This window comes from Spea bombifrons, chromosome 6 (assembly GCF_027358695.1).
Source record: "Spea bombifrons isolate aSpeBom1 chromosome 6, aSpeBom1.2.pri, whole genome shotgun sequence".
Lineage (NCBI taxonomy): Eukaryota > Metazoa > Chordata > Amphibia > Anura > Pelobatidae > Spea > Spea bombifrons.
Genome location: NC_071092.1, coordinates 13,367,180 through 13,439,268, shown reverse-complemented (window position 1 = coordinate 13,439,268; position 72,089 = coordinate 13,367,180). Strand labels below are relative to the sequence as shown.

The 72,089-nt window shown below is 40.3% G+C and overlaps 3 protein-coding genes across 3 annotated transcripts in view; all 3 read left to right on the top strand.

Moving 5' to 3' along the window:
• The window catches only part of LOC128500583 (beta-1,3-galactosyltransferase 2-like), a 20,205-nt gene extending 2,685 nt beyond the window's left edge, over window positions 1-17,520 (top strand). The window contains exon 2 of the mRNA XM_053469766.1: window positions 16,022-17,520. Within this exon, the coding sequence (XP_053325741.1) occupies window positions 16,109-17,290 (1,182 nt within the window). The 5' untranslated portion in view covers window positions 16,022-16,108 and the 3' untranslated portion in view covers window positions 17,291-17,520. The remainder of the gene's footprint in view (window positions 1-16,021) is intronic.
• Window positions 17,521-35,304: 17,784 nt separating this feature from the next.
• On the top strand, window positions 35,305-57,360 carry IVNS1ABP (influenza virus NS1A binding protein). The gene is made up of 15 exons (XM_053469765.1): window positions 35,305-35,431; window positions 44,147-44,265; window positions 45,137-45,261; window positions 46,987-47,156; window positions 47,574-47,649; window positions 48,565-48,738; window positions 49,897-50,022; window positions 52,582-52,689; window positions 53,009-53,138; window positions 53,703-53,927; window positions 54,206-54,327; window positions 54,876-55,002; window positions 55,541-55,672; window positions 55,774-55,947; window positions 56,219-57,360. The coding sequence occupies exons 3-15, from the start codon at window positions 45,151-45,153 to the stop codon at window positions 56,470-56,472; spliced, it is 1,929 nt and encodes a 642-aa protein (XP_053325740.1). The 5' UTR covers window positions 35,305-35,431; window positions 44,147-44,265; window positions 45,137-45,150; the 3' UTR covers window positions 56,473-57,360.
• A 2,886-nt stretch (window positions 57,361-60,246) lies between these two features.
• GLRX2 (glutaredoxin 2) lies at window positions 60,247-64,513 on the top strand. The gene is made up of 5 exons (XM_053469461.1): window positions 60,247-60,352; window positions 61,200-61,277; window positions 62,298-62,361; window positions 63,080-63,256; window positions 64,265-64,513. Exons 1-5 carry the CDS (start codon window positions 60,315-60,317, stop codon window positions 64,385-64,387), a joined length of 480 nt encoding a protein of 159 aa, XP_053325436.1. The 5' UTR covers window positions 60,247-60,314; the 3' UTR covers window positions 64,388-64,513.
• Window positions 64,514-72,089: the final 7,576 nt, after the last annotated feature.

Here is a 72,089-nt window from a genome sequence, read left to right as displayed (position 1 = left end):
GGTGCCTTGCAAGTTTGGGGCTGCATTTCTCCAAATGGTCAGAGTTAATGATCTCATCAATGTTGAGAAGTACAGGCAGACATTTATCCATCATCCAGTACCATCAGGGAAGCATCTGACCGGCGGCAAATTATTTCTGCAGCATGAAACATACAGCCAAAGTCATTAAGAACTAACATCAGCGTGAAGAACAATGAGTCCCAAAAGTGATGATATGGCCCCCAGAAAGCCCTGAGTATGTGTGGGATTACATAGAGAGAAAGAGAGCGAGAGAATGAGGCTGCCAAAATCCACGGAATAAGAGTTGTCTGCAAGTGTACCTGGAGGAATTGATGCTGTTTTGGTGGTCACACCAAATATTAGTTTGATTTAGATTTTTCTTATTTTCACGTGCAATGTAATGACAGTTTTTTAATGATGTTCTGAATTTAGCTCTGTAAATAAAGTACATTTTAGTCATGCCAGATATTCCACAGTAGCTGTCACCTGACACAAAAACAGGTATCAGTTGAATGTTGCCTTATAAACGAAAAAAAAAGTTTCTACGTTTTATGTAATTAAACATTTCCAAAAAAAATACAGAAAAATATAGAAATAATGGAATAACAGGTCTAAAATATATTTGCTAAGCATGTAAGAAATTGCTCAATATTTTGTCTAAAACCAACATCACCTTTAAAAGCTGTCTTTAACATGTATGCTTCTTGGAAAAAAGAAGAGTAGGTTAGCATTGACACCACATTAAACTTCCTTTATCTGCAGACATGGAGGCTGCCATTGCCAACCGTAATATATTTTTAGGCTCATTTCCTTACTGAAACACCACATTGAGCCGATTCTTTCTGGCTTTCATTGGCCAGAGCGCCTGGCTATGTGATCAGGGGCGTAACTAGAAACCTCAGGGCCCCGGTGCGAGAATCTGTTAAGGGCCCCCCCACCCCCAACCCATCTATCCCTTTCTCACGATCTACCCTCTCCCTCCCAACCCCCCCTTCTCACTATCTACCCTCTCCCTCCCTACCCCCCCTCTCACGATCTACCCTCTCCCTCCCTACCCCCCCTTCTCACGATCTACCCACTCCCTCCCTACCCCCCTTCTTACGATCTACCCACTCCCTCCCTACCCCCTTCTCACGATCTACCCACTCCCTCCCTACCCCCCCTTCTCACGATCTACCCACTCCCTCCCTAACTCCCCCCTTCTCACGATCTACCCACTCCCTCCCTACCCCCCTTCTCACGATCTACCCACTCCCTCCCTACCCCCCCTTCTCACGATCTACCCACTCCCTCCCTACCCCCCCTTCTCACGATCTACCCACTCCCTCCCTACCCCCCCTTTGTAGGTCACTTACCGTCAACTCCTGTGTTGGGAGCGTGAGGCGTTTGTCTCGGGTGCCGGCGCTTCACTGCTGAGGGCCGGCATATGACAAATGCCTCACGCTCCCAACACTGCACTCTGGGCAGCGCTGAGGCAGGCGGCTGCGGCACCAGTGGCGACGGCGGCAGCGGCGACGGCGGCAGCAGCGGCGGGGAGCGGAGGCATCCTGGATTTCTGTCAGTCAGGGGGGCCCAAGAGTTGCCGAGCAGTCGTTTTCAGCAACCGCTCGGCACCCCTTGGGCCCCCCTGACTGGCAGAACTCCAGGGCCCGGTCGCAGTCGCGACCCCGGTAGTTCCGCCACTGTATGTGATTAAGACAGATCTGTTCTAATGTTTACCACAGCCAGTATGATAATGATCACTTTACCAACAGATGAAAAAAAGAACAATTTACTTCCTTCAATCCAACCGCATAAAGATTCAATGTTTTTGTCTAGTAGATTGGGCTGAAATAACAGAGCTAGAACACATACATGGGGCTTTTTCAGAATGTGCTTGTTGAGCGCGTCAAGACGCATATATATTAACCCCTTAATGACAAAGCCCGTATATGTACGGGCTCATAATGCATTGTTTTCAATGGGTTTAGGGACCGCCCATTGTCCTTAAGGGGTTAAGCCATATATAAACACACCTGTAGCTTTAATAATGTATAAAATAGGGTCTTAGAATCAAATCAAATCAAGTGTATTGAAGTATATGTTTCAGTTAAATTTCATAATGGCGGAAGTATATTTTTCTTGACCACTAGTAACCATAGACAATGAAAGAGCTGATCCTTTAAAAAACAGGATATTTGATCTACATGCTACAAAGAGGCTCAAACAAGGAAAATGAAATATTTAAAGACCATTCTCTCTATTCTCACATGAGATGCGTGCTATGAAACTGCTATGCCTTGTACTTTATCTATTTTTACAGCCGTTGGAATGGCCACGAAACTTTGGCCACTTCTGTTTTTTTTCTTCTTTTTTAACCCTTGCTTTAAATTCCGGTTCTTAAGTTGTTCCTTTTCGGAGACGCAGCCATGAACCATAGCAGATGTCACTTTGACTTTGCCAATTACAGAACCAGGACATTCCCTATTCATTCTGATGGGATGTTATCCAGTATTACTGGTTTGGGTAGCAAGACCAAAAAATAGAGTAAATTCTAAAAAGGAAACATATTGTGCCACAACGAGGAATGAATTATTATATAAAAATAGTAAAACAAAAAAAAATGCAGAGCCACACCTTTTGCACAAAGTACTACTACATTGAGCTTCAGTTAGTCCAAAGTGTGATGCACTATGCAGGTAAGTTAGTGAGATCTTGCTCCAGTAATATTATTTAGCCTGTTTTCTGCTAGTTTAAAGGAAACGTTTATTACATGAACTCTGTAAAGTAGCCTGTTTTGCAAGAATGAATGAATTGATTGCAGTCACCCTTTCTCTATTTATGACAAACTGAGATACGGTGGCATTCATAAGCATTATTAAAACATATAATGTGAAAGAAGTGGGTTCTAAAAAGAAATTATGAGAGGCACATGAAAAAACAAAATAAGAAATACTGTAAATAAGTCTGCATAAACAGATAATATAATATTTATGTATATATATATATATATATATATATATATATATATATAACTAGCTAAATAACATGTATAATAATTAAATAGTCATATAATAATATATATTATAATATATATTATAATTACAAAACAACAGACCGGATCCACTACAGTTTTACTGGAAAACAGAATCTCCATGCAGACAATATTAATGACAAACTACATCATTTATATATAGTTTTAGCCTCCCATACTTGGTCCTGGAATTTTGTGAGACCTTTTTTTTTCCTTTTATATGACTATAACTGAGTCTGTTTATTGTCTTTATTGGATTCTAATTTTCTCTCTAGTCCTGCTTTTTAGTAGAAGGCTATTGTGATTTCGTTATAGCTAATATTATGTTACTTTTGCATTGTTTTTTGTAAAGCTGTTTTGTATACCTTTTGATTCAGAGATGGCTATACTTTAGTCTTGATTTGGTGACCAATTTTGAAGGTAGACTGAATTAATGTTGCAGTAGATTTTTGTCACAGCAGAAGCGCATTGCAGCAAATGAGGTATAGCCAGTAGTGGGGCATTTATGTTTGTTTCAATGTATCTTCACTCTGTCCTAAATGAATATATTTACTTTGATTTTACAGCAAATAATGTTTAATGGCCAATACAGTTAAGTTCTAAAAAAAAAATAACCATTACATTTATGTGTTAGATACAAAGGACGGAAGTGACCATATATGATTAGATAAGAACCTGTACCTAAAGAAGTTTCTGTGAATATAGTGTGATTAATAAATAAATGTATAATTCACTTACGAATACTTTAGTTGCATAAATGCTTTGGCATAGCATGTGCATAGCGGCTCCTGTTTTATGCTGCAGGGCTCCGAATTGAGGTTGACAATGGTTTTAACTTGGTATACTTTTGTCTGTGCATATGAAGCTGTCTATATTGTGCTACATTTCCTCAGACACATCTTGTGAATTCCATAAAAATATGTCAGAATATAAGATAAACAAATACTCTGCATACCCTGCTGAATCTCTTGATGAAAGCTCGATTGCTTTCAGAGTGGTTCAACCACATATTATAGTTTAGACAGGTAGATGAGTCTCAAACTATATATTCACTACCACCACTAAAATTCATTTTTTTGAGAGGTCCCTGTAAAGAGCCCAAAGTTTCTAATACAGCATAATTCCACCGATGCTCTTTTTCTTATTTGAGAAGCTAATATTTTATTCACGTAAAGACTATACTGTTTTCCAGCTTCCATCCGCCACACCCATACAAACCATTAGACAGAATAGCATTGCACTTTGTACACTGTTTGCACAGTCATTATTCTAATAAATCTACCAAATAGGAGGATTTAACACTATCAGTTTTATTTCCCAAAGATAAGCATTACCATTCCCAGAGCACTTAATAGTTATTTGCCTTGTAAAATCACACACCCTCTGGCCAGAGTTCCATTAAAAGTCCGCAAACCAGGGTAATAAAGGTAGCAGCATGTAGATATCCAGAGCTTGTGCCAACGAAAGCGGTTTCGAAGGGTAATGAAGTCAGCATCAGACCAATAAACATCAACAAGGTAGTATATGCAATAAAAAAATCCTAATTTTATTCCAATAAATATAAAAACATTCCTTGGCAGTAACGAAATAGTAGAAAAGTGAAGACTAGGTAACCAATCTGCCTAACACGCTTCCTACCCAACCCCAAGGGTACTTAATGATAAGCCTCATTCAATAAAAATCCACAAAATAAACAAATGATCAGCAAGTGTTGCAAAGGAAAAGTAAACATTGCGTAAGTCATATGCCTGCCACAGCTTTATATGTAGTTGTGATTTCAGTGCAGGAGAGGCAAGTGGTTTCAAATAGGAGTCTTACTTGCCAACAAATCGGCCGCACGAGTTCATAGGCAGACAGATGGACCGTTTATATCTTTCTGCATTTGTGTGTTATGATCATTAATGAGAGATGTTTTTAGGTAACATGATTATTACTTTAAAGAGTAAACGTCTGCATATTTAAACGTATTACAATATCTTACACATGCCTGTAAATCCATAATTATGGGTGCCATTAGCAGCATATCAAAAGGATGCACCAAGGAACCTTGGAATCTTCTTCCACTACAGATGATACAGGTGCCTCTAACCGTCCATCTTAGTAACCATGGATCACAGTATCCTTCTTTTTTTTCGTTAAGCCTCAAACGTTTCCACTTTCCCTGCATCTAACTTTGTTGGCACAAATTGCCGTGGGTCCTGCTTCACAGCTCTGGCCCTGGGCAGCTGTGCCATTTAGGCCCTCAAATGAGTTTTTACCAAATCATGATGCAGAAATCTTTTCGTGGAATAAATAAGTCTGGTTGCACTAAAGCCAGATGTCTCTCAGGCTTATAATACGATGTTTATCTAATATTGTCAGAAGCTTTAATTTAACAACCAGCATAAACCTGGCAGGCAAGTATCCAACACAGAAAAAACACATTGTTGCTGCTGAAAATATTTATATACCAACAGAAATAGCTGGCATTAAAATACTGGCAAAATACCGGCAAAAAAACACTACTTCCTTTTTTTTAAACTGATAAATGTGTCATTGGAAATAAAAAGAAAAGGGACATTTTTTAAAGTTAGAGGCCAACAGAAGTGAAATAGATCGCCAGCTTTGAGACTACCCAAAGCCTGAAGAATTAAAAGCTTACAATCTGTTGCAAAAAAATAATGAACCAGCTCAAAGTGTGTATATTCTATTATTGAAATATAGTCTCCAAATTCACAGGAGGGGCAAATCCAGGTTCTTCATTTTCAGTATCGCAGAAGGTCTGTCTCAGTCGAGAGGGTAACGAAACAGTTACATGCCAGGCTGTATTTAGACCGTCTCAGCAGTCTGGACGACTGCCAGCCTCAAGCATCCATTTCGTTGATATGAAATATAAACACCTTTTATTTTCCAGCGTTGAACATAAAACTTGGCTTTCCATTTATGTTGATTCTATATGAGGAGTAGATCGTTGTCCTGTAATATCATAATTATTATTCAATTAAACTATATAGTTAACGTATTTCTAATTTTTACTGTATATATTAAATTTGTATTGGTTTGATAATCTCTGTTTTTGCGCAGGGTTTATTTAGTGTTTAATGTCGTGGTTTTATCATATTTACAGTCTTCAGCTGTTATGCGTTTCTTAGGAATCCATCTGTTAATGATAAGTGGAAATTATACATGCGCTGCCGCCATTCTGTTGTTTTTCTCTTTGCCTACACTTGCTGCAGGGGAACAGAATTTAATAACTGTTTCGAGATGAGTCATGTGTGGTTTGTTGTGCAAACAAGTTTAGTGTCAGTTGGACTGCCATGAGTTTATTTCATTCCAGCTTGCCTGTTTACTCTTCATAATCTGTTTGTCATTAAACAAAATTGGGATCATCCATTGCTCGAAAGTCGAGACTGTTCGGCTCATAGATTTACATCTATCTATCTATCTGTATATATATATATATATATATATATATATATATATACAATCCTGCTTAAACTTTTTTTTATTATCAGCCACCAATCACCAGTTCTTGCTAGTTGCGTTAATCTACTCTCGCCCTTAAATTTAGTTTTTTTTTTTTTTTATATAATACTGGTCAATAATGGTGAAAGTCTTGTTTCTAAGCAAAACAAAAATGTGTTTGACTTAAAAAATGTGGCATATTTATTCTACTAGTGCCTGCTTCCCACCTGGCAGCAGGCAGTTCCAGGTTTTCTGCTCACATGCCAGACGCTCATGGTGTTGCAAGCGAGTGTCTGTGTGCTTCTCCTGCATTCTCCCCTAGCCTTTTCATCACGCTTAGGGTGTGAAGCCAAGTGGCATTGAACAACAAAATAAAAAACCACAGCTGGTTTTATCCCGCAGTTTATCAGCAGGGATCACACGTTTCAGAAGGACTGTCTTTGGTGTTATGTGATAGACACTGAAATCGAAAACCATTAATAGAGCCAGAAACAGAAGGGGAACGGTAAAGATATGGTAGAAAATATTTTTAAATTTCAGGGACAGTAATTATCTATGACAAGTGACAGAAAATAGAGGGGTGCATTCTTTTAGAACCAGGTCAGTAATTTCCAGAGTACTTGTGACTCAAAAAAGTTTACATTTATTTCATAAATCAGTAATGGTGAAGGTTAATAAACGCATATTTCCACAAAAAAATAAGTCATCTGGTAAACAGAGGCATTACTTTATAGTCACATCACATTATTTAATCAAGTCCTGGTGGTAATCCCATTGCATGGAGTTCCCAGCTATCTTTGTGGCTATGTGATACATATTTGTATCTGTTTGCCTCTATGATATACACTATATGGAGAAGAGTATTGGGACACCTGGCCATTACACCAGGGCTTGACAAATTTGTTGTGAATCTAGGCGCCAGCCAAAAAAGTTAGGAGCCAGGATTTTTTTTAAAACTAACAGTTGGTCAGGAGTGATCTGATCATCATCAGCCCACTTACTAAACTCACAGCATTTGACCTGGAAGCACCCTGGACTTTCAGATCAGTGCTGTTTTTCATTGTTGTTTTTTTAAATTATTTTTTTGATAATTTTTTTTTTAACTCTTTCAATTCTGATGTTCCATTGGAGCACACATTATCAATGATAATGAGTAATTTAACAATAGTGTCACAACCACCTGCACATTCTGCCCAATCCCCTGATACCAAGAGAGGGGTCCTTAGTGACAGAGAACCAGGACTTAGAGGATCCCAACAGTAAGGAGGCCAAGTGCGGGCAGGTAGATATAGGTACTGAGTAGATAAGGTGAAGGAATCTCCAGACGAACCCCACAGGTAGAATAATGCCGACCGGTACCGGGGACCGAGAGATCGGGAACCCAGCGTCCGGGAGCCGGATCCGTGACAGCCGGATCCGTGACAAATAGGTAATAATCTTTTAAATGACCTTCCTCATGGCATACATTTTGGGTGCGTTATTAATATGTGTATATTGCTTATTTTAATCTGTAAGCGTATTATACATAAATTAGTGTAAAGAACTGGAAAATATAGGATTTGGTGACATAAGCACTTTTAATTTGCACAGCATCTGTCTCTTTAAGTAACTTATTTTCTTTTGTATTTTCTTGGGGATCATTAACTACATAATGAGCTGTAGGATAATTGCATTTATAGGAAATGTTTTATCACAATACATTAACTAAACACTAAGCCTTCCTGATAGGAGTAACTTGTCAGGTTAAACACACGGTCAACCCACGCGGAGCTCTCTGTTTAGTGACTATCTTATACTTGCCTCTTTCTCTAGACATATTCTTATTATTCGGACATTCATTTCCAACGATCTATGTAAAAATTCCAGTATGGCAGCTTTCCCTTGTAAAGGGACAGTTTATTGCCCTATGCAGATTACCAATATCATTAACATAAAATCTATACACACTTTAATGTCCTTTTTTTACCTTTAAGGGAAAAAATAAAACATTTGCAAATAGAAGATGCTCCAGAGCTGCAGCGCACCCCTCTACTATTTGCACTAGTGTTGGCTGCTTAAAGCAGCTAGTTGCTGGCAGGAGAACTCCCATTGAAATCAATGGGGACACTTTCTGTGCATGCATGTAAGAGTTCTAGTAAGATTCCCTGGAAATTTGACTGGAACTGGTTGTTGGTGATTATCTGCACACACACACATACACACACACACTGAGGGTAGGCTTGTGTGGAAATGCACATGGGTGATTCTGATTAAGTAACAACTTGATATGCAAGTGGCTCCTACAACGCAGCTAAAGAAACATTAACATTGCCTTTTGCTGCCATGGCAACAAAGATCACAACTTTATCAATACACTGGCCATTTGCAATATAGTTAAATATAGGAAGTAAGAATCTTGAAGAAAATAATAAAATTTGGTGCCCAGATTAGTATGTCCAGGGTTTTTTTGCAGAGTCAGGAAGATCTCCCTGATGCTGAATGGGAGATCAGAATGCCTTGTCAACAGGAGCCAGCAACACTCACAGCCCCCAGAAGGACTCAAGAGAGGAATAAAGACCCTGTTGGAGTCTCTGATCACAGCCTACCCCCTGTTGGCTGATCACAGGTACTGCGATCTGTGATGTAGGGCTAATGTCTGCAGTCTGTCACCTGCACCTTTTACAACATTAGTCTTTGTTAACTAGAGGAAAGGTATGTAAATACTGCTAAGCACAATACAACCACACTCTGTCAGGCCATACTGATTTGACAAAGCTAAGGTAACTTAACATATGACATACCTGGTACGTCATCCAAATAAAATGCCACTACGTCGCCACAATCGTGATCGGGGGGCACTGCTGCACCTGCACACCCAACCCGAGCCCCCCGCCCCAAGCCTTTAATCACTCCCACGGAGCGATGCTGTAGCCTCAAAACACACTCGCTGGTAAACCGGTAATCATGTTTCCAGCTGCCACAGGCAGCTTCAGGGAAGGGGGTTGTTTGTTGATTGGGTGTGGGGACCTGCCACAACATTCCCCTGGTTCCTAATTGCTCCATGAGAGAGACAGTGCAGCGTTAATACCCATTTTGTACGTGGCTCTGCTGCCAGGCAGACCAGCAACAGCAAAAAAGAGCCCTCACAAGCCTTTTGATCACTCCTACAGGAGTAATCAAAGAGACACCTCCCTGCAATCGTTGGCAGCTTCAGGGACAGTCTTCAAATGTGTGGAGACCAGCCCCATCAAATGTGGGCTGATGATTATCAGATCACTTCTGGCCAATAGGAGTAATCTGATCATTATGGCATCCCCTGGATGACACTGCCCTAGAAAGACAGAAGGGTCATCTAAGGTAACAATGAAACCCCCCACAAATTATTAATAAAAAATACATAATTATTACCTGATCACTTGTCAGTCTCCCTGATCAAAGTCAGTGGCCTTACCTTGTCAAGTGATCTGATAAAAAAAGATTTCAAAAAAGTTTAAAAATTGAAATGCGCATGTTACAGTTTTGACTCCACAATATCTGAGAAACATGACTTGTCTATGCATGTGGGGTATTGGTGTACTCGGGGGGGGGGGTTACTGAACACAAGACCTATTTTGTTCTTTCACAAAAATAAACATGGTGAAACCACAAAGTGGATGTGAAAAATGATTTATTTTTTGTTAGACTAAATTTGGAAGGCGCTGGTGTGGAATCAGCCGCATGGGACAGGCCAATATGTCCCTAACTAGATTCCATGAGCTGTCTAGTTTTTGGAAATATATAGTTTTAGGGGGGTTTAAATGAAATATGTGACCTCTACCATGTCTCAAATGAGACCTGGACCCAGCAAAATGATCTGCCAATTTCCTATTTGAAAACTAATGTGCATGCTCCAATTTTGATTCCTTTACCCAGGGTTGTTTCTGAATACAAATCCCAAGTTTTTTCAGTAATTTCATGAACCCAGGGGGAAAAAAATTACTGAAATACTATGTTTGGATAGAATGGGTTTGTTAAAAATGAAAAAAAAAATTACTGCAATGTTTAGGACAGACTGGCACTAAAATGGTTAAAAGTGTTAAAATGCTCCTAGTGAAATACTTTGGGATGTCAACTTTCAAAAAATATATACTTTTGTTTAACAGGTTTTCTGGCCGCTATTGGGGCGCAACTCCCAGCATACCACATTTAAAAAAAAATCTTGTTTAGAAACAGTGACGCTCGTCATTCATATTTAACCTTGTAAGTACCAAAATAAATGAAAATACCAGGCATACGTGGTGTTTCCAAAAACAGGACAAATACCTAAATACACTTTTGGAGTTTTTTTCCATTTACACTGCTTATATATAGTTTTTATAGGTGAAACTGTCAAAATATTTCCTTTTTTCCTAATTTTCCCCACATGTTTAAATATTTCTCATACTAAATGATGATTTATATATCTATAATTGTTATTTCAAAAGAAAGCCCTACTTGTGCTGAAAGAAACAATATATAATGAGTTAGAATCAGAGTTGATTTAAGCCATAAAAAGCACAAAAACTGCTCTGGTCATTTAGTGCAAACTTGGTAAAAAAAAACTTGGTCCTGAAGGGGTTACCATTAACAAAACCTTTTGACATTATTATGCAGGGTATAAGAAAGGGTCTATTATGTTAAATCTTAGGGTAAAAATCCCATAAAACAGGTTTTCTCTGAGCTTTTTAGTTTTATTGTTATGGTTTCTTTGTAGTTATGTTATGTGATCTCTATAAGTTAATATGTAATGTATAGGTGCCTCGTCAGCACACACCTTCATTATACAAAGACTCAGGAATGTTATTGCTTAGCACTAAGTAGTGTAATGAGTGTTTTTCAAGAACAATACAGTAAGGCCACTTAAAAAGAAACTATAGAGTGGGCAGGTGCACTATATCATGCTGCTTTAAAATTATTAACTATGCAATATTATTAAAATAAAAAAACATACAGATTTCCTGCTCTGCCTCCGACAGTTTTGATTTAATTAATTAACTTCACTCTACGCTTCCATAAGTATATTTTCTCTATTGTATTAATAGTTAACAAAAACGTGTTCTGTCAGTTGGGTACCTAGCAATGTGTGCTAAGAAGGCATTTGTTACCTGAAGCAGAAGAGAAGGAAAATTTACATAAAAGTTTGCATGAGCGTTCTTTATTTTCCCCAGTGTGATTTACATGCAGGATATCCAGAGTTCACTACAGTTGTTAATCACATTTCTTAGCTGGACTTGAGACACTAAAGGGCCGTCGTAGCCATAGCTGATGTCAGAAGTGCCCGACATGAAGCCAGAGTTGCAAATACAAAAGCACTTTGCTATTTTCACAAAGGAAATAAGACACCTAATTATAAGAACTTAGATTGCGAAAAAGAAAACTGGTAAAATTAGAATATGACACCAGGTTACTATGTAATGCATTGTTAGTTACGTGTTTATGTTACATGTTGCATCAAGTGACACTACTTTGTGCGGTTTACAGAGAAAACAAGCTCCTGAAATAGCAAAGATTATGGACAGATAATAGGAAATAAATCCTAAAGTTACTAATTTATGTAAGTTTTTATGAAAAATATTATTTATATATATTACTTAGAACCACATGAAAACCATATAAAAATATTAAGACTAATTCAGTATTGTCACTTTTAGCCTTTAGGGTACAAATTAGCACACCCGTGATAACATAGTAACATAGTAGTAACATAGTAATTTAAGTGCATCAAGTTAAACCTTTCTACCGTTCCTTCCTGCTTTTGATCGTAAGAAAAAAGAAGACAAATAAAACCTAATTAAGTTTTATTTTTTGTAAATAATTCCTTCTTGTCTCCAAAACGCAATCAGATTTCTCTTTGTATCAAGAAGCCCTAAAATGCTTTTCTCTTCAGAGCGGTCACGGTGCTTCCTGGGGTGGCATTTCAGCGACATCATTGAAGCTTAGGAGGCAATCATTGATCTGCTGATCATTAAGGGGTTAATCATACTTTTTTTTACATATACATTTGCTGGTAATATTCAGTGCTTACCTTTCACTTTGCCTTCAAAGCATTAGTTTATTATAATCCTGAAATAGACCATATTTATGTAGCCATATGCTGTTTGGGCACTATATAACTAAACATTTACATCACATATAACTGCATTTAACTCTTAAATAAATTTAGATGTAGATGAATTATGGCAAAGGCAACACTACTGGTGTAGTGTTGGGCAGTCTATAACATATTTCTTAAACTTAACTGTTTAAGAAATAAGTTATAGAGTGCCCAACACTTTGCTTTACCTTAACTAAATGTATCTACTAAAAATGTATATACCTCTTATTTGTGTTAGTTTCAATCTGCACAATTCAGTTTGAGTTGAGTGGTTTACTAAAAAAGGTTAATACTTAGGAAGAGCAGACTCATAAAATAGACAGGGGCGTGGGATGTGCGAGAACAGGATGTAATTGCAAAACTTAACTGTATGCTAATATTAATATTTTATAGTGAGGTCTAACATACTGTTCTCAAGCAGGGGTTGCTGTGTATTTACCCACATATTTTATATTGGGGAATTCTTTGCATTGTATGTGATATACCACTTTGTTACATTTGCAAGAGTGTAATCTATGAATTTTACGTTACGTGGTGTGTTGGAGAGTGGTTTACCCAGACAGGGTGAATTGCCAATGAGAGAGGGTACATCAGATGGAAGTCTGTCCCTGACCTGAAGGCTATGAATATTGGCTGGATGTTTGTATGCTGTGACAGGTGGTTCTACAAAACATCTCTGGTCCTTAGAAAGTATTGTTTTGCAAGACCTTAACTATATTATAGGTAACAACTGGAGGAACACAGTTGTTCTCACTCTACATCCACTGAAAGAAATTACTCCAAGGTGTCTTTAAGGCCTGCTCAAATTCCCTGTCAATTTTGCCTTAATGTCTTGGCTTGATGAATGAATCACATACAGGTATTGGTTTAATTATTTCAGTGCCAACCAAGTTGTACACGCTTAGCAGCCAAGCACACATTTCATACATGGTGGCACTGTAGGGTCCACTCACTTTAGTTATTTACTACTGTAACGTAACTGTATGTCAACTGGAAAAAAAATACAAATCTGAAAAAATTAATTATTAACTTATAAATAAATTAAATATGTTTAAATAAATAACATTTACTGAACAGATATGGTACATCATAATTCCCATCACTATATACTGTGCCAGACATTGATGGTGGTACAGCGTAACTCCCATCACTATATACTGTGCCAGACATTGATGGTGGTACAGCGTAACTCCCATTACTATATACTGTGCCATACATTGATGGTGGTACAGCCTAACTCCCATCACTATATCCTGTGCCAGATGTTGATGGTGCTACAAAGTAACCCCTATTACTATTCACTAAGCCAGACACTGACATGGTATACCAATGCCCCTTTAGCAGCCTGCCTGTCCCACCTTTGCCCCTGAAACATTCTGCCTTTGCCACCTTTGCCCTGAAACAACCTGCCTGTGCTACCTATGCTCCCAAAGCAGCTTGCCTGTGCCACCTCTGTCCCTGAAGCATCTTGCCTGTGCCACCTCTGCCCCTGAAGCAGCCTGCCTGTGCCACCTCTGCCTCTGAATCAGCCTGCCTGTGTCACTTCTGCACCTGAAAAAGCCTACCTGTGTCAACTCTGCCCCTTTGGAAACCTGCCTGTGCCACCTCTGCCCCTGAAGCAGCCTGCCCGTGTAACTTCTGCCCCTGAACCAGCCTGACTGTGCCAACTCTGCTGCTGAAAAAGCCAGCCTGTGCCAACTCTGCCCCTAAAAAAGCCTACCTGTGTCAACTGTGCCACTTTAGCAGCCTACCTTTGCCACCACTGCCCCTTTAGTAGCCTGTCTGTGCCACCTCTGCCCCTGAAACAGCCTGCCTGTGCCACCACTGCCCCCCCCAGTCAGCCTGGCTGTGCCACCTCTGCCCCCCCTTCAGACTTCACTCTCCCACACTCACTTATGTCTCTTGCAGATTTCACTGGTCCGAGCATCACTGGGGCCGTGCAGATGTCTATGCGGCCCAACAACCGCCTAACGCAGGCCTGCAGGCACCCGCCACAGTAAGGAAACTTTTCACCGCAGGAGGAAGCAGGTGCCTGGGCGCGAGTTTCCTCTCACAGCGTGAGCTCCACAGCAGTAAGCTGCGGGCCCGCATAAGGTGGCCGTTGGGCCACTGGAAACCCCTCCGATGAGTGGCATCCAGGGCAGACCCCACCCTCCATTAGGTACGCTACTATTATTCCCCACTCCCTCTTTTCTGTTGCCACTGACAAAACAGGGTCCTCATTGCTATATTATGCCTGGGGATTTTTATGTCCTTTGTGCATTATTTTACATTTATCAACACTAAACTGCAGCTTCCATACTCTTGACCATTCTTCTAATTTACCTAGATCACTTGCCGTTTGGTTTGTTCCACCTGGAATGTCCACCCTTTTGTAGGCCTTTGTATCATCTCCAAAAAGGCCTACCTTACCATTAAGATCTTTTTTAATAAAAATATTAAAAAGTATATGTCCCAATACAGATCCTTGAGTTACCTCATTAGTAACAGGACCTTCTGCAAAATGCAGTGCAATGTATTTATACGTCTTCTATGAGGATGCTTTATGTGGCTCTGCGCCAATAGGAAAGAAGGGATAAAGACAAGGTAAAATAGAAAAATAGCGCACCGGTAAGGCTTAGAGCTAGCAGAGCGAAGAGATACCAAGAAGCATGTTCTCAATGCCTAATAGAAGATAGAAAACAACAGTAATAATATATTGTTGTTAGCACTTCAGTGACAAAAAAGAAAAAACAGAGCAAAACAAACATTAACGTCTTCCATGTGGGACAGTATCTGAAATATATATCTACTGCTCCTCTTCGGTATGCTATGGATCCCCTCTGGGTTTCGCTGCTTCTCTGGGTCACCACAGAGAATCTCTATGTCGTGAAAGTGGTGTTTAGGCACTTCCCACTCCCCTCCCACTTTCCCTACCAATTTTACCGCATTTGGGGCTAGCCCTTCATGCAATGTCAGAGAACTGACATGTCAGCAGGACCACCCATATCTCAGAATGGGATGGTTCCAGGTAAGCTCCCCGGGCTATTATTTTAGTTAGTCAGATAACTACCGACGAAAGGCTTACTGGTCTATAATTGTCTTCCCTGCTAACTTTTTATGAAGTCGCACCACAATTGCCAACTTCCAAGGAGCTGCCCTTGTCAATAGGGAAGTTTTTGGATTAGCAGTTTCCCTAAACAAAACAAAAAAAAAAACAGGAAAACAAATATTCCGTATCTGCCATCAGCAATTGGTTCATTGACCAGGCAACTTAATAGGGTTACTTGCTACGTCTGTGACCAACACTGTAAAAAGAATACGTGTGAGAAAAAGCCTGATCCTGCTATCATGCAAGGAATAGGGATTGTGACAACACAAGTTATTTAAGGATGAGGAATATTTTATGAGAAAGCAGTTATGGGTAGAGAAATGATTTCAGTTTCTAAAACTCAGGTTATGATTCTTTTACTTTTTTTATTTCTGCATTTTAGATGGAGATTCCAGACTGAAAAGGAACCAATGAATTATGGAAATATACAAGTTAAAGCCTTAGATATCAGAAGCATTGAAGACATACAATGACTCGTTGGATTAACTCCAGCATGTTTTTATGGAAGAGGCATCACTGCTGCCCACCCTGGCTGAAGTGGCATACCAGAAGTTTGGTGTCCAAATGCTTTGCAACTGGATTTTTGTCTTTGTTTCTTCTACTTTTCATGTTATCTATGCTTAATAATTTCAGCTGGTTTCCAAGGAAAATAGTTAGAGACAACATTCAGTTGCATAATCTGCGCTATTTTTCATCCAGAAAAAGTCATGCCAACAACTCTGCAAAGGAAGTGATCCTTAATCATTGGCAATTTCAAAATGGAACAAAACATTTATCTGAAAGAGGAACTGGCTTCCAGGATATGGTTGCAAGACCCCAGGAAATCCACCACTATGGTTACATCATTAATGAACCTACAAAATGTCAAGAGCACAGTCCTTTTCTAATATTGCTCGTAGCTGCTATCCCATGGCAGCTAGATTCTCGTCAAAGTGTCAGGCAAACATGGGGACAGGAAAATATTATACCGGGAGTCCGGATATTAAGGTTATTTTTGTTGGGCCGGAATGCCATACAGAAACGGGATAATGAACAGGCCATTGTGGATGAAAGTCAGCAATATCATGACATCATCCAGCAGGAATATTTAGACACTTACAACAATCTAACCACTAAAACACTTATGGGCATGAAATGGGTTGCCACATATTGTCCACATGCCCAGTATGTAATGAAGACAGACAGTGATATGTTCGTTAACACTGAATATTTGGTAAAAGTGTTACTGAAGCCAGACCTTCCACCAAGAACCAACTATTTTACAGGGTATATAATGAAAGGTTACGCACCTAACCGTAACAAACACAGTAAGTGGTACATGCCTCCAGATTTGTATCCAGGAGACCTGTATCCTGTATTTTGTTCTGGCACTGGATATGTCTTCTCGGGAGACTTGGCAGAGAAGATATTTAAAGTGTCTTTAACCATTAGACGCTTGCAATTAGAGGATGTGTACGTTGGTATTTGCCTTGACAAGTTAGGGGTTGCACCAGTGCCTCCACCTAAAGAGTCTGATTTCAATCACTGGAGAGTTTCATATTCTGACTGTACGTACAACCAGATAGTTACATCCCATGAGTTTAAGCCAAATGAATTGATCAGATACTGGAATCAATTACAACAGAACAAGCATAAGTGTGCCAACGTTTGATGTTTAGTGGGTTCAAAATCAACTTTTCCAAGAATATAATTTTATATGTCAATTAAGGCATTTTATAGTGTTTAAATGAGTTTCCTTACAAAATGGTGATTTTTTTTGGTTCCTTAAAATGAAAGACACTAAAACATGAAAATGGCGTTTATTGCTTTAAAAGTGTATTTATTGGGAATACTCATGTTTTTAGAGATTGTAACATGGAGGAAATAAAATCATCTATTTTTTAAGATCTTTTACAAGGATATGTATAGTTTTATCAATAGCACCAATCATTTAAAAAACTGGTCGTTTTTGTCAATAATTCACACTTGACACTTTGCTTTGCTAAATACATCAATGTGATTTGTTCTAAAGATACACTAACTGTTTTGGGCAAGTAGTAAACTCAAGCAATCCCTGGGCCCCCATCAGCCCACCTCACGCCCATCCCCATGTCCCACCCAATGCTCCACTCCATCTCTACCCATCACTCTGCCTTATGATATTCCCATAAGGACACCTTATGAGAGCAGAGGCTACACTGTACACATACACACACACACATTCTTTCTCCTGCTTCTCCTCTCCCTTTCCCAGGCACCACTAATTCTAGGGTCACCCCTGACACTCCAATAAGCTGACAACACCCACACGCACTCATGCTGACACCATACACTAACATGCTCTAACACCATACAGAAACGGGCACAAAAATGCTAACATCAGATTCCCACAAACACCTTACAGTAACACATGCTAATACCATGCACTCTTACACAGGCATGCTAACACCATACACCAATACACACACACTCTAACACAATGTGATTATATGCACACTCACGCTAATGCAATACAGTAACACACAAATACATACAACACCATATGCACACATTACCCAACAACATACACAACACACACACTAACACTCATAAAGTATATATATATATATATATATATATTGTGACAAACCCTATAGCATGAGGGCCATACATGTCACTTTTAGGGGTCCTAAGCACAGTCCTCTAGGACAATCAGAGTCAAGAACAGCAGCTTTGAACCAAAACAGCACTTTATTTTTAATTGCTGAAACCCCAAAAACCAAATCATAAAAATAAAACCTAGCTCCCAATTGGAGCCCTCTCTAACTTAACTATGCTGGTCTAGACTGACCAGCCTAATCACCCACTACCTCAACCTCCCAGCCAGACCCAGCTACGCCAGGCTCTGGAAAACCTCCCCCAGACAACACACAAAACGTCCAGGCAGGTATTGCCTCACTTGGCTCAGGGATTGTCTTCTTCAGGGCCTCTCCTTGCCCTGGGAGCGCAGAGAAACCTCCTCTCCCCCAACACTCTCTCTGATTGTCAGGCCCCAGGGGTTTTTAATGTCCAGCACCTGTGCCTGATGCCGGCCCCATAGGAATCCCGGACCGGATCCTGTGGACTTCTTGCCTCCTGTAAAACCCGGCATGGAATTTCCACAAAATGGGGAAATGGAGCATTGGCCCACCCTGCTCTCCAATTGCTCCACCCCAGGGACCCATATTTATGATCTGGATAGCACCTGTACCCAAATGCCACACTAAGCATCTCCCTGGGGTTTACACTGCCACATAATATATATATATATATATATATATATATATATACTGTACATACTGTAGATATAGTTAGTGTGTGTATATGTGTATACTGTGAGTCAGTGTGTGTATATTATATATATATATATATATATTCTGCACAGTGACTCTAGCACACTCCCCCTCACCTGCTGTCTCCCATGCAGCTTACACTCTCAGTGCAAGCTGCTGCATTGGTGCCTGTCTATTCACCATACCCCACCACCATACCCCCACCACAAAAGGTATGGTTGGGACCCCAAGCTCCTCCTACACAGACACACACAGTAACATACATATACACTAACATTCTTATACACACAGTAAAACACTACATACATATAGTAAGACATTTTCATTAAATAAATACACACAGGATACACCCACAGTAACATACTTACATGCAATAACATACACTTACTAAAATCCTTACACACACACACATACTAGCATTCACACCTACTGACATATTTACACACACTAACATACTATGTATACTTACACACACAACCTACCTCTGTTGGCTCAGGAGGGGGTAGGCCGGTGCCAGCTCTTCTGCTCCCTTAAGGTCCTCATCAGACGCTATGTCTGAGCGCTGGGAAATGACATGTTGAGCCTGATGAAGCACATGACCTGCAGTGTTCTTGGGGGGGGGGGTAGAGCTGGGGTTTTCAGGGCCTTCCTTATCCCTGTGTCTCTAGTGGTGGGCGCTTAAGTTAACCCCATCATGCACCCACAAATAACCATATATATTCTCAAACATAGTGATCAATTTATAAAAGATCTGGGGCTTGAGCCCTAACTACATTCAACAGACGTCTACCCACTATTACCAAACACACCAGGGACAAATGCTAGATAACCCCACCAAAATGCACTGCACGTACATAATGCATCCCATGCATATATTGAAGGCATTTCTTCCCACTTCTTGTATTATAACATACAAATGATCTCCCAGACATGAGGCTTAGCCACCCCTTGCAGTAAATGCCTTTACTGCAGGATGTAAAGTGTTACTGGTTCAGTTAGCAGAGAGCTTTCTTGAGAACTATCTTTAGAAGCTGTGGCTTTGGGGTTTATATTTGGGCAGCACAGTTTTTAAGGACAGTTGATGTTAAGTCCCTGAATTCTGTATAATTATATAGCCCACCCCCGGCACATTCACCTGCATTTGAAGAAACCTCACTGAATGTAATATGTTCTATACAAAGCAGACTACTTATGGTGTTGGTCCTTCCTAATGTAAAGTGAAGTCAGCGAGATGAAACTGCAAATTAACTTCAAACTCTATAGTAAATTAACCACTGTATATGCCAAGCGTTTAATCATCAAGGTCACTTTACCGCCCTTTTATGTAGTTTTATGTAGTTTTATGTCCTCCCTCCCCACCACGCCAGTTCTTGAGGGCCACAAACAGGCCAGGAATTATCTGTATCATGTTTTGAAATCTAGTGGCATGATGCATCTGCAATTGAGATTGCAGTGCACAACCTGGGATATACAAAAACTGTGGCCAGCTTGCCACTTTGAAGGACCGAAGTTGTGCACTACCAGCTTAGATAAAACATAAATTGCAATTGCTAAAATAAAAAAATAAAAATTCCACAGAACCATTTCCCCCAATGAAATTTTATTCAAACCGATAATGTATCGGTTTGTCTTAGTCTGTCAATTCTAGTTTTGTCATACCCCTTGAATACATGTATTGTATTAAGCTCTGCATAAATAGTTGGCGCTATATAAATAAAAGATAATAATAATAATAATAACAACCCAAAACACTTAAGATTGTCACAACCTTTCCTCCGGGGAAGCTTTGTCCGGACACCGTCCCTCCCGCTCACGGCAACGCAGCAGACCACGAGTCTCTGCTCCACGCCGTCCGTCTCCTGGCAGCCAGCGAGTGACTCACCTGAGGAGGCACGTCCATTCAGAGAACTGACAGGGGGCGTTTCTGCTTGGGAGGTCCTTAGTCCCGCTCGGAGGGCGTGGCTTTGTGTGGCGCCGGATTTAAATGTCCTGAAGTCCTGCTTGCAGTTACCCTTGTGTGGTCTTCGTATTCAGACGTGCTGCAGTTTGCTCCAATATTGTTATCCTGTGTACCGAATCCTGGCTTGTGTGACTACCTCCTGCGTGTACCGAATCCTGGCTTCTGTGACTACCTCCTGCGTGTACCGAATCCTGGCTTGTGTGACTACCTCCTGCGTGTACCGAATCCTGGCTTGTGTGACTACCTCCTCCGTGTACCGAATCCTGGCTTGCTTAAGTATTAAATTAATCAGAGCAGGTTAATTAGCAATAAGTAAAATACATTTTACACTGGTCTATCAACAAGACTTTACAAACTTTTTAAAGCGGACACACCATTACCACATTTTCATGTATCCTAATGTTCTGGATTACATTCTTTGATGTCACACTTTGGTTATTATGGTCAACTATTTAAATTCCATAAACATTTAGCACTACCTGTAGAGAAATAAGCATAAGACAAAAATTTAGGGTTAGGGTTAGAGCTGTCTTTTAGTCCTCTCCTTTTGTTTTCTTTTAATCTCAGTCCCAAATGTGTCTCCAGTTAGCACCTGTTCTTGCATTCAGCAGACATATTATTTTATTCTTTCTTTGAAGATTTTATCATCTTGAACACAGAAAACTTTAATATGTTCTTTCATTTTCTATAGTTTTTTTTAATGAAAAGTATAATATGTGTACTACAAACATTTGATGTTTGAGTGTCGGATTTTAATTATATTTTTCTTATGTTTGTAAACCTTATTTCTTCCTTACACAACCTTTGAACAGCATGATGGGGGACCCAGCAGCCCCCATTATTGTGGTGGACCCCTGTCTAGTGGGGGCCCTTAACACTCCCTCAGTGTGAGCATGCTTAGTCAGGACATGATGTCTTTTTCTGGCGCTCAGACATAGGCAGCGTGTGATGAATGCAAGGGAGCAGAAGAGCTGTCACCAGCCAGTGGACTACCCCCTCCTGAGGTAGATGTGTGTGTTGTGTCTCTGTGTTACTGTATGTGTGTATGTTACTATGTGTCTAAATATGTTGGTATGTTGGTGTGTGTAAGCTTGTTACTGTGTGTTTGTGTAAATTTATTAGTATGTTACTATGTATATGAGTGACCGTAAGCATGTGTGGTAGTAAGTTGGTATAGGTTGAAGGAACTTGGGGGGCCCTCATTTTAAGGTTCAAAGGAGGGCTCTGGCATTTTTTGTTATGTGGTTTTTGTGTAACACCTTAGTTTCTACAGCAGTGTGAAGTGGGTCAAAATGCAAAATATGTTATTTGAAGCTTTTTTAGATGGAGAAGAGACATCAGAGGTCCTGAAAGCATATGTAACTTCACATCTCTTTCTAAACCCAAAGTCAAAAGTGGAACCATCACACATTCCCCACATGATTCCTGCCTTGGTGTCACCATTTACTCTGTACTCCTTAACCTCTCTCACATTGTTTCAAAAGAATGCCACATTACAACATTACCCACATTTGTTATTTCTTTACAGAAGATGCAACTAAAGTTCACCTTTAAGTTAATCGCACTTGTTATCTGTCATCATGACTACTGTAACTCTGTCTTAGCAGGTCTCCCTCATACCTGTTTTGCTCACAGTACTCCATAGTTTCCACCTGCCCAGCACGGCACATGTCATACCAAGGTGCTCAGCAGTAAGGGCAGCGGAGAGGGTGATTGGGAATACTGTCCTGGCTTTACCGAAGATAAATATGCCACTAACTACCCCCTCATCAGTCTGTTCATTGTTTGCCTGTAACTATCAGGTTTAAATTTCAAATCTCACCTACAAACTATGTCTGTGAACTTCCAGGCTCCGTAGCTCTCCCTCTTCGGGTAGCCTAATGGCGTCAGTGTGTGGGGCTGATATATTTTTTGCATGCAGTTGACAATGTTGGTGGGACGGACAACATTTCAACCTTTCCTGCATGTACACAAAATGTCTAAAGGGCTGTTCTATCCTTTATACTTAGATACTCTTTTGTGGCTGGTCCTTACCGGGGGCCCTTACTGGAAGAGTGGCTTTGCATGGAGGCAGGGCTAGATGTGCGCAGGGCGGACTAGCCACAGGCGTGGGTGGAGGTTGCGGGTGTGGAGAAAAAGGAAAGTGACCCAAAAACCAAGTCAAATTAAATAACTAAGGACTGGATTTTTTATTAAGCTAACACTACTATATCCACGTCGTCTACATTGTGCACACTCCAGCTGACCAGTAGGTGGCAGCATCTATCCAATTATGTACTGGAGATAGAACATGGATGCGATCATACTGTTCCGTTTTGTTATCCCCTTGTCTAATGTTGTTGTTAGACCACAAGTAGTTAATCATGGGCCTGGTATACACAGATATTTTTCTAGCAAAATTAAGAAATTTTTCCTTTTGCTAGGACATCCACAATCTAATCTGTTGCTGGATCCAATATATACAAGCACACATATTGCATACTGTGACACTACCAAGAGGATTATTCAGTATAGGTGATATCATAAACTGGCACAGTGTTTTAGTTATTGTTATAACTATGAGTTTGCTTGGAAAAAAATATGGCAATGGCACAGGTGCCATCGCTTACTTTGATGACAAGTGTACTGGTACAGAAGCTGCAGGTACCCTCATTTACATCTGAATGGTAATTCCTTTTTAATACCTTTGTTGTCCCTTGAGTCCTTTGAAATTGTTTTGCAGGTGACAATATTCAGGGCCGGCCCTACAATGGAGCCGACTGGGGCAATTGCCCCAGGTGGCACTTTAGAAGGGGCAGCGCTTTTTTTTTTTTTTTTTTTTAAGCGGAGGAGAGAGAGAGGGGCACCGAGTGGTTTTCGTCGGCGAAGTTTAAAATGCCGCCCCCCCCCGGCGTCGGCGGGGGGGGGGCGTAATTTTAAACTTCGCCCCAGGCGGCGTTAAGTCTTCGGCCGGCCCTGACAATATTATAAATAGTTAACCCTTTACCTAAGAAAATGTATGTATTTTCTTTTATGATATGTTGCGTTATTCATAGATACCTAAAGCAAACCATGCAGAGTCATCACATGAAGAAGTCTTCTTCCTTGTCTGGAGCTCCAAAATGAACAAAATAAAGTGTACATTCACGTACAAGGACTCTTCTAAAGGTGGCAAATTAGTGCCTGTGTTAGGACTTATCTGGTCTTGTGTTTGAGTTGGAATGTTATGCAGGTAGTCCACGTCTTGCATTGCCCACTAACCACTAACCACTGGTAGGGAACGCGACTGGTAGTAGACAGGGCACGGTAAGCAAGAGTATAAATCAGAGCTTTTAGAGGATGAGAGATTGCAGGTTACTGGCAGACAGTTGGACACAGATGGCCATACCCGGGAACTATATGGCTTCGGCTACCTGGATTCCCTTGTGGGTGGTCCTGTTGATGTCAGTGTAAGGGTCCCACTGACGTGGAGGGACACGTTGCTGTTTAAGGGGGAATGGGCGGGAGCTGGATGCTGGCAGACGGCAGGAGACTAGAGTCAGAGACCTGGTCGGTAATAGTCAAAGTACAGGCAGACAATCCAGGAGTCACGCTAAGTAGGCAATCTGAGATTAAAAGCAGGAGACAATCTCAGGCCAAAGAGCAAGGCATAATCGTAGTCAAGGTAGATTGAGAACAGGGAATAGATACAAGTTCAGGTTTGAGGCCAAGGTATGATATCAGATGCCAAGTTGCAGCCGGAGTAGTAGTACAACTGAGCACCATTAGAAAGGAACCAGTTGCTTAAAAAGGGCAAGTTCAGCCACCTAGATGATGTATAAATTAAAGAGATACATTTCCTTTAAAAGCGTCGAGCAGACAATGCACAGCTGCCCAGGTAAGCCATTTCTTAACAATACCCCCCTCCTTAGTGCAGCCTTAGGATGCACCTCACAAGTGGACAAGCAGGGTGTTGTCTATGAAACTCAAGGATAAGTCAAAGGACTTGAAGATTTGCAGATGGCTCCCAGGATCTGTCTTCAGGAACATGGCCTCCCCAGTCCACCAGGTATTCAAGAGAAACTCTATGGATAAGGGAATCTAAGATAGTGTGGATTTGAAACAGTTCTGAACCATCAACCAGGATAGGAGCAGAAAGTAAATCTTGGTGGCTAAGGATCAGAAATACAAGACTTAAGTAAGGAGACATGAAAAACTGGATGCAGTTTATAATGTTAAGGAAGATTCAGGTTAATGGCTACAAGTCCCACCAAAGCTTGGTGGAAGCATGTAACTTGATTGTCGTAAGCAAATGTATAACAGGGCAGGAGCTAAAACCAATCATCCTGTAAATAAAAAGTGTAGCACCTAGGTCTGGTTGGTTCTTTCAGGTTGGCCATTGGTCTTAGAATGAAAGGCAGTTGACAGGCATCTCTGAATTCCCAACTCATGATAGAAAGCCATCCTAAGAAAAATTTCATATAAAAACAATGATGCAGTAGTAGCTGTAGACTGGATAACTTTAGTGGGGCTAAAGTTTGCCAGTCTAGAGCAATGTCTTCTCAGGGTTGATATGTGACTTGTAGGGGTTCTAATAAGAGTTTGTTATATATCGGTAAATGTTGCAAGAGCGAGGCCACCAGAAAGCTCTTGTTAGAAGGTCTCTAGTCTTTCATACACCCCCATGTCCAGCAATCATGGAGTCATAACAGAAGTAGTTTTAATCGGGGCAGTAGGAGGAACATAGATGTTTTCCTCTTTGAAAAGAAGTTCAAGGCTATGGGTGAGGTCATAGGTCTCTGAAGTTATTGGCAGAGAAGAAGTTACAGTTCTGAGAAAGTCCAGGAGTGAAGACTTAATGGTTAAAAAACAGGTGGCTGGCAGAACAGTTTCCTTGCAATCTGCAGGACGAGCATGCGCTTCAGGACCCAGATGGGAAAAAAGCATCAGCTTTAGTAGTTTTGTACCTGTGGAGTTGAAATCATGCAAAGAACAGAGGACATCTAGCTTGGCGAGGAGAAAGACGACAAGGAGACTATAAATACTTAAGGATGTTATGGTCAGTATAAATCATAATCGCATGCAGTGTCCTCTTTAACAGATGGCGCCATTCTTCAAGCCCTGCTTTGATGGCCAGGAGTTCCTGACGTCATAGTTGACTTCTGCAGGGGACAATTTCCTTGAGCAGGATGCAATGGGATGTAGATTTTTTTATTTACCCACCTCTCTGGAAAAGTACAAGAAAAGAAAAGTCTTGTGATGCTTTGGACCAATCTTGACTAAAAGAAGGGCACTTTCCATCACAACTGGACCAGGACATAGAGGACTTCCATCTACTGCTTGATTGAACAAAGGTCTAGATTTAGATATACCATTTCCTTAACAGCCTGATATACCAGCTATATGCAACTGTGTGTGTTCAGAACTTTTATTAATCTCCAGCCCTTTACACTCCTGTACTCCCAACGTTTGAATGTTTGTGATATCCCTTTCTTAAAACATCTCCCTACACACATGCTCAGATGTCATTACTACCACGTCCCTGGGACTATTTAATGTTTTTTGCTGTTGTGTCACAGTTGCTGTTGCCTTTGTTGAACTGTATTATGTTAATGCATGATTGATTGTCTCAAGCGAATGACTGTACACAAATGTTGTGTCTATGTATGCATAGTTAGAGTGCTGATGGTTGTGTTCCATGTAGTATATGTTCTGTCTATATTTGTCAAGTGCATGCCATCACATCATAGAACTTTTTTTAACCATATATGCCTAACCAAATAGTAATGGTAATAAAAACTTAGTAATGACATATTTATGCTGAACAGAAAATATAGATACAAGATACACATTTCACAAGTATGAAATGCTCTGGCACACCCTCTTTTAAATTTTACAATTTCTATAACACTCACAATCATTAGCCGATTTTAAAAATTAAAAATAACATTTATTTAAATATGTTTGTGTTCCTTGTATTTTATTTTTACTACAGAAAGTAGGATTATACTGTGGCATCTGTTATTTGGCTCTTTAGTGCTCATGCAGCTGTTCTTCCTCATTGCTGTTCTGTTCTTTCTTATCTTTTTCCTTGCTTTACTGGTTTCTTGGCACATGGCCTTAGTGTGACTGGCATAGTATTTGGATAATGTCAACTTACAGCGCTTGTTGGATCTTACACCACTGTCCATTAAGATAAGGATGTGCCGTCACCTCCCTGTTTTAAGAGTAATAAACAAACATGTTGTGCAGTTATTAATTCAAAGCTCTCCTGGAGACTGTGCTGTTGTGTTTAGCTGTTGTATAGTATACTCTCAATCATGGGCATTTACTCATGTCAATGAGGCTTACCCCCACGTTGTTGTTGAAGTAACCCGAAGCTAAGTAAATGCTCCGTTCCTCCGAGGCCAAGTTTCTCAGAGCGGTTGTCTGAGTCTCAGACAACCGCTATAAGCAACTTGGCCTCGGAGGAACAGGGATTTCAGGCTCTATGGCAAAGGGCAGGGCAAAGTACACCACAGAGAAACTTGGCCTGGGGAGACCATTGGTCTTCCTGCTGCAGGAGTTAAAGGTCCATACAAATGACTCTGGAACTGCCCTTCATTGGTTGATGTCAAAGGAACTCAGTGCCAGTGACCGATAGATTTGTTTATACGGACCTTGACGCTGAAGCTTGGCCTGGGGAGGTTCCAGGAGTTAAAGGTCTGTATGAGTGACTCTATTGGTTGCCGGCAGGGGCCTCCTCTGCCCTTCATTGGTTGATCCCAGAGGAGCTCAGTGCCGGCGACCAATAGAGTCACTTATACAGACATTTAACTCCTGGCCTGGGGAGGTTCCAGGAGTTAAAGGTCTGTACGAGCAACTCTACTGTTCGCCGGCATGGGTCTCCTCTGGCATCAAACAATAAAGGTGACCTTTAACTTCTGATGCCGAAACTTGGCTTGGGGAGGCTCCAGGAGTTGATCCCAAGGCCAAGTTTCTGCATCAGAAGTTAATGGTCTGTATGGCCCTGACCAATCCCTTGTGGCTGTGGCAGCAGGATGAGATATCTGAGGGAAAAAAACAAGCCTTCTGGATTGTCTGGTGTCTGTAGATGAGTGTTTAAAAATGCTTCTACTACCCCCTTAATTTTAAGTGGAAGGGTTTTCCATCACCTTTACCCACCATAACTTTTGTTATTGAAGAATACTTAATAAGCTACTTTTTTACGTGTTTGTTTTATCACCTCTAATGATTTCAGATGTAACTGAAGCATATGTTGTTGCTTGGCAACCCATGTGATGAAGCAATATTGGTGTAAACCAAACAAGTACCCTTAATTTAATTATGCTAAAAGTGCCACTTTAAATTATCCTCCTCTCATAAGAGTCTCATGATGCTTCAGTACAACTGGCTCTGTGACCTTGAATATAATGATTTTTAAAGAATGTTAACTGCGGCTAATTTTTTCTGGTGATAAAGTCACATGCTCTAACTGTGGGAATGTAAATCGTCAAGGCAGGAAAGGAAAACATGATAGCAGATAATCTCATTTCTGTAATGGGAGATATAGTTATACTAAAGTTTACATTCCATCTACAGTGTTGCATAGACAGATGGGTATTCCCACAAGAGCTGTGGCATTAGAGTTAACCTCCTCAGTAAAGATGTTAACCTACAATCGCCTCAAAAGAGATGATAGGATATATATAATGGCTGTACTCTGGATGTATAGTGTCTGTCAGGATTCGGCCCTAGCCCTGCAAACTGCCAGGCGTGGCTGACCCTCAGAGGCATATCTACTGAAAATAGCGCCTATGGCAAGCACTGAAATTGCGCCCCTGTCCAAATATCTAAAATCAATTTACTAGCCCCTGCTGCCCATATATATAAATATATAAATATTAGACCCTGCTGCCGATAGCAGGTATAGATCAACACACAAATCCAGATCAATTGAAATTCACTTGTGATCTCAGCACTGAAGGTATATATCAAATAAACAGAATCAGACATACAAATCCTGTATTTGCAGGTATACAATAACAATATATGAAACGTAGCATCGCAGGTATAGATCAAACAAATACATGGAAACAGCATTGCAGGTATTAATCAACTGAATAAGACATATTAACCCTGTATTTGCAGGTATACATAAATAATGTATGGAAACATAGCATAGCAGATATGGATCTACAGAATAACACAAAAACCCAGCTTTGCAGGTATAGATCAATTGGAATTCACATAAAAACACGGCATTAAAGGTATATTTAAAACCCCCTAAATTACAGGAATAGATCACAGGTTGCACACCCCAAAGCCAGCCCTGGCGTCCACACTGCCCGCATAGAACCTGACCAGCACCCAAATTACACACACATAAGATTTGCCATCTTTGTCCCCAAATAGCCCAGCACAAGTCAACTTTGTCCCCAAACAGTCCGGCCTGTGCCATCTTTGTCTCATATACACCCTGCCTGTGCCATCTTGGTCCCCAAGGTCAAACCTCCTGCTAGTGCCATCTTTGCCCTTCCACAATTATACATCTATGATACACAAACACTTTTATAGTCACTCACTAATTCACACTTTAATTCAGACAACTCATCCACACATTAACTCATGCTCTCTCTCATTCAGACAACTCATCCACACATTAACTCATGCTCTCCCTCATTAAGATAATTCATCCACACATTAACTCATGTTCTCCCTCATTCAGACAATTCATCCACACATTAACTCATGTTCTCCCTCATTCAGACAACTCATGCTGTCCCTCATTCAGACAACTCATCCACATATTAACTCATGCTCTCCCTCATTCAGACAAATCATGCTCTCCCTCATTCAGACAATTCATCCACACATTAACTCATGCTGTCCCTCATTCAGACAACTCATGCTGTCCCTCATTCAGACAACTCATCCACATATTTACTCATTCTCTCCCTCATTCAGACAACTCATGTTCTCCCTCATTCAGACAATTCATCTACGTATTAACTCATGCTGTCCCTCATTCAGACAACTCATGCTCTCCCTCATTCAGACAACTCATCCACATATTAACCATGCTCTCCCTCAGACAACTCATCCACATATTAACTCATGCTCTCCCTCAGACATCTCTTCCACATATTAACTCATGCTCTCCCTCAGACAACTCATCCACATATTAACTCATGCTCTCCCTCATACAGACAACTCATTCACATATTAACTCATGCTCTCCCTCATTCACTCAATGCATCCACACATTAATTCACACTCTTTACTTATATCTACCCCCTCCTTCCCTTATCACTTTCTAACCCCTCTCCTTCCCTTATGACTTTCTAACCCCTCTCCCTCCCTTATCACTTTCTAACCCCTCTACTTCCCTTATCACTTTCTAACCCCTTTCCCTCAATTATCACTTTCTAACCCCTCTCTCTCCCCCTACTCACTATCTACCCTCTCCCCCTTTGTAGTTCTCTCAGTCCAGCGACGGGAGCACGAGGCTTCTGTCTTCCTGCACTGTTGCAGTGCCCGCGGCTTCACTGCTGAGCGCCGTAATATGACGTATTATGGCGCTCAGCAGTGAAGCAGCGGGCACCAGCAAGCGGCTTTTAAACGCTCTTTTTTTTGATGCGGGGGAGAACGAGGGGCGCCAAGCGGTTGCTCTCCTCCGCATCAAAGAAAAAGGCTGGTGCCCGCTGCTTCACTGCTGAGCGCCGTAATACGTCATATTACGGCGCTCAGCATGAAATGCTGGCACCGGGACGAAGGTAGAGGCCTCGTGGAGGAGAATGAGGGGTGCCGAGCGGTTGCTAGGCGCCCCTCTCTCTCCTCCGAATCATAAAAAAAAAAAAGACGGTGTTTGAAAGCCGCTCATACACCTCTGCTGCCCCTTTAAGTGGTCTGCATGAGGTTATCTCCTCTCCACAGCTTGCTGTTTTGTTTGTGTATCTGTATTTTATGTACCTTTGCCCTCTTTCCCTTATACATCTGAGGATCTCGGTATACACTAGGTCTTGTATCATTTATGCTCTACATATCCACTCTGGAAACCTGTGACCTAAGTACCGTATTTCCTTTGGGGTCTAAAAATTGGGTGGATCTTATACAGTGGTGGTAGATATATATATATTTTATTACTAAAAGGGGACCTGCTGCTTGATCCACGGCGGCGACACAGGAACCCAGTGGAGTCACGTGAATGCACATCGCATCATATGACTCCGCTCTGTTACTGTTCGTGCTCGAGCAAGGCAGAGGGGAAACAGTGGCCCCCACGGAAGTCTGCAGTTCAGGTAAGGTGGGGGAGTAAATGAATGAATGTATGTGTGTGTGTTAGCATGGATCCGTATGTAGGGGGCACAGGGAGGCTGAAAGTGATGTGAATGTACTGGCTACCTGAGTATGATAGGAGTGCGATTGCTAACAATTCCTAGCAGCTAACATCAATCACACTCATATCATGCCCAGGCAGCCAGTACAATAGCTTTATGTAATATTTTTTATTACCAGAGGTGGGGATTATACTGCCCATGCTGTTACAATAGGCGACAAGGAAAAAGGGACACATCAGGGGAAGAGAAAAAAGGGACACATCAGGGGAGGAGGACAAAAAGGACATCAGGAGAGGAGGAAAAAGGGACACATCAGGGGAGGAGGACAAAAATGATACATCAGGCGACAAAGAAAAAGGGATACATCAGGGGAGGAGAAAAAAGGAACACATCAGGAGAGGACAAAAATGATACATCAGGGAACACAGAAAAAGGGATACATCAGGGGAGGAGAAAAAAGGAACACATAAGACATACTGCACTATTTTCCGCTTTTTCTTCATTTTACATATCTCCTTCCCCTGGTTATATTGGAAGACCCTTACAGCCATCATACCCTTAGGCGCGACCGCCACACCCATCCCAAAGATTCTACCCTCAAGCCAGATAAGAGAGATTCCTGGCACGCTTTGTGTTGCTGCCTACACCTCCGTTCAAAGACAACTTCCAGCGCTGAACCATTTTTTTGCCTATTGGATTTACCCCTTTTGCTTGCTCCCTGTCCCAGACCCTTTTGGATTCTTACTTGGACTATTCTAACTTTGTACTCCCCAGCAGTCTGTATACTTGATATGCCTCCTACTCTGGTGAGAATAATTGTTTAATATACCTATATTCCAAAATTCAGCTTTTGTCTCATTTGTGAAGTGTGCGTTCTTACACTCCTGTAAGGGCTTCATCAAAATCCCCTTTATGCATTGGCACAATTTCTTGCCCCCTGGTCTTTGGCTTGCAGGAGATGCATTCAGAAGGACACATTTCCTACTTGCCAGTGCACATTTGTGCTACGCTATCCGCCAGGTAGCTCTAGTTCTGGCTCATGAAATAGTTCCAATGGCATTGTTTGCCTTTTAGATGCTTCAATCAGCCAAAACTGGAGCAGAAATTGCACAACAGAGGGTAGCATGTTCCATCTCTGGAGCTGTAGCTTCTCCCAAAGTTAAATGTGTTTAGATTCCTTTTCAGCTAATAAATGTATACTGGGGTACTGGACTGCACCTGTAAGAAAAAACAAAACCGTTATTCCTGAATTGTGAGAAATGTCTTTATTTTCATGAATGTTTAACTGGAAAAGCTCTTCGACATGGCTGATGATGAAATTATTTAAATACATGGAAACACTATGCTATGCTACAGAAAAATATAAGGGGATCTGTAATATTATAGTTAAAATAATTAAATTATACAAGATAGGTGGTGTACATTTTAAATTATTAATAAAGATATGCAAAAGTTTCTATGAATTGCATGGAAAGAACTTTGATGAACTTTTCAATGTGAGAAAAGAAACAGGGGAAGGTGAAAACTCTGAAGACAGTAACTGACCGTAAAACAGAAAAACTATTGATATTAATCTTTACATTGGATTGGAGATAAGCACATTCTGCTACATGGGCAGCTAATTTCCACTACAAAGAGCAAGCCATAGGGTTTCCAGAGCCATACAAGTTATGTCTTTGGCAAACCATTCCTTTATGGACTTGCTTACTAAGAAGATAGAAAAAGGCGAGGAAAGGATGTCAGCAAGTGAGGTGCAAAAAAGACATAGGACAAAAGTAAAATAATGAAGAAAGAAAGGAGGAAAAAAAGAACAGAAGGGAAAGAGGTGCAGGAGCCAGAAAGCAGGTAGAAAGGGAGAAAAAGAGCATGGTAAAACCAGGAAATCCAGAGAAGGGATGCTTCCTTTATAATTGGCACTAATGTGCCTAAAGCTGGCCTTGGTGGTAACACCCCCAGATACCTCAGTGCCTGGGCAGCTGACATGGTTGCCAATATAGCACACCTCCGAAACATCCCTACTTAAGTGGGGAACCTCCACTTTTCGACCCACATGCTTTTATCCCTCTTCCCTCCCCCGATTCCTCTGTTTATTAGGAGCTTGAATGAGTCCTTGGTCACATTGTAAATATAGGATACTCTTATTCCTAGCCCATGTAAATTCCCTCACGGTATTAGCCTCTACCAATTCAACTAGATGTACCACTTATCTAGCATGATGCTTGTTTGGGTATGAGGGCATCACAGTGTTCTACAGGCCTAAATGTTCCCATAATTAGGTTTATGTTTATTCTAAATGTGTTATTCAGTTAGAAAAATAGCTACCAACAACTCAAAAAAACACTTTACAAATGGTTATTTTCCCAACTCGTTCTGTTCCTAGACCTGCTCCAAAACCTGTAACTGAATACGGCCCAGAAGAACCAATGCGCATTCTGAAATACACACCCTCCTGTACTTTGTTTAACCCTTTTATGTTTAGGAAGTACTTATTTGAAAAGGTATTTTTGTGGTTATAATTTTCTTTTGATGTTGGGAAAGGTGTTGAAATTTATTTTCAGCACCATGGACAGTGGCCAACCCTAGGTGCCACTGCTATGTACATTGCGTTTCCTTAAAGAGACTCTCCAGCCATAAGATGCACTTGAATACATATGATAGCATGGTCCTTTTTAAGTTTCCAACTGGGAAATGCATGGTTGGATTAGGCAGATCCTTACTTTTTCCCCATAACTGTGGTTTGGATCTTCATCTCTCTGCTCTAAACATTGCAAGAGCAATTGCTGATTCAGAATCATTCATTATCATCGACAGAATTAAAGTGCGCCAGGCAGTGTTGCTTTCACAAGGCTAAACTTTTAAGAGTGGTTATGGATTGATATGCCTGGCAGCAGATTGGGTCCTGCAGAGCGTCAGCACCATTTGCACACACGTGGCCACACACTAAGCGAATATAAAAAAATATAACGTGTCGCTGCGCCTATCCAGTCAGTCCTCCCACCTGTGGCCAGGGATTTAAAAATAATAATGTATACAATTTAAGTCACAAGTATTTTCTCCAATTTATTCATAATATTGTGACTTTCAGAGCTGCAGAACACTGTGATACAGTTTTACCCAGCAAACATCTGGAAAAGGGGCTCATCAGGAGACAAGAAAAAAAAGAACCACATCAGGGGAGGAGGACAAAAATAACACGTCTGGCAACAAGGAAAAAGGGACACATTAGGGGAAGAGAAAAAAGGGACACATCAGGGGAGGAGGACAAAAAGGACATCAGGAGAGGAGGAAAAGGGGACACATCAGGGGAGGAGGACAAAAATGGCACATCAGGCGACAAAGAAGAAGGGATACATCAGGGGAGGAGAAAGAGGAACATCAGGAGAGGACAAAAATGACACATCAGGGGTGATGGACAAAAATGACACATCAGGGGTGATGGACAAAAATGACACATCAGGGGTGATGGACAAAAATGACACGTCAGGGGTGATGGACAAAAATGACACGTCAGGGGTGATGGACAAAAATGACACGTCAGGTGACAAAGAAAAAGGGACACATCAGGGAAGGAGAAAAAGGGACACATGTTAATTTTTATTCTAATTTCGTTTTGTTAAAAATGAGGTTCTATGCACAAATGCCCACTGAACACATAGCATGTACGCCATTTCAACATAAACACGTGCTCTTTCATAAGACGTCACTTCACAAAAGCAAAATGGCCAAAACGCGTATTTCCTTTCGGTGATTACAATAATGTAGTTTCCTGACGGCCATATTGAAGGACTCGTGCAACATTTTCATGACTTTATCCTTTCTGCTGAAGAGTTCTATTCTCGTAACAATAAGCGCAATTAAGTAAATAAGAAAACTAAATACTTTTTAGCGCAAAAGTAATGGAAAGACTGTCGTGCCAGGACCTCTACTACTCTCGCAGCTTAGAATGGGCATTGTCTCTTGTACTTGGAACTCTGAGGCTGCCCGATCGCTCATCTGGGGATGTTGCGTCTCCCCACCAGCCAATCAGGATATTTACAGAAAACGCACGAGGAAACGTTTACTTCTGCCTAGACCCTCCTTCCATCCAATCATCGCAGCCGGATAAGGGCGCGCCAGTGACGTCAGCCGTTGTCCGGTACCCGCCATGGTTAGCATGGTTAGTGATGAGGCGTGTGGTTTCATGTCTGTTGGCGCTGGTGAGGAGATGAGGTTTCTTCTTCTTCTTTAGTTGCGACGACCGCCATTCAAAACCCCGCTAGTGTCACGTAAGTTCCAGGGGTTTGTGTAATTATTAATACGGTTTCTTTAGTCACGCACTAGCAGTAAAGGGGTAACTCGCCACATTGTAAAACCTATCTGCACAGATGGGGACTGTCGTATCGGCCATTTTATCCAGGACATTTTTTTTTTATTGTTTTCATTTTTAAATATGATGCTAATGACCCCTTCTAGCGTTGCCCTGCGGTATCTGGGTTCATCAATCACTTAATTAAGTTTATAGAGACTCCATAATGCAAAGAAGCAATTTACAGGTGCTGGTCAGCAGCATGGGGAAACAAATGGTAGAAATGGCAGCCCTACAGATAAGTGCTGCTTACAGCCGTGTTCTAGAATTGTGTGTAGAATGAAGGGTATATTGGGGAGTGTGTATATATATATATATATATATATATATATATATATGCCACAGGAGACTATTCATTTTGCAGAAGGATGTGTAGTATACAGTAGTTTGACCCTACATCCTTTTTTTTTTTCTTTCTTTCTTTCTTTCTTTCTTTTTTTTTTTTGTATGTTAATCGATAAATACTATGTAAAAAAACATTAAAACAAATTTTTCACTCTCCATTGATACCGGTCATGTTTTGGGTGACTTTTGCATCCATGATTTTTCATTATTTTCGTTTTATTGTTCTTTTTCTAGGAATCATGTTAATATGTGCCAAGGTACTAAGGTCACTTGTTCATGCAGTGCGTGGAACTAGTTTGTTAGGGGAAAGGGTCATGATTATTACAAGACTGCCCATTGAAACAGGAGTGTTTATGTGTGTGTGTGCATATATACACACACACACACACACATTTTGTGTGTCCTGGTTAAAAGAGCCATTAGCCCACTTAGTTCGATAGGTTGAGTTTTTCTCATCTAGTATGTGGCAATGTGATATGTTACATCATAATTGTATAGTAAACTAGCATAAAATGGGATTTCACAATGTCTTTGTCCCGTGTCAGTCGGGCAGTGTGTGTTTGTGCTGTAATAATATGTGGGAGTTTGCTTCTGTTAGTCGTCAGGACTTACAGGCTCCACCAGTGTGTGAGCTGGACTATTCTGGTTTGTGGTGCCAGGCTGTCACAGTATGTGCCAAAAGGGGTGGGGGGATGAGGTCATGAGCTTATGCTATCATTTATGCATCTGGAAGTTTCCAGAAACCTGCTTACATTACCATAATAGGTTTTAGTGACCTTGAAATGACCAAAAACTGTATATTACTCTGAAAATGTAATATGAAGTCTCTCAGAGCCACCGAATGCCTTCCAGGTCGTTCCTTGCTACCAGACAATGAAACATATAGCGGTCTAGAGTAGGGCTGCAACAACTAATCGATAAAACTGATAATCATAATGAAAATAGTTGCCAACGAATTTCATTATCGATTAGTTGAATCGCTCTGAAAAATACCCCTCGTCTTATTATCGGACCTCTATTTAAGGTCGGATTATAACGCTAAGATCCAGATCCTCCGCAGCGCTGCAGGGGACCCGGATCCTCCTCTCCGACAGCCTGCGGGCATCTGTAGGATATGCACAGACATCCTCCACTACTGTCCTCCACTTCCGTTGGGGCTTCTGTGAGCTCCAGCGAAAGTGCCAGCCAGCAGGAGAGGTTTGTCTATGCGCACTGTGCAGGCGTTCACTGGCTGCCCTTACTAGACACAAAGAAGTATGGGGGTAAGAGTGGCATATCTGGGGGTATAAGGCATATCAGGTGGCACAGTGGCATATAGGGGGTATAAGTTATATCTGGGGTGGCAGAGTGGCATATCTTGGGTATAAGGCAGATACAGGGGCCAGGGTGGCAAGCCTGGGCTCAGATGTGCATAACTGGGAGGGTGGGTTGGGAAATAAAAACAAGAAATGCATTTTTCTCAAAGTTTTTTTTGTTCTGCTGTTTATTTTTAACATCCTGTTTGTTAAATTATTTTAAGTAAATGAAAAATGTACATTTACCGGTGTGTTTTTTTTAATTCGATTTAATCGAAAAAATTATCCTCCAACTAATCGATTATGAAAATAATTGTTAGTTGCAGCCCTAGTCTAGAGGTATTGTGTGTGTGTGTTTGTGTGTTCTTCCATCAAAGGTTTATTAAGCCAGTTGTATGTTATATGGGGGCATTCCATACTATGAAGAGACCTTTGAGGTCTTGATGTGACCTCTTTTATTGGATCAACATAGAAAAAGATATCAAATACAGACTCCATGTTTTCTAGATCATATATAGCTTATCTATTAAAGAAGGCGAAATATTTTAAAACATTTGTTTATTCCAGGTTCATTTGTGGTTATGTTGGGCGCATTGGTGTTGCAAATCTCCTCATTTTAGTATGTAAAAGGAAAATGGAGGCTTCCATAGAGTGTAACGCTTAACATATTAGTGTTCAGGAGTAACCCCGCCGTCCCAGCCGAGCATCAACACACACAACACATAGGAGGTGGGGTGGGCTCCTTACCGATGGAAACAAACGGGTGACATCTCCACAAATAAGATTCGTCAGCCGGGTTTTGTTTACCTTCTGTAACGAAATCTAATAAACTGTATATAGTAAAAATACTTTATTGCTTTTTAACAACGCTCGCCCTTAACTACCTGTACTTGAGCAGCATGCAGTCATAATTGTGCGAATATAGACTCAAAAGGCATGACTACAAAACTATAGTAAGATCTTGCATAAATATAATACAACTATTATAAATATATACTTAATGCTTTGTAAAATAGAAACAATAAATACAAACGTATATATTATGTGTGTGTGTGAATACATTATATTTCCTCTTCTGAGGACTGCTCAGTCATGTGACATGCTAGTTTGCTTTTCCTGCTCAAATACTTCGCTGGCCTGACTGTTTTTATGGCAGTACTTGTGTACATGACTTCTTTTCAAACTTAATTGTTAACCCTCTTATACTTTTAGTTAGGCAGCAATTCTGGGTGATCGGTAATTAGATTGTCTGTCAGGTGTTTGTGCTCTAGACATACGCAAAACCAATATGCAATCAAAACTACAGACAGCAAATAACATTTGTCAACTTATTTTAATGTGACAAGCAAAAGTTTGAAGTGTCCTCCTTTACATAATGACTATTCAGGTAACAACAGATGTATCCGCCGCTTTATCAACAGGAGAAGTCTCATTTTCTAACTCCAATGAAACTATGAAGCGTACTTCCGTCTCCATGCAGTAACATAAAACCAAGTGCTTCTGTTTTGAAATTCAGAAAGTCATGGTTTCTACTTGGTCAAAATTAGGGCTGCAACTAACGATTATTTTAATAATCGATTAGTTGGCCGATTATTTTGTCGATTAATCGATTAATCGGATAAAAAAATACATTATTTTAAATTGAAGAAAAATTGCAATAAAAAACGTACAATTTACACTTTCATCTCTTTATTGCAATGGCCTCTCTCTATTCACCTTCTTATTTTACTGACATAATAATAAAAGCTACAAGAACCCAAACACAGTGCTTCTCAAACTAGGTTTTAATACAAAGTTATTAGTAAATATTAATTCATATGTTAACTATTTTTCATATTTAATAAAAACTGAGAAAAAAAGCCTTGTTTAAATTTTTTTATTTACCAAACTGCCCGCAGTTATGCACATCAGACCCCCAGCTTGCCACTCTGCCCCCATATATGCCTTATACCTCTTATATGCCAGATTCCACTGTGCCCCCTGATATGCCACTGTGCCCCCTGATATGCCTTATACTCCTTATATGCCAGTGATATGCAACTGAGCCCCCTGATATACCTTTTACCCCCAGATTTGTTTTGTGCCCCCCTGATATACCTAATATCGATGTCTTATACCCCCTATATGCCACTGAGCCCCCTGATATACCTTTTACCCCCAGATATGTTTATGCCCCCCCTGATATGCCTAATATCCATATGCCTTATACCCCCTATATGCCCTAAAAATTCATAATACCCCCCATACACCACTATAACTCACCCATACACCACTCTGGCTCCTCCCCCTCCCATACACCACTCTGGCTCCTCCCCTCCCATACACCACTCTGGCTCCTCCCCCTCCCAAACACCACTCTGGCTCCTCCCCCCTCTCATACTCCACTCTGCCTCCTCCCCCTCCCATACACCACTCTGCCTCCTCCCCCACCCATACATCACTTTGGCTCCTCCCATACATCACTTTGCCTCCTCCCCCTCCCATACATCACTATGGCTCCTCCCCCTCCCATACTCCACTCTGCCTCCTCCCATACACCACTCTGGCTCCTCCCCTCCCATACTCCACTCTGGCTCCTCCCATACATCGCGTTGGCTCCTCCCCCTCCCATACATCACTTTGCCTCCTCCCCCCCTCCCATACTCCACTGTGCCTCCTGTGAACCTCCGTTTCTGACAAGACACCAGGGAGCCGGGTAGAGAGGCAGAGCGGCGTATGAGAGGGGGAGGAGCCAGAGTGGTGTATTGGAGGGTGGCTCCCATACACCCCTCTGACTCCTCCCCCCTCCCATACACCGCTCTGCCTCTCTACCCGGCTCCGTTACTGAAGGCACTTTCATTGCAGCTTCATAGAAGCCGCAGTGTAAGTAAAGGGCAGTAACGGAGTCTGTCTGTGCGATGCAGAGAGGATGATTCTCTGTCAGCCGGTGGGGGTCTGCATCGCACAGACAGACTCCGTTACTCACCTTCACTTACACTGAGGCTTCTATGAAGCTGCAGGGAAAGTGCCTGTCAGTAACGGTGCCGGGTAGAGAGGCAGAGTGATGAATGGGAGGGGGGAGGAGGCAGATGGGAGGGGGAGAGAGACGGAAGTGAGAGACCGGCCGACAGTGAGGGGAATCCAGGTCCCCTGCAGCGTAGCGGGGGATCTGGATTCCGGTGTTATAATCCGATCTCTGTTTGAGGTCGGATTATATAAGGAGAGGAGTTTTTCAGAGCATTTGCTCTGAAAAAAACCTCTTTTTATAATCGATAAAAATCGATCCGATCGATGATGAAATTCGTTGACAACGAATTTCATTATCGATTATTATCGATTTTATCGATTAGTTGTTTCAGCCCTAGTCAAAATAAAATGTTTTTGTGTCCGACAAAAATGTTAATGATTTAATCTGTAAGCAGTTTCACTGATCTTAATCATCTTATGTCCGTGATTGATTTTGAAATTCCTAAAGGGTCTAACGCTGAACAGTAAATATTACTGTCTGTATTACGTTTATACGAAATGTATATGGCAAGGCTGCGTTGAAAGGATTGCATTTTTTAATAAGCTTCCTCCAGTGAGCCATCTGGTCCCCTGGCAAGTAGGAAAGACTATACTGCAAGTAAAACCACAAAATACATTTTTGCATTACTAAAATTGCCATACTGTACGTTTTTTACTTAAACTACTAGGTGGCTTTAGCGATGTGTTCCGGTAATTCTAGTGAGGGAAATGTAAGGATTGGAGTGACACGTCCGTGATTTCTTATAGAACTCCCGCTATGAAGTGCGCTGTCATGGCTTGATCTATAAATAAAACATGAACGAGTAGTTCTGCAGCTGTTTAACTACAACCAGGATAAATGTCATGGGAGTTGCAGTTCTAGAGCTTACCAGCTACACGTTGCTGATCTTCTGAAAGGAAATTAGCTGCAAATATTTTAAACATTTGTTCTGATATAGGCAGTTATTCCCCCCCCCTGTAGAATTCTTAAACTAATTTAAGTTAAGATGTTTTCTATTCCCCCTGCTCTTTTGGCGGTGTCTGGAGCTGGAGATAGTCCGGGGCAGCTTACTGTTCCAGTAACCCTTTTCAATGAAAAACGTCTTTTATTTCTCCTTCGTGAATGGCAAACGTCCGCGCTCAGCAGCCGTCTGAGAACAAAGCACCGTATTCTCTGCTTTTTTTTTTTTTATGCGGAGCAAGTGCTTTGGAAAATCTTATTACTCGGGATGCTTCCGTAAGCTCTGGGAGCCGGGGAATATTGGAGTTTGTATTAAGATAGTATTTTTCTACTGTGTTAACAGAAGACATCCTGATTGAGTCTTGGTACAACTTGGACTGAATGCTGCCCAGCAAATTTTGCCAGAAGTCCTGCTCGCTTTACTTGTGATCCCTGTGATAAAAACCTGATATGTTTTGCGTGTTGTGGTGACTGCGTGGTTACCAGGCGTTCACAACAGTTGTCTTCCCAGTACAATACAATACTTTCACCATGTCATTTAGCGTTGTCACACGCCTCAAGCAATGGGTTTAAATGCATAGTGTAGATACAAGGCACGTCTTTGGGAAGTTTAACTTTAGCACAGACAGCTCTGTACAGCCTACACGTGCCCTCGAGGTTCTATCCGAGCAAAGCCGTAACTGTACTAATTGGAAGTTTTTCAGTTTCTGTAGCGACAAGCTATCAGTGCTCGCTATCGCCATGCATTAAGTGCAAGTACCGGCTGATTTTACGTATGCTTAATGGTAATATGAATGTTTTAACTAAATTGTTTGACTTCGGTTTAGTAGGTGGTGGAGCATTTCTAATCTTTATGCTTTTATTATCGGAGAACTGGTGGGTCGGATATCATTCTAAAGTACTTTTTTATTTTCTCAGAAGGCTCGGCATTTTAATCCAAAATCCATGTATTGCATGATGACCACCACTGGTGCTCCCATTAATGCCACTTAGCATGACTCTGACAATGAAAATACCCGTACTGTCGGCCACCTTGATTTCCTGATATTGACATAAAACAGCGCTCTTTCACAAGGTGGAATGTGTTTCAGGTTGCTTTCTTCATTGTGATTATATTTAGCAATTCTGGGAACTTAGTTGAATTTTGATCCTTGAATTGGGCAGTATTCGGATGATCTGTTTTATACTATTTTTAAATAGACAGATTTCAGTCATTGCTGATCTGATATTTTGCGGAGACACCTTATTTATTGGTCCTGTACTAGACTTTTTTTTCTCTATAGAACTGTAGCTATAATTCTCATTGACGACTTTGCCATATTTCACGTATGTGCCATGTCAATGATCGCTAATCAATGGCCAGGATTTTTTTTTATCCCCTTCACTTTTTGGGGGGCTTGGCGAGCTCTGGCTTGGATTCCAGCATTTAGATATTCACTTTTTTTTTTTTGGAGGCATGTGATACATTTTTGCTCTGCTTTGTTGTCCAGTATATCATTTAATTTCCTATGGTTTTGCTTCGCTCCGCAATAATTTTTATAACTTGGTGTATCAAAGCTGCAAACATAAATTAATACGGGATGAAAGTAAATATGGAGCATGTAAAAGATTTGCATGTGTGAGACAATTGGCTAAAAGCTGTTTTTCCTGTAGATCATGTAAACGATTGCTGTGCAGGAGAGTACATTGTTCTGGCTGCCTTGTGACTCGCAGGCTTTGGCTGGTGCTGGCGATCGCTGTGATTCGCAAACCATCCATCTCCCGCCCTTGTTTTATCAGCCCCAAGCAAAACAGAAGCTAGGTCACGATAAAAAGGAGAACAGGCAGGTCGAGTATCATTGAGGGCTTTCTTCAGACCGCAAGCGCTTCTCGGAGGGCCGCTGTGCAGGTATAGAGGTGCAGCCGTAGGTAGCCTGTCCGGGGTGGAGGGAATGTTTGTGGGAAATGGGGCTCTATATGCTTTGCAGTTAGGTTGAGGCATGGGTGGCTGTGCTATAGGAATTACCGATATTTCCTTGCCATCTTGGTGCGGTGTCGGGGAGATTGTATGATCCATGCGTGCAGCAAGAAATTCCACAAAGGGATGCAAAAGCATTTAAATTTTATGTAAATTACTTCTTAAGAAGTTTACTTTATATGAACAAACATTTTCCAGTTTAATACTTGTTCAAAAGATAATATAAAGGCTTTGCTAATATATTAAAGTCCATTTAAACCATTGCCATAGAAAAACACAGCTGGCTTGTTTTTAGGTTGGGTTCTAGTTTTGTCTGTAGGGCGATTACAAGGTCACTCCAAGGACCAATTTCTACTCTAACCAATGGCAGCCCTGAACAGCCTCAAACCTGAATGTTTATTTTCCCCAAATAAAGAAATTATCGGACCAGAGATTTAATCTGTACTGGCGTCAACCAGTTTTATTGTTTTAAACGCCTTTCTAATGACCCCCATTGGCAGCAACGTTTCCAGAATATAAAGTTATCGACCCATACCAGGACTTAGAATTTAACCCTTTCTACGGCCAGATGACCCTGGAACACTTGCATGGGTAGCTGAAAGATTTTTTTTTTTTTTTACTTTACAAAACTACTATGAACAATGGGGGAAATCAAGCGGCATTTTAAATCTTCGCCTGTGTAATTCGTTAACCCCGTCATTGCTTCCTATAATGACTTCCCTGTTAAAAATGAACAAAAAAATCACAGCTGCCTCCTCTGAACCTTTAAATGTTTAAAGACGCTGTATATGTTTTTTATTTTTTTTTTCTCCATTTTCATTTCTGTTACTAGCAAATGAAAATATAACATTGCTATTTATGTCTGAGGGATAGTAGTATGATTCTGATTTAATCTTACAAAAGCAAAATGTAAATGAGCAAAAAATTGTAATAAACTGTTCTCTTACAGGACGTTATTATAGCAAGATGAGTTTTGCATGCAGAATAAGTTTAACTTTGCCTGGTGTTCCACCTCCCAGTTGATAAAATGTACCTTTTCCCCCTTAGGCTGTTTTTATATCTGAATGTTTGTGCTTCTGTATCTTTTTAAAGGTTTTTCTTACACGGAGACATTTTCAGCTTGGATCTTGAAGCGTTGCTATGTTTTAACGAGGTGCAGGCTCGTTTGATCTCTGTCCAGACAGCTTTTCTCGCCTGTATACCTGTGTTTGGTAAGTATAGTTTTGCTACCCCATCCCAAAAACCTCCAAAATCCAATTAATCTAAATTTCAAACGTAAGCCACAATTTTGTGAGGAAAACTAACACAAGAAATGGCTGGCATCAAGTGCTGTATGTTAATTCCAGGGATGCGAGATCTCCCAAAATGATGCAATGGTGTATTATGTAACTTTTATATCAAATTGCTTTTTTGTATAAATTTGTGCTGATTTATGTATTTAATTACTAGATTTGTCTTTTCTGGTAAATCTAGGAACCTGACTCATAAAGGGTCTTGGGGATAGCCTAGTAAGTGCATAGCCTCGCCTTTCTGACTTCAGTAACAGAGGCATCCTGCTATCTTGCATGTTTTTATCATATTAAAGATGAAATACAAAATATACCCCTCTGTCACTTAAATGTTTTAATTTTTCATGTGCTGCACACTGGGCTTCAAGTTCCTCATTGCTGTGTCTTTCATTTTCTTTCATTAACTGACTTTTGTGTGCTTCACCTTGTTTTTGTTTTTTCCGAATGGCCCACAGTTTGCATTTTTATATAACAAAGTTTGTTTGTTAATCTATAAAACATTCTCCTTGCCTGGTCCTTGCTTTAAGCGTATACATCTTTTGGGCAGTTTTATGTATAAGAGGCCATTAGTAACCTCTTTTGTGCTGTCGAGTTGACAGTCAGCCGGTAGACTAGATGTATAAGCCAGTCTTGGCAGTCCAGATAGTTTACACCTAAACTAATGATTGCATTTGTAGAGAATCCACATAGGTTGTTACTGTAAGCTTTTGATAATTGAGAACTGCCTGTTGTCTTAAAACCATGATAAGCAGACTAACCCCCACCCCATTATTTTATGTATTCCTTTATTTAGTTACAGTAGGAAAAATGGTTCCGAACGGGTTTTTAAATTTCGAAGATGAGCAGTTTATAGAGTCGTCTGTAGCCAAACTGAATGCCTTACGGAAAAGTGGACAGTTTTGCGATGTCAAGCTTCAGGTACTTTTATGTCTAATTATTTCAATTTTCACATAATTCTGTATTTTCAATGTTACAATAAGTCTAGTAGACTAAAGTTCACAATACATAGCTGTTCTATAGGTTTTAAGGATTGCTTTCTCCATCCGATCCTTGTGCCTCTAAAATACCTCCATGTTACTATTGACGATTTAACTTTTTACATTCCCGTATGATCAAATATAACTTTTTGTGTGCATCGAAGTGATTTAACGAGTATTTGCTACATCCCTCAAATCAGAGATCACAACTTCCCATGCGGTAAATACACACTTTAAGACTAGCATTGCGTTTTGCAGCACTATACCATGGGTAAACAGACTGTATGCATGATATTGCATAACACTGGAATTATCACAGTGTTTAGGGTGCTACTAAACGTTTGTAATCTAGAATAGGGTTGTGGTATAGTACTAGAGGTGCAGATGTTTGCGTGGAGAAGCAACTTAACTGAATCGCAGTCCAACCATCTTTTAAACCGGTAATATTTCTGATTAAATAGTAAGAGTTACTATTACCGTAGTTTAAGTATTAAACAAATCCTTATTTTATTTTTGTTGTTTCTGCTCTGCATACTGTTATCCAGTCCACTGGATTTAGTAACGGAAAGCATGCTGTCTGTACTCCCTGTAGCCGCTCTCATTTAGAACGCTCCATAGATGTGCGCGGCTCGGGAAGGGGTGAGAAGAGCCTGTTAGTAGAAATATAGTGTACCCATTCACTGCGATCTGACTGTAAAGAGTTAATATGCAGATAGAAAAGACAAACTGTATTCTGCATAATTTCCATAAGCCATTTAGGAATGTCAAACCTTATGTTTATTTTAATTCCAGAATAAACAGATTTAGTGACACAGCAGTATCACGCTTTTGTAAGTTACATGAGAGTAAAATATATTCGTAATAATGGTCAAAATAGTCACTCAACGTTCTCCAGTCTATTACAAGCCTGCGCATTTCTCAAGAAGATTAAAATGGGTTAAAGATGTCTGCAGCCTCACTAAAGACTAATGCATATTAAAAGTACACTGAGTGACCAAATGCACTCACATGGATGCCTTGTATGAAAATGTAAAGGGACCACACAGCTGTTATATAGATTGGAGTGTATATGATGGCTGAAGTGTCCTTTTATTTTAAGACGTATTGAGTACAAAGCTATTACCGGACCCAGTGATCAGTTTGAGCATTGATAGCATACAGAATTTTATTTTAGAATCTCTGTACTTTTTAAACATTTTCCTGCTTTCTTGGCTCCTAAACACAAACTAAGACTAAAGCTGAAGATGTCACGGGAAGCATGCTTGAATGTTTGTCAATTTTATTTCTTGTTTTATGACCTTCAGCGCACACTACCTTGTACATCTGATTAGAAATTGTGATCTAGTTTACCTCAGGCTTAGTTATGACGGAAAAAAAACCAAGAGAAAAATGGTCACTTTTTTTTTTTTATTTGTTTGGGAAATTTCAGCTATTAAATGAGTTCTGTTGATTTTACCGAACGACTCAAATAACAGATTGTCATGGGATTACTGGTATAGTTTAAAATTTGCTTCCTCACATTGGTTCTTGATTATTCCAGCATACAATAGAAGACCAGGAACAAATAAATAAATTTTTGTTAATGTTGCAACCAACTATTCTGGCAAGTTTACATTTATCATGTTTGTGTGTTTGGTTTTTTTCCTTCAAACTTTCAATGGTTTAGGTTTGCGGCCACGAGATGCAGGCACACAAGGCAGTCCTCGCCTGCTGTAGTCCTTTCTTGTTTGAAATTTTCAACAACGACAATGAAGCTCATGGCATTTCTCATGTCAAATTTGATGATCTGAACCCTGAGGCTGTTGAAGTCTTACTAAATTATGCATACACGTCTCAGTAAGTACGAACAATGCTTCCCTGTTAGTAATTTTTGACAATGGGCAAGCGCACTGACCCTTAATGTCATCCTGTACATGGATTTTTTTTTTCTTCCTCACTTCCAGTTTTGTAGAGAAATGAGGAAGAAAATGTTAAAGCAAAACATTGCAGTTTATTCTATTGCATCTGCTGACCTATTTGCTGTCCAGCAATAAAGCCAATGATCATTAAAGTATCTGTCATTTTAACATTTAAAAGGATATTGTATATTCCTGCCAAGAATGGCAACTATTCTTCAACATAATGTTATATTCTCAGCTTTCCCTAAGAGAAACTATGAAACAGTCCTTGCCTTGCTTGCCCCTTTTGTTCTGTTAATGTAATTGTGTGACTGCCATGCCTTGTGCTGTAGTTAATGTATTCATATCTTTGCAGGCTTAAAGCTGAGACAGAATTGGTAAAAGATGTCTATTCTGCAGCAAAGAAACTTAAAATAGATCGAGTAAGACAGGTAGCGTGTGCATTTTTTTTTCTTTCTTAAGCATTGTATTATTCACCGGAATGTCATAAGAAAACTTTTTGGGAAAAGATCATGTTTAGTAGCATCGAGGATCGGGTGGCAAATGGCCGTTTAAGAATATCCACTCCTGCTTTAGAACGGCAAGGTTTCCCTACGGTACAGACTGTCCTCCTGGTGTCAAGTAATTCTCTTGCCGTAAAGATTTCTAGTTTAATGAAAATGTTTAAGATATTTTAGCATGTGTCGGTCTGTTCCTTTGCAGTCTTAATTATATCATCTTTAAAATGAGATTGCATAAAAATTGAAATGCTTATCCTTTGGGAATGTTCTACGTAACGCTGTTACATGTAGTTACATGTAGTAAAGCAGTTATACTACATAGTACATCAATGACAAATAGAGCCAATTCTACAAATTGTCATATATATATATATATATATATATATATATATATATATATATATATATATATATATATATATATATATATATAATTATGCTTATGTAGTCAAAATATAAGGTGAGTTAATGTGACGCCCTCACCACAGAAGCACCACAGATTGCAAGTTTAAGTATTTAAATATGCATGTTTTAAAATGGGGTAAACGGGCTGCAGCTCCCCACCTCATCTGTGGTTATGTTACTGCAGTTACTATGGTGTTTCTCAGTCCGACCGTGCAAAGTATACCCTTTCTCTAGACCCAGGGTGTACAGCTTAGTGGCTGCCAACAGCCCTGAAATTCTTTGTACCGGCGCCTGATAACAAGTAGCTGAATGAATCCAAGGGCTGAGATGCCTGCGGCTCAATCTGGGTTCGAGACCGTTGTGTATAACGAAAAGCAGCAGCGAGAGCGGCCGCGGCTTCAGTGTGTTCCATGTGTCTGATTTCTGTCTTTTCTTTGAAAGGTGTGTGGAGATTATTTACTTTCTAAAATGGATGTTCAAGGCTGCATCTCGTATCGGAACTTTGTGAACACAATGGGGGACTGGCGTCTGTTAAGTAAAATCGATGCCTACATTCAAGAGAATCTCTTGATAATTTCCGAGCAGGAGGATTTTCTTAAACTTTCGAGACTTAAGGTATTTTTTGTTTGTTTTTACATTCTGCGTCTTTAAAAGTACAGTCAAGCCGTCTTCATACAGAAAGTGTCTAATGGCTCTAATGTACCTTATTGTTCTGTGGAGCTTATTTAAATGGTTAAATTAATGCATTGCGACTTGTTTTGGAGTTGATCCTGGATTACAAAATGTGGGTTTCGTATAAAAATTAGATTCTGGGGCAAAATTTGAAAAATGGGAAGATTGCCAACAATTGGAATGGCACTTGCAGAACTTAATGTTTTTTATTCTGTGTTCAGTAGTTTTTCTTAAACGTTACAATTTTCTGTGAATATTTTTGATTGGCTCGGTCGTTGGGTATTCTATAATTCTACGTGTATATAGACACATGTACACAGGAATTGCACGTTAATCGTTGCATACGATTTCATAAGATATTCATGTATATAAAAGTGTTGCTTTAAAGGCAGAAAAGGTTGGACTCGACAGGATGCGGCTGTAAATGGCACACCTCTTAATTCTGGTATATAAGTGGCGTTATAGTAATACCGGAACAAGTATTCTGCCAATACCTGATCAGACATTGAGTTTCAATCCCTGGGCCAAGCCTATAATGGACACATTTCTTCTAGATAAAGTTAGTTTTGTGATAAGAGCCGCCTACTAAAAAAAAAAAAAAAAAAAGTTACAGTATAGTGTATGATCGGTTCCATACTGATTGTCAGGCATTATGGGAATTTTTTTGTCCCTCCAGCTGCTGCAGGACTACATCTCCCATAATGCTCCTTCAGCTAAGGGGCTGGCTGAGGAGTATGGGAGATGTAGTCCTGCAGCAGCTGGAGGGCCGCAGTTTGAGAACCCCTGTCTTAAGACATACTTGTGATTGTCATGAGGATAGTAGTGAGTGTTTAAAGCAACAGCATGTTTACCAATGTTCTTCTTGTCTTTGGCAAGTAATTAGTGTGATAGTATAGTGTGAAAGTATGCACTACAGTGTGTGTTCACAATTGCTTTACCCTTGGATGGTGAAATATAATCCTACTGGCCATTTTAATTGTTTTTACAAGGATGATGAGGTTCCTACTCACCAGTAGCTCTGTTTTGTTTTGTTACCCATTTCACAGAGGTAATTCCACAGCAAGCATCTCCTAATTCTTAACATATGCGTTTTCTTTATAGCTGGAGATAATGCTTGAAGAGAATGTCTCCCTCCCCAGCAACGGTAAATTGTACACAAAGGTAATCAACTGGGTGCAGCGCAGCCTGTGGGAAAACGGAGAAAGCTTGGAGTCCCTGATGGATGAGGTTAGTTTTACAACGGAGGCTTTCTAATAAAGAATGCTAGGATTAATGTTTTCAAACTAATTAAAATTGTCCTTTTATGATAATCAGAGTCCAAAATAAAGAAAGTACTGTTTTCGGTTGTAAATGGTAGGTTTAAAGGTGAGATCTTATTTTCCCAAAAATCTTTTTTTTCTTTTTCTTTTGGTTCTCTTTCTGTTTTTTCGGGTTTGGCTTGCGTACTAGTGCAAAAGTTATCTGATTAAAAATAAACTGTAGCTTTTTAATATTTTCTTACAGGTGTTTTGCTTGAAATGACCCCATTCTGAACAAACGTTCTAACAGATGTTCCTCCCCGTTGATTATCTTTTCATAGGTTAATTAACAAAAGTAGGATACCCAAGACGGAAGAAAAAGAAGATACTTCAAGGTCAATTGAACCGTAATGAAGCACTAGTCTGCCCTTATCCTTCTAAGAACATCAGCTGTGGGCAGAGCCATGATGATTTAATGGTGTTTGCTCCTTTTACAGGATCTTGTGTGATTTGTACCATCCTAACGTTCTAATTGAATGTGCGCCAAGCATTTTTTTTTCATCATTTGCCAGAAATTGAATGGCAACTAATGAGCGCTGGAATTTTCTTTTCCCCAGGTTTAGTTTGGTTTTATGTTGGATTATATGCTATTTTTTTTGCTTTTTTTTTCTGGACCGGCGTGCTCAATGTATTTTGTATAACCATTTTGTTTTTGCAAGAATACATTTTTAGAAATGGTTTGCTCAAGTACTTAAGTGTAGCGTAGGCATTTAGAAACTAGTTTCTTTTTTTTTCCTCCATTCTATCTTGGCGGAAGAGGAGGAATCTTAAAGTTTTAGGCTGACAGATGTAACTAACGGAATAAAAAGGTTGAGTGACTTAGGTCAGTAGGCAATTATCCTATAAACTCGATTCTTCCTCTGCTTTACTAAGGCCCCTTCCACTACTCCAATATTTGCAAATGCCGTTTTACTCTAAATATTGCTCAGATTTCCAATGTGCTTGCAAATACATAGGATTAATCGCCATTTGCTGCCAATATGAAACTCACATTTTTTCTTTGTTTGCGTGAGTAACGTTTGACGGTCTTTCTGCCTGCTGATTTAGAACAGTAATTTCACAAATCTTTTTGGTTTACATTACTGCTAAATCCTTTCTAAAACTGTTTTCTTGCATTTCTAAACAATACTGCTACGTTGTTAAAAAGAAAACACCATTTATTATTGATGATCTTTGTTGGAGAAAAGAATGGAGAATAGTTTACCACAGGCATAGCTTGGAGAGGGGTTTCTTTCATCTACATATATTCTTCTGTGGTTCTTATTACCTTTTTTCCTTAAATACATTAAAAAGGTTTACAGACTATAAACCGATGTAGTCAGTGCTAAAACCCAGAACGTAAAGTATTTAACTATGCAGTTGCTCTGAAAGCAGACCTTTGCATACTCTGTTCTGAAGGGTTGTAGCTTTTAACAAAGACTTGAGTTGTGAACGATATCTGAGTTCTTAATATTTTGGAAAAATACACCCTGTTATTTTAATCAGTAAGTTGAGGGCTGTTATTTTTATTAAACAGAAAATGATGTGGATGTGGAAACCTCTTTCAACACTGAGCAGCATAAGTTTGTTGGGAAGACATGCAGAGAACTTGTACCCACAGTATGTTGGGCATTATCACCATAGGTCATTTTATTTATGTAATGTGATATTTTGAAGACAATCGTCTGGTCGCTCCTCGCTTGTCTCTTCTGTTTGTATGGCAACACAATAGAACCTGATGTCCTTGGTAGTGAGCACCCACTTACTCAAGTATAATGTCCTTTTAAAGTGGTAGAAGAGGGGCCCTTCCTGTTTTTTAGTGTGATTTGCTCTCTGCATCTGCAGTTGGGCGGAAGAGAAATGCTAAAAAGCATTTGTACGATTGATTTTTTTTAATTTTTTTTTGGTAAATTTTAAAATTTGTTTTATATAGCGCCAACATATCCTGCAGCGCTGTACAATGGGTCCCTATAGCTATGTATTTAAAGAAATGTGTACTGTAAAGTTGTAGGAAAGTTTACCCTTTTCTAGAATTTAAGTGTCTTTAAAGTAGGATCATATTTTTAGTAGTGTTCTTGAGACTTTACGATACTTGGTCTTCAGAAAATGTATCTATTTTGTGATGGCTCATTTAGAATATCATTGAAGGTGTGATACTTCCTTATTTAACTGTATTGGAATCTATCACACTTGTTTTAATTGTGATGTTTTGGCCCGTAAACACATGCATGGTTTTGGAAACCTTAAATTCCACTAATATTTGGTGTTACTGTATGTACCGGTGTCCTGTTGTCTTATCTTGCATTACGATGTTTCTGTCTGTACATTTTTTTTTTATTTTTTTTGTTTTGGAAAATGAAGAATCCTTTAAAGAAGTGAAGATTCCTTAGGAGATTTGCGAGTGGAGTTCCGTACATGCCGAGAAGATGCCCTGGAATAGAATATCTGCAGTATTTTTATTTTTTCATGGAAATGTTATCCATGAGGCTGTTCGTTTGCTCTTTTGCAGGTACAGACCTTGTACTATTCAGCTGAGCACAAGCTGCTTGACGGAACGCTTCTAGATGGAACCACAGAGATATTTGGTGTTGATGAAGACCATATTCAACTGGTTCAGGTACATAAAATTCCATTGACGGAGGCATTTTAATATCTACATGGTTGGCAGAGTTTCTTACTGTGCAGTGTATTACGATTCTTATTGAGATTGAAATGATTTTGCTATTTGCATATGTGAAAAACAACAACATTGTTTGTGCAAGTGGGAAAGAAAGTATGTAATAGGACAAACTAAAAAAAAAAAAGACATGCCTGTATGTTTACACTAAGACTACGGTGTTACCTTTGTTACATAGATCATCCGTTACATTTACTGATCAATTGACTTGGCAGCCAGAGGTCCTGCAATTATTAAATATCCTTTTATTTATTTGCAGAAGAAATCCCCTCGTGAAAATGATCACAGGCATGCAAGCAGCAGCTCTTCCGGACCCTTATCTCCTCCAGGAGCTGCTGCCATCAACCCCAAACATGAATGGAAAATCATTGCATCAGAGAAGAAAAGTAGTGAGTTCCTTTTTCTGTTGATGTGATAGTTTGAGCATTAAAAAAATCAATGGAGATCAGTTGTTAACAGCTGCTCTTGTCACTTTAAACAACAATGTTAGGTTTTGCAAACTAGCCCTGTGGCCGCATGCCATTTACTTATGGTTACATGCCCTTATGTATTTTTTGAGTACTGTGAAAGTTAATGCAGTGTGGCTCAAAAGCCTAGACCTTTTGTTCTAAGGCTATGCATGATTATTAACCCAGTAAGTTGTTATTTCCCTTCTGTTAAGCCAATTTTTGGCAGCCTTTGTCTGAGCGATATGATCAAAGCAGGATCAGCACAATACTCTCTTGCCTATTTTCTGGTAGTATTTGCCAATGTTTTCATATCTGGAGTCAAGAGTTTAAACCAAATATATCAAATGATTACAATGAATGGGGGAAAAAAAATGCCGTTAGTACAAAATGTCCATGCCATGAATATATGGGGCTATTGTAATTAAAAATGGGGATGCTTTTCTTGTTTTGCATTGCTATAAAATATACTGCATATTTTAACAATTAACAATTTTCACTTTGTAGATAAAACATACCTTTGCCTGGCAGTCCTCAATAGTACGCTGTGTGTCATCTTCTTGCATGTACGCAATACGCCATTGAACTCTCCTCTAAATACACCATGCTTGAAAAAAAGTTTGAGTATAGAAATACAGCCGGATGAGTCAAATGAAAAAATCATTTCTCCAATGCATTATGCCCGTTCTGGACTGGGGACAGCAGAATTAAGTGGAAAACTGATAGCAGCAGGTAAACTTTTTTTTTCTTACCAAAATTACATATCACAACCTGTCACCAATAGTCTGGCTTTTTTTTGTCTTTTTTTCCTGTTGTACTGGTTGGCACTGAGGTATCTGTGAAAGTGGCAGTATGCAATTCTCCAGAACCAGCTGCAAGTAACGCATTGCGGTGATTTCATTTTACAATGTATTATGGCCCCTTGGAGCACTTTTTAGCTGCAAGTGTAACAAAGCACCCCCTTAATATTTTCCCCTGATCTGCTTCACATGTTAACCTTGTATCTTCAGGAGGTTATAACCGGGAAGAGTGCTTGCGTACAGTTGAGTGCTATGATCCAGAATATGACTCCTGGACCTTCTTGTCACCCATGAAAACTCCAAGAGCACGATTCCAGATGGCTGTGCTGATGGTTTGTTTTCCAGAATAAATGTTATGATTGAGCAGTGTGGATTTTGCACTTTAAGCATGGTTAGGTTAAAGTCTGTAGCTTCCAAGTGCCTGATTGCATTGATCCAACCTCAAAGGTGGACAACAACCCTTTAAGCAGACCGTGGTCATTACTGCCATAAGTAGGGCCTTCCATGCCTTTACAACACAGATTGAAAGAATGTTCTACTTTTAAAGTGGAAGTGTGGCTGCTCTAATCTTAATTAGTGCCCCCTTAGCTGCTCTGACCATGGGGTGAGGATTTCCCCTACAATGTATTTGTACATTGTGATGAGTTTCTTTTTTTGTTTTTTAGTAAATTAAAATTAAGCTAAATGGTTTTCATGGTCAAACTTTTTTTTCCTTTAATTCCATATGCCAACAAGTATACTGCTTATTGTAAATTTGGCCTAACTTGTACATGGTAAACACTGCTAAATTTAGCCTGATTGTGTACCAATATCTACCACATACTTCACACCCTAAAACCTTAGTTGAAAGTTTGATTTATTTATTTTTTTACCACTTTAGGGTCAGTTGTATGTGGTTGGAGGATCAAATGGTCATTCGGATGACCTCAGCTGTGGAGAAAAATATGACATTAAATCAAACACTTGGACACCAGTTCCTGAACTCAGAAGCAATCGATGTAATGCAGGTATGAGACTATTTTAATGTTAGTTTTGTACTTCTGGGCCTGAATAGTCAATGTATGTTACTCCTGGAATCATCTCTGCTATTTAGACAGGCATGGAAGTGGTAATGCTGTAGAAAATTTGAGGCCAAGTTAATGTTATGTAAAGTATAATACTTAAATAATCAACCAATCTATCGAATATGCACCTGTATTATAAATACTGAATAAACTGTTAAACTACATGGACACTTAAGATGCCCTCAATTTTATTTTATTGTTGCCTGGGCCAGCCTCCATAATAAGGGCGCAAGAGGTTCTATAAGTCCTGGAGCGCCAGGATATGACATAACATCCCTGGGCCAAGTAGTAAGGACAGCGGCCGCTGAGTACACTGGGTGCTACGCGGGATCAGGCCTAGAGCAGCACCTAAGATAAATCCAATTCCATGTACATATCCACTTAAGTTCTTGTGCTGGATATTTGAAATGGTTATAACAGACGTGGATTATGGTTTGTTGCTTGTACTTTGCAGTTAATGGATTTTTTTTTTTCTATTCAGGGGTTTGTGCCCTCAATGGAAAATTGTACATTATTGCTGGTTCTGATCCATATGGTCAGAAAGGCCTTAAAAACAGTGATGTGTTTGACCCTGTATCAAAGGAATGGACAAGTTGCGCACCACTTAATATCCGTAAGTATTTGGGTATATATATATAATTATTTATTTTTTCTTTCCTTCCTATTAAGCATTTTCTATAAATAACACTTTACTTATCTTTGTATAATCTCCAGGAAGGCATCAGTCAGCAGTTTGTGAACTTGGTAACTACATGTATATAATTGGTGGTGCAGAATCCTGGAATTGCCTTAATTCTGTGGAGCGTTATAATCCTGAAAACGACACCTGGACACTGGTGGCACCTATGAATGTTGCCCGCCGTGGAGCGGGTGTCTCTGTATATGATGGTAAGTTCTAGATTTGTATGATAGCCTTAGAACAGCTGGAATTTATAAAGTTTGTATCACACTTTAACATACATAGCACAAGAGCAGCTGTACTTTTTTTTTTTTTTTCTTCTTGTGGCATCTGATAAGCTAAAGATTGTAAGTTTCATAAAATAGTGTGTAACCAATATTATCTGCACTATTACATGGTACTTCTCTATTGGAAAATAATACATGGCTGTAAAGATTAGGGTGCTTCAGTCTTTCCATTTTTTGTTTTCCCCCACTACAGGAAAAATATTTGTAGTAGGAGGATTTGATGGATCTCATGCTCTGAGCTGCGTTGAATCGTATGACCCTGCCAAAAATGAGTGGAAAATGATGGGCAGCATGACCTCTTCGAGAAGCAATGCTGGTGTGGTAGCCGTTGGCAACAGGATATTTGCTATTGGTGGGTTTGACGGAAATGAGTTCTTGAACACAATTGAAACTTACAACCCAGAGACCAACGAATGGAGCCCATATACCAAAACAAGCAGTTCATAGCTAATGCATTTTCCTTTTTTTTCTTCTTCTTCTTCTTTACACTGATTCTTAGCTTGTGTTATCAGCCTATGCTGAAAGTCTCTTGTTTGCTACACCAGCAAGTCAAACCTTTTTGCGTATTGTATATTTTTGAGATGTTGTAAATATTTTTCTCATGTTTTGGCAAAATATTTTTTGTGGTAACTTTGTAATTTAAATTGAGAAATTGTACTAAATATTTCTCAATTCCCACTCGGTAACAAAGATGTAATTTTTTTTCTTTTTCCAGATCGTTCGTTCGTTAAATTGTAGAGTTCTAAATGTTAAGTAATAAAAGTATTTGAACTTTTTAACTGTATGGAGGTGAAATTTGTGATATTTTTTTCCAGTAAATAAAATGTTTTGCAGAACCTTATTGACATAAAAGAAAACTAATATTTTTGAGTAAAACATGCCAAAACAATGAAAAGCTTCAGATTGCCTTTTTAATACCATTTTTATACAAACCCTTACTTTGGCAGTGGGAAAAATGTCTTGTTTCTCTGTAAGAACTGTTTGTTTTCTTTCTCTTTAAACTGAAAAACAAAAATATGCTTCATTACATTTAGGGAAATGTTTTGAAGGGGATAGATGGAAGATTTCCCCCCGCTTTAGAAATGTGGGATATTTTGTTTTCTGTGGCAGCCTTTTTATATAATGTTTCGTTACTGCAAAAACCTTAAAGATAGTCAACTGTAGTAATTTTAGAAAATCTCTACAGATTTACACTGTCTTAAATTGTCTTCAGTCAACTGTATTCTGTGTTCTTACCTAGACAGAGTTGTTTTTTTTTAAAGCATCCGTACATCTTGTTTTCTGTCACTGCTAATGTACACAATTCTTAAATAAAATTGGCCAATTACAAATCGCTGTCTTAGCTTTGAAAAGTTATTTAAACATTTTGTGACCATTGTGTATAGAATTTCACTAAAGAATTACCTGTAATGTTACTACTTTCTCAAATCCTATGCATGACAACATTTTTAACCCCTTCAATCCCCTATGGACGTATCGGTACGCAGCGGCAGAATGGTGTCTAGTGGGGGCAGCCAGTAGACGTGTGTGCGATGTGCATTGACAACCTCTGCTGCCCCGCACTTTCGCCGGGCTTCTATGACTGAGCACTGGAAGCTCATGTCATGCCAGTGCTCTGTCGCAGAAATGCCAGGCAGTAGTGGAGGTTGTCTGCGCGCATCACTGGCTGCCAGAGAGGAGGATCCAGGTCCCCTGCAGCGCTGCAGGGGACATGGATCTTAGTCTTATAGTCAGACCTCTATTTCAGGTTGGATTATAAGAGGGGTATTTTTCAGGGCATGCAGTATCTACAGAGATTCCCCCACATAAAGATGGGGGGGCTGTAATTCTCTCCCTCAAACACCGTTGCCCTTTCTTTCCATGTAGATTTTTTTTTTTATTTTTTTTTTTTAAATATTACGTAGCATCACACATTACAGATGCCCAGTTCACTTCACATTTAAAGGTCCAGCAAAAGAAGTATTATGTATAATGACACAAACACGAGGCACTCTACAAGCTGTCGGCAATATGCGAAAAATTGTGTACTGGAAAACATCGCCAGCGTTTTCACCCTACATATAGAATGCAACTATGTAAAAAATGTATGGGTAAAGTAATTTAGGAGGCAGATTAAGTTTGGAGAAACATAGTAAAAGAGCGTTGGTCTGTGGAGTAGAGGACTGCATCGGAGTGCGGGCGGTTTTTCGGGTGTTGCTTGCACACAGCGTCTCTTATCTTGTTCCTCCAAGGAACCCAGCAGAGTCAAGGGAATTCTCGTCACGTCACATGACTCTGCGCCGTTCTCTCTTCCCCTGGGCGGAACAAGAGAAGAGACGCTGTGTACGAGCAACGCGAAGGCAGCCTTGCGGGAGTGCGTGGGAAATCTACAGTTCAGGGAAGGGGATGGGGGAGTTTGAACGAGTGTGTGATTGAGGGAATGAAATTCTTCACTATCTCTAAAACCTGTAACAGAATATTTGCAGGGTTGGACACATGTTGAAGGAGCTGGCGGGAGTGGAACACACACGTTGCGGGGGTTAATGGTCATAAATTCAGCAGGAGCGAGATAAAGATAACAGTCCAGCGCAGGGCTCTACTGTGGAGTACAAACCCTGGTCACAGAGCAGTTAACCTGGAATTTTTTTTTAGGCAACATGCAAGAAGTTTATAGGTTTGTCATCTAAATATAACTTTAGCAAACAAAAAAAAAAAGCCAATGTGTCAATGAAGGTGTATATCTCATAGACGTACCGGCAGCGGAGGTTTTCTGCATGCATTGCGCAACGTTTGCCGGTGCCGGAGGGGTGGATCCCCAGCAGCGCTGCAGGGCACCTGTATCCTCTCTGGCAGCCGGTGGGCTTCTGTGCGATGTGCACAGACAACCTCCGCTACTGCCGACACTTCCACTGGGGCTTCTATGATGGAGCACCAGCATCACATGACCTTCCGGTGCTCATTCACAGAAGCTACAGCAAAAGTGCCGGCCAGCAGCAGAGGTTTATCTACGCGCATTGTGCAGGCGTTCACCAGCTGACCCTACTAGACACCAAAGAATATGGAGCATGGTGGGTAAGCCGGGGGGGGGGCAGAGTGGCATATAGGGGGTATAAGGCATATTTGGAGGCGTCAGAGTGGCATATCAGGGGGTTATGAGGCACAGTGGTAAATAGGGGGTATAAGGCTTATTTGGGGGTCAGAGTGGCATATCTGGGGTATAAGGCATAGCAGAGGGCATGATGGCATATAGGGGGGTAGAAGGCATATCTGGGGGGCAGAGTGGCATATCAGAGGGCACGGTGGCATAGGGGGGTATAAAGCATATCAGAGGGCACAGTGGCATATCGGGGGGTATAATGCATATAGGGGGTATAAGGCATATTTGGAGGGGCAGAGTGGCATATCGGGGTTATAAGCATATCAGGGAGGCACAGTGGTAAATAGGGGGTATAAGGCTTATTTGGGGGTCAGAGTGGCATATCTGGGGTATAAGGCATAGCAGAGGGCACGATGGCATATAGGGGGGTATAAGGCATGTCGGGGGCATAAAGCATATCAGAGGGCACAGTGGCATATCAGGGGGGTATAACGCATATAGGGGATATAAGGCATATCTGGGGGTATAAGGCATATCTGGGAGGCAGTGTGGCAAGCCTGGGCTCAGATGTGCATAACTGGGGTGGGGGCAGGTTGGGAAATAAGAAATGCATTTTTCTCAAAGTTTTTTTTATTCTGCTGTTTGTTTTTAACATCCAGTTATTTTAAATAAAAAATTTACATTTCTTTTTTTATCCGATTAATCGGAAAAAAATAATCGTTAGTTGAAGTCCTGCTGTAAGGTAGCCATTGGGACATTTTGTAGGGTGACTGCTAGCCCAGGCACCCCAGTTCCTTCTTGGCTTGCCAGGCACCAAGACCAACACTGAATGTAGCCAGGTTCAAATTTTTTAATCTGGGATCCAGGGGAGTGCCAAAACATTTGCATTTTCACCTCTTGAGCAATATACCTCCACCTCCTTCTAGATTGTAAGCTCCTTTGAACAGAGCACTCTTCACGTTTTCTTTCTCTAAATCAAATTGGTTACGTGATGTTTACCCACAGTACAGAGATCTGGGCAAGAAAGTGGTTTCAATAGCAGCTTTGTCCTGTAGTACCTCATGTCGCCACTTTAACTCCAGAGCGCCAACGAGTCGAATTTCATTGAATATCAGTCTTAGGTCCTGTCTTTTTAAGAGGAAGCTCCGGAGTATGCTGGGATCATAGAGTTCAACAGAGAGTGAGCATTGGATCGTCGGTCTGTACGTCAGCTATGCGACTCCTCCCTGTCCTCTGTAACATTGTTGCCAGGTAAGTGAAGTAATAAAAGTGATCGGAGTGGTTTACGGGTAGATAAGGAGCTTCATTCTGGCCATAGAGGTGCTTGACGGTAAGTGCACAACGAGGCCATCTGAAGGCAGTTTAACTCATTGACTACTTGACAGTTCTGTGCCGCGTTAACCAGCACTCGCACACCTTTGCATTAGAACGTAATAGTGATGTGATTTAATGTTTATTTTATGTAGGCTGGGAGCAGATAAGTGGGTTTTAGATCATGCAATCCCCATACAGCTCATTGCTGCTGTGGAGGGACCCTTTAATGACCAATTAAGGAGCCCAATCATTTTAATTGAATCCTTGATGACTCATAAATAATGCTAATAGAAACTAATGTATTCTGGAATACTCTGTCATGTGATGGAGTTCCATCCAATGTTGGATGCAAAGACTCCAGATTCGTGGTATGATGAAACTTATCGGTGGACGTGTTTTCCTGGAGGAGGTATGATGTGCCTATATGGCGTATATGCCCTGTAATTATAAGTTGTCTATGTAGTGATTAACTAAAGTTTACTGTTGCATCAGACCAAACCCTCTGGTTTTGGATTAATAACAGATTTAACCCCTTATGGACGATGGGCGGTCCGTAAACCCATTAAAAACAATGCGCTTTGAGCCTGTACATGTACGGGCTTTGTCATTAAGGGGTTAATTCTCTGGGGTGCAAAACATTAGGGTTCAAAGTGAGTGCGGGATGTTCATGATCCCCCCCCTGAAGTGGGGAACTTCTGACATCTTCTAGGGACGGTGGCTGCCAATGACCCAATTTACTTATTCTGTGTTAATTGTTTTTTCCAAACCTGTGTCTCCAATGCAGGCATAAGAAGCCTTTGAAGTTTAAAGACAAAGCATTCGCGCACCTGCTATATAGATTCAATTCTTCTTTTGTTTCAAGGTAAGGTACTATCTATCTATCTTATTGAAATATAATGTAACTGACATTTAGTAAGGTAGTACATAAAATACATTTGGCTACATTTTCTTTTGCCGTTTCTGATATATTTTTTAGTAGGAAGGAAAATGGCAAAAGCAGATCTACCAAGCAATATTAGCAACCGTAGATATCTATGTATGATAAACGCACCCATCGTCCCCTCTTATTTATTTATGCATGTCCCAGCAAATGTCAGCTATGCCAAATGAGTACTTTTCCTTTTATGTTAGTTTTTTTTTTTTTTTTTTTTCTTCATGACATAAGATTAGAATGTTTTGGTTATTCTGCGAAAACTATTTAGCCTTGGCGGTAATTTTCCTCTCGTTTTTTTTTCTGACCATTAACAACTATTATTAAAATATATATATATACTTCATATCCAGACTGACTGGTATGTTTATTTTTATGCATATAATCTTTAATAGGCATTCTATATTACCCTCTGCTTCATTTGGGATTTAGGTATATTTTTGCGACCTTTTAATAAATGACTACAATTGAATTCTCCATCCTTTCTTATAATTGTGCTTATGAATTAATTTATTGAATGTGAGACCTATCCACATGTATAAAATTGAGATTTGGTAACTTATCACTTCGGGGGGAGAATAACCTCTTCATTTATTTCATGGGATGAATGGTGTGAACCCCTCGCAATTGTCGCCTAACGCGGGCATTGAGAGTTTAATTATTTTTATATTACCCAAATACGTTATAGCCCGGTCCTCTTACACGTAAGGGAAGGTACTTTCAATATCATGGCTGTGAGTCAGGTTCCCTTAATTACTAAAGAAATTCCCCTTATGGCTCAATGACCGAAAACATGCAGAAATAAGCTTTAGTTAATGCTTTGCTACCTCCTGGTTTATGTATTATGCTCCAGGAAGCTAAAGATTGGAATTCTATAGTGCGTACATGGGAGGAAAAGTGTCAACCATCACACCCTTTTTAATTGTTCTTTTTTTCTATTTTTTTTTTTAGAATGGGCAATTTTTTCTCAAGCTCATCCAATGTGCCACAATCTGAGGCCGTACAGATGATTAAGGTAAGAGAATATGGGGATCTCGGCACACTTCCATCTCTGAAGCACCTGTTAGGTTAATGGAAGGTGTGGGTTCTCGTAAGTCCTAATTAATCATAATAGATCACAGAATTACTTTATATGGTAGAATCGTTAAAGCTCATGATGCTGCATGGCACGTCTTTTTTTGAAGTTCAAGACGCATCGTTAAATTATTCTACCCCATGCTAGGCTAATGTAGTGTGAAAGTAGACATTAAATCTTGCTCCTTTCTTCTTTTACTCCTCCCATTAGAGGGTCAGAGGCTTAGATGTAATGTAAGTTTACTTTGCTAAGAGGTGGTAGATAACTGGAACAGCCTCTAAGCAGAAGTGGTATAGTGAGATAATTTTTTATGTGCCTGGGTTATACATATGGCTATCCTAATTCTATAACAAGACCAAGGGCTGACTAAGATCTTAATCTTTACATCAGGAAAAATTAGTGAACTAGTTGTTTTTTTTATAGGCTGTCAAAGTTTGTTTCAACAGAAACATTTAAATATTTATTTTACTACAGTAACAAAAATAAATCTACCAGGGTTACAGCCTCTGAATAAGAATTTGAGAAAACAAGACAGATTTAATCCTAAAAATGTAGTCTAACTGATTTTACTAGGATTAGCATATTGCTGCAAACCGTAAATCTAACCAAAGCGCTGAGCGGTAGCCTGACGCTGTGCATTACTCCTTGTGTATACCAGGAGACTATCTCCGAAAACTGCGTGGTGATCTTCTCAAAGACTACATGTCCTTACTGCACAATGGCGAAAGAGGCCTTCAATGATATAAATGTGAACTATAAAGCAGTAGAGTTGGACCAAGTGGACAATGGAGCCCAACTTCAAACAATCCTTCATAAAATGACTGGAGCAAGAACTGTGAGTAATCTATAATCTAAGTGTGCAAATTAGTCTCTATGGGAAGATTAATGTAAACTGAGGCTGAATTCCTAAACAGCTGGTTCTGGCTATAAAAATATTGTTTCCAGCCACAGATATGTTCTGGCAAACAAGTGGGGTTCTAGATGTTGTCTTGCCTCCACAATTTCCAGGTTGACCCTGCTTGCCCCATATGGTGGTAGTAATAACAATAGTCTTATGGAAATAAGTGGAACACAGAGTTTTCCTGTCCACAATGGTGGGTACCTGCTGTCGGGGTCCAATACATTTGCACAGGTTCCTTTGCATGTGTGCTGTTAGGCTAACTTTCGGCGAGCGAACATCTTTCAGAAGGGAGGGGTGTCTTTTTTTTTTATTTTTTTTAATAATATATATATTTTTTTTAATCAAATTCCAATCTTTTTCAAGAGTGCAAATACTCTGTGTGTAATTCTGTTTTTTCTCTTCTAATGGCTTGATCATGTATTGTTTGTGACTAGTCAGAGCTGGTTGGTATGCCCTCCTTCTCTGCTATATGATTCATACCACACTTTTATGTCGTTTGATATCGCCATATCTCCCATGTTAGGTTCTAGTCTTTTATATGTTTCTGTTTATATAAGATTTTAAGACCTGCTGTTTCATGGGGAAGCATTCAGCTGTAGGTATTCTGTACAGAGTGAGTCTGTGTCCTCTATGCAGTGGAGAGCAGTGTAGCAGCGCCACCTAGTGGTTGTATGATACGTTTGCGTTTATGTCACTACAGGGGAGGATTGTCATTATAAATGCAAGCATTTGTGACACTTTAGGATCTACTTCAGGCATAACTGCACGCTTATATACCCCAGGTCAGCTGTTATCACCCCTTAAATATTACTTACTAAAAAAATAAGAATTCCAGATTCATATTGGAAAATATATGTAGATGTAGGGGCCACATTAACCCATCTATGTGAATAGTATTAACATGCTGCTCTTTGTGTTAACTTTTTTTTTTTTTTTGTGCAGGTCCCACGAGTTTTTGTTAATGGAAGATGCATCGGAGGGGGGTCTGAAACACGGAAACTAAATGAAGAGGGGAAGTTACTTGAGCTTGTCCAGCAGTGTGGTATCAGTGCTGCGCAAGGATAAATACTGGGCTATTTCACACACTACCTCAACATTATTTGGGAATATTGCATTTTTAAAACAACACGTATTTTATGCTTCTTTGTTTTTAATGAATGTATGTAATTTTGTGACATGTATCTTAATTTCATTTGTTTTTATTGTTCATTGTGAAATGGTCATTACTTGACATTACCCCACAGTGTTTGTCGGTTGACTTCCTCCAGTTCTAGACATTATTTCATATACACAAATAACACTGAGATCTGTGTTTTCCTTGATATGGTACTTGAGAGGCCATGGGGTTTTCAGCTAACCCTTGACATGCGCCTGTGATTATTTAGTCTAATATATTTTTACGTATTTTTTATGGTTTCAAAACTATGCATTTAAAGGGCCATCTTATCATGCATCTCCTGCTGAGCTGGCCCTGCATAATGTATAGTTTCATCAGTGAGGTGGTGTTCTAGAACTGATTTGAGTATTCGTTGTACAGGGACATACAAGCTGCTATTGGAGCAGAAGTATACTGTAAAGTGTTAAATCAGTGAGATGCATCTATTCTGCAACCTCTCCTGTCAACTCCTTTAGGGAACACACTATGTAGTTACTGTGTTTAACTGTAGCCAGCAGCTCGTCACATAACTCATGGTATCAGTTGAATGTTTTGTCCAGTTTTTTAGTTTTTTTGTGTATTTTTGGTACACTGTTGAATGTCACCGTATACCTCAGGCCACTAATATTATTATTTAGAATATGCTAAACTGTGTTTATCAGGAGGTCGCTTTAACACACTTGGTAGAATAACCCAGGAGTGTTTTAAAACCGGAGATCTCTGGATCTTGTACTTCTCATATAGCCATGCCAAAGCTTGTAGTTTCATGCCGCTTCGAGTGCTGTACATGATATCTAAATAATCCAAGTGGTGGATTAATTTGTTAGACTAGGCCTTTCTTACTTACTAGCTCTTTAGCACAGTGCACACTCATGTTAGTGGAAAAACATAAATGCATCACTATGTGCCTTTGGATCAAGGGTAGCTGACTGAAAGCACTTCACTGTAGTAAAACTACAATTCCCATAATTCTCTGGGTACTTAAATAATGGTGAGTTGCTTTCCCAATTTAATTCACACAACAGAAACCTAAACAATTTGACAAATAAAAATGGATTATCTAGCCTTCCGTTTTTTTTTTTCGTTATCGTTTTGTAATGTTAAGATTTTGACCTTACTCAATCCTTGGTCACGTCGTACATTTTAAGATATGCCTTATCCCATGCATGTTTAAATTCCCTTACTGTGTTAACCTCTCCAAGTTCTGCTAGGGCCCTGTTCCACTTATCTACCATTATTTCATTAAAGAGAACAAAAAGTCCAATGCCTGTCAAGCCTACAATATTTTTAACTATTGTCTCTTGAGTTGCTGTGTATAGTGCATATAATTAAATGTGACATTTGAGCAGAAGTATTTTACAAATAATTAGTAGATTACATGCAATTCATGCAATCCTTTGTGTATTTGTATACCACTTAAGCTCTAAAAGGATTAAAAGAGTTACAAGACTTTTTGCACCTTGCTTAATGTGACGGGCCTTGGGTACCTCGGCAGGGTACACCCTTCAATTCTTTGTTTCCTCCCGGAACCACAAGGGTTCGTTCAAGGATGTGGAGTGAGAGAGCAGGATAAATGATGGTGGTCAGAGAGAGGGGGAAAGGGGTGTTATGAGTAGGGGAGTTAGTATAATGTGCAATATTTAAGAAGGGAGTAATGGAATGAATTTAGAGGCCTCAAAACTCAACGGGTATTAATTGGGATGTTGAATTCACAAAGGATGAGAAAGGATATCAGACGAGGGATTTTGGATGCAAACTGCAAACTGATCAAAAAATATTGTCAGGACCCATGGTGTTGTATAAAACTGCGATGCAGAGCTACAGCGGATTGCATAGCCAAATGGCATTGAACATAAAGGAGGCGAAAGAAAGCAAAGGGGAATAAGTCACAAAGTATAACCTGCGAAAGTGGTAAGCCTATACCATCACCCTTTCTGTCACCAGGTCTGGAAGTCTGAGTAAAATTAAGCCTGGGGATGCTAGGGGATTAGGTGAGGTATCTCACGCAGAACAATGCCCTGTGATGACATTCAGTTAGGAGCTCTCAGACGATGTGGAAGCCCCTTCCAAGGTTTCCAAGGTTGTTTGATTTTGTGAGGCAGGAGGTTTATGTTTCCTATGAAGGACCTCTGAGGGCCCATCTTCAGCAAGAAGCCAAGGAGAGAATTTGGAAGGGGGAGCACGTGGACATTTTCTTACTGGTTCCCTTAGAAAATTTTATTTGGACAGGGCAACTAAACATTACATTTATTTATAAAGTGCCGGCAGATTCCGCAGCGCTGCTACAGTCAGTAGAACAATTTAGAAACACATACAATAACAAACTGACATAATAACATCAGATGGAATTACAGAAACTGCATTCGTATTCGCGGTGCGTTTTAGTTGTTCAGCATGAATACTAAACATGCGAACATGGCGGCGGCAAAACATATACGAAGACAAAACGTCTTCGTTCACTAATCTCCTTGGTCCCTTCCCCATCTAGCCTACATTATCCACGCAGCATCGCAGGGGTTAACGGGAGCGGAAATCTGTAGCTTCTCCGTCAGGAGTTACAGACCTTTAACTCTTGGGAGTGAGGAGACAGGCCAAGTTCCCCGTCAGGAGTTAAAGGGCCCTTGCCGGCGACCAATAGAGTTGCTCATACGGACCTTTAAAATCCTGGCGCCAAAGCCGCTGCGTATTGCGTACCGCGTTAACCCCGTATTAACCCCTTCTGCAAAAACAAACACAAAGAATGTACACGAATATTTGCCCAAACCGAACACAGGAACAGGCAAATGAACACGAAGAGTTGGCCCAAGTATATTATTTTATATGTGCTAGGTCTGCCCTTATACAATATATAGTATATTGAGCATAGATTGTGTTTTGTAGCGCAGTTTCTTTTAAAGCATTTTTGTTTTGTTGGTTTAGTAAATGTATGCATTTTGTTCCTTTTGCCGCATAAATTCAATACCAAAAATGAATGACCCATCTCAGAGTAGCTTAATAGAATGCACGGTTTACGAAAATGAAAAAAAGAATTGCTGCAGTAAAGGCTCTATTTGCAACAGATTACTGCAAGAGAACTAAAATATGCAATATACAAACAGAAAAGGCTACTACAGAAGAATAGAAAAGAAAAAAAATCTCCCCGGTCTTCTGCATTTGGCCACATGTTTTCATCCACATCACACCTGATATTTTCTCTGGCAAGGCGTCTTTGGAAAAATCTTTTGGCATGTTTTATCCACACCTAGCAGTGTTCAGCTGTCATGTCTTGGCATGCAGCATCCATTGCATCCAGGAGGGACATTTGGTCATGTGGAAGATTATCAAAAACCGGAGGCATACAGTCACTGTAATACATGGTAAAATGATTTACACTTTGCACTAGGAGAAACCATTATATAATAATATCCTAATATGAAGTTCCATCTCAGTGCAATTGCTACAGAATCCTGAAGAAGTCTCCTGGACAAAACGCGTTGATGCTTTCTGATTCTATTGGGCTTCCGTAGAGAGAGATGTCCGCCCGGCTGTGCAAAATCTAAATCTGAAGCTTTACTCAGTGGCAGCTTCCATTATATACACTGGACACTGTTTATCTCACTGTATGCCAGCGGTGTGGACTCTATTCCCCTTGGACTACTTCTTAATAACCCCGTTTTTTTGTTTTACCACTATTTGGAATCAGTCACCGCTTGTACATCCAGCGTGCATTACTGTTCCTACTGCAACATTAAACACCATTGTTTTCGGAATCTAGTTCACTGCTTACTGTTCCCTATCTGCCTTTTGGTTGCTCCACCTGTAATATTGGAGCCACACTTATCTCTGTTGTCACTGCTTAGTAAGTATATTCACCCCCCTTTTTTAAGTAAGTATTTTTATTTCCCACTTTTACATAACACATCGGTGTTCTATTTAAAGTCACCCTTGCGCAGGTTTTATTTCTTTTTTCTGTTAACTTTCCTTTTTTGTGTACTGTTTTTGAACCCTCCTGCAGTGTGACCTTTTTTTCCAGAGGCCACCCCTTATTCTCACTTTTCTTTCTTGTACAATATCCTACCAGTTGTTTTTTTCGAAAACTCCGGACGATGGATGCCACGGTGCCCCAGCTGAGATTTGGCTGTACTCGTTCACCAGCCTCTCTGTATGACAGCATGTGGTTTATCCAAAATAAAGAAGCAGAGGCTCAGCACTTCAAATAATAAGGTGAGTTTATTTCACACAGGCAACGTTTCGACGCACAGGTCTTTCTCAAGCCTTAGGCTTGAGAAAGACCTGTGCGTCGAAACGTTGCCTGTGTGAAATAAACTCACCTTATTATTTGAAGTGCTGAGCCTCTGCTTCTTTATTTTGGATTTATTGAGGGACTTGGTGGTACCCTGGCTCGTGCACCATTTCACTGCTGAGTGCTGCATTCCAACCTCTCTTTTTGAGCATGTGGTTTATGACATGGTCTATAATAGTAACTCTTATTTCATCAGTTACCCTAGCTCTGGGCCTTTTTTGAGCACCACCACACATTCTAATTCCTCTCCCTTGTCCTTGTCCTGGTACTCATCTTCCTCTACCCCGTGCAGGCAATTTTCTTACGTTCTTTGTGTTGCTCTATATTGTTTCTTTCCCACACAAGATCAGCCCAAAGAGGTCCTCTTCTACTGTATACCATATGGTCATGCGATTGAAAGAACCTCAACACCTGAGTGTGTTTCGTAAATCGGAATCAGCTGTGATTTATTTGCATAACGTCAATCAGTTGTTTCTCAGTAGCAATGGAATGAAATACAGGGGATATATTAGTGTTTCGGTTCACAATATGAACAGCTGTTCACTTTGATTTTATCCTATAAGTTAGGTTTAGAACATGATATTATCTGTTCTGACATGTAGTGTGAAAGCATTTGTAAATGTGGCAGTGAAAATCCATTGTTTTGATCTTAGTTGAGCTTGTGTGCATGGGCGTAGGAAACCCTAAAAATCTGGGGGGGACAGCATTTTCCCCCATCTCACTTCTCACTGTCTACCCCAGGGGTGTCCAAGTTTTTTCTGCAGTGGGCCACTTCATCAGAATTGTATACGTGCGCGGGCCGCACTCAGTTTTCACTGCATAATAAATATGCAGATTAAAATAAAGTAAATGACACAAAACCTTTACTTTTCCTCTCACTGATTTTCTGGGCCTAGAAAGTTTTCTACAAATTCAGGACTCAGGATAATTAAAAATGAAATAGTTCTATTTATTCTAGGGATGCATCAAAATGAAAATTCTGGACCAAAACATTCACGGTTCACTTAGCCAAAACCGAAAATGACCCCCCACCTTCAAAAATAATAATAAAAACTCACATTTTTTATAAAAGTAGGTAACACACAACTGGTCAAAAAAAATAGCAATATGACTTGGCATGATAGGAGTGTGATTGCTAACAGCAATCACACTCCTATCATACCCAGGCAGCCAGTACATGCTGGTACAGGGTGGCTGTAAGTGATGTGCAGACCCCATACTGCTGGCAGCATCAATACACAAGGGGGGCAGCTAGCTATGTTTCAGCATGTACTGGCTGACTTGGCATGATAGGAGTGTGCTTGCTAACAGCAATCACAGTTCCATCATGCCTAGGTTCCAGCACTTACACATCCATGCTATCACACACACACACACATTCATTAATATACTCATTCATTCACAGATTCATTCCCTCAATCACGCATACTGATTCAGACACCCTCCCCACCCCCTTACCTGCACTGCAGCTCCTCGATGCGGCTCACAGACTTCAGCAGAAGGCGCGGCCTCCCTCTGCGTTCTCTGGTATTGCACAGAGGAAGCAGGATGTGATGTCACGTGAACTCTGCTGGGTTCCGCTTCCTCTGTGCAGTACAGAAGACCCTCCCACAGGTAAGTAGTAGGGCTCTAGGTGCGGACCACGTAAGATCGGTTGCCCTGGCTGCCGATCTTACGCGGGCCGCACCTCGAGGTCTCGCGGACCGCATTTGCGGCGTTTCTATTGGGGGGAGGGTTCCTACGGCCCTGGGGGGGATTTCTTCATTATCAGTGCCCCCCGCATGAGTTACTGGGGGGGATCTGTCCCCCCCGGTTCCTACGCCCATGCTTGTGTGTAAAAGAAGTTCAAACATTTTAAATTTGCGTTATCTATATGCATTTTGTGTCAAAGCAACAAGTAATGTGTTAATTGTATAGCCACACAGCCAGATGTTGTGCTGTGTTAAGAGTTTAGGAAAATTGTTAAAAGTAGTGAAAAATTGTCCAAGTGATCGTAAAAAACTGTAAATGTATGTGTAAGCATGTGTATGTGTGCTTACATGTGTAAATGTGTGTTAGTGTGTCTACATATGTGTGCCAGAGAGTATGTTGGGGGGCAAGGAGCAAAGAAGGGACAGAGAAGCTGATTGGCAGTAATGATGGCACATAGCTGTTTGGGGGGGGTAAAGATGGCACATATAAGCTGTTTGGAGGCACTGACAAGCTAGTGGCAAAGGTGGGACAGGCAGGCTGTTTGGGGGTTAGGATGGCACTGATAAGATACTTGCATGCAAATGTAGTACTCACAAGCTGTGTGGATGCAAAAGTGGCACTGTGGGACATGTTTCTTGGTGAAGTTGGGGGGGGCACAGGGCAATTTTTGCACCAGGGCTCTGTGGTTTCTAGGTCCTAAATGGAGCAATGGACAAGGCAGTTAAGACTGGCAGCTGCATTCATGATTCATTGTAAAGGGGCAAGGCGGGTATGAAGGAGACCAGCTAAGACATAGTTATAGTAATCAAGATGGGAGATGTCATGAGTCAAACAGAGGCAATGTTTTTAAGGTGTAGGGAGCAATTTTATGAAAGATCTCAGTCAAGGGTGACAACAAGAGCATGTGGGGATGGGATAATGATTGCACCACTGCTGAAATAAAGTTAGCCTTGTAGGGGGGAAATCAGAAGGTCTGTTTTGGAGAGATTGAATTTTAGGAATTGTGCCAACATCCAGTTAGATATAGAGGTAAGGCAATTAGTGACATGATCTAAGAGGGAGGGAGAGATCAGGGAATGATAAGATAGATCTGAGTATCCTCAGCATACAGGTGGTTCTGAAAGTTTGAAATTAGTTTACCTAGAAAGGTGGTGTAACATGAGAACAGAAGGGGTCCGAAAACTAAGCCTTGGGGTACACCGACTAAGCGAGAAAGGGGAGAGAGAGGGAAAGAGGTCCATTTTCAATGACATCAACAGGTCCTGCCGGATTAGAAGAAAGCGGCGGCCCTTGGATTCAGTAATGAGTAGATCATTAGTCACTTTAGTAAGTGTAGTCTCAGTGGAAAGTCGAGCGTAGTCTCTAATGTTTTCTATGTTTGCCTAAAACAAGGTATTAACTCCAACTAAGGACTACATTTACTATGCAAAATGAGCATGAAACTCGAATTCACATCGCTACTTTTGCACATAATCAACCTATTTAAACATACTGTTGGTATACTGCCCAGAATATATAGGGCCACCAAAGACTGACTAAAACCATATGGTCCACCATTACAAACGACCAGGAGGGCACTTATAGATGTCAGTGAAAGAACGAGAGACTTTATATAATCTATGAGAAGACTATATTCA

Bases quoted from the DNA above. Each gene is read 5' to 3' on its own strand.
- IVNS1ABP (XM_053469765.1), top strand. From the start codon at position 45,151: ATGGTTCCGAACGGGTTTTTAAATTTCGAAGATGAGCAGTTTATAGAG. The intron at 53,928-54,205 runs GTAAACTTTTTT...TTGTATCTTCAG, and splicing joins TGGAAAACTGATAGCAGCAG to GAGGTTATAACCGGGAAGAG. The intron at 55,003-55,540 runs GTATGAGACTAT...TTTTCTATTCAG, and splicing joins AAGCAATCGATGTAATGCAG to GGGTTTGTGCCCTCAATGGA.
- GLRX2 (XM_053469461.1), top strand. From the start codon at position 60,315: ATGCGACTCCTCCCTGTCCTCTGTAACATTGTTGCCAG. The intron at 60,353-61,199 runs GTAAGTGAAGTA...TCTCCAATGCAG, and splicing joins CTCTGTAACATTGTTGCCAG to GCATAAGAAGCCTTTGAAGT. The intron at 63,257-64,264 runs GTGAGTAATCTA...TTTTTTGTGCAG, and splicing joins AAATGACTGGAGCAAGAACT to GTCCCACGAGTTTTTGTTAA.